General features: G+C 43.3%; 2 protein-coding genes across 5 annotated transcripts; both read left to right on the top strand.

The window, feature by feature from the left end:
* Positions 1–3,050: 3,050 nt before the first annotated feature.
* LOC116968762 (pleckstrin homology domain-containing family A member 3-like) lies at positions 3,051–17,902 on the top strand. 3 transcript variants are annotated; one of them, XM_033015578.1, is made up of 8 exons: positions 3,051–3,179; positions 7,354–7,470; positions 7,694–7,849; positions 8,819–8,955; positions 9,979–10,137; positions 10,765–10,808; positions 11,914–12,068; positions 15,495–17,902. In XM_033015578.1, the coding sequence occupies exons 1-8, from the start codon at positions 3,140–3,142 to the stop codon at positions 15,554–15,556; spliced, it is 870 nt and encodes a 289-aa protein (XP_032871469.1). In that variant the 5' UTR covers positions 3,051–3,139; the 3' UTR covers positions 15,557–17,902. The 3 variants fall into 3 exon arrangements, with proteins under 3 accessions (XP_032871469.1, XP_032871470.1, XP_032871471.1); XM_033015579.1 differs by having other exon boundaries at positions 7,703–7,849; positions 15,495–15,623; XM_033015580.1 differs by lacking the exon at positions 11,914–12,068 and having other exon boundaries at positions 15,495–16,012.
* Positions 17,903–22,707: 4,805 nt separating this feature from the next.
* tarbp2 (TARBP2 subunit of RISC loading complex) lies at positions 22,708–39,751 on the top strand. 2 transcript variants are annotated; one of them, XM_033015839.1, is made up of 8 exons: positions 22,708–22,861; positions 24,763–24,932; positions 27,539–27,641; positions 31,488–31,560; positions 33,189–33,303; positions 34,017–34,144; positions 35,584–35,776; positions 37,191–39,751. In XM_033015839.1, the coding sequence occupies exons 1-8, from the start codon at positions 22,809–22,811 to the stop codon at positions 37,346–37,348; spliced, it is 993 nt and encodes a 330-aa protein (XP_032871730.1). In that variant the 5' UTR covers positions 22,708–22,808; the 3' UTR covers positions 37,349–39,751. The 2 variants fall into 2 exon arrangements, with proteins under 2 accessions (XP_032871730.1, XP_032871729.1); XM_033015838.1 differs by having other exon boundaries at positions 33,186–33,303.
* Positions 39,752–57,614: the final 17,863 nt, after the last annotated feature.

The raw sequence follows: 57,614 nt of genomic DNA, 5'->3' as shown, positions 1-57,614 counted from the left end.
AAGCAATGATGCTTTCTACAGTGCATCTGTAAGAGTTGATAAACCTCATTGGAGACATGCTGAATTTCTTTCATCTTCTGAGGAAGTAGAGGCCTTGGCGTGCTTTCTCGGCTGTAGAGTTGGACCAGGGCAAAATGTTGATGATATTTATGCCTGGGAACTTGAAGCTCTGGACCATCTCCACATCAGCATCACTGATACAGACTGGGGTGTACACCAGCCCAGTTCCTGAAATTGATGACCAGCACTTTTGTTGAATGATGGAGCAGGTGCAAAGCTAGAATGGTCTACTCCTGTGTAACCAACCGTGAATGTTATTGGAATGTACATCACCATTTAGCTGCTGCTTGCACACTATGAACCACACCCTGCATCAGCCCACAAATCCCCAAACTCCAAAAGAGCAAATCAATCTATTTTGATGCACGAGATATTCTGCTAGAGGTGTAGTGAGAGAAATGGAAAGAGCCAATGGTGATTAAAATGCAGCAGGAAATGCTTTGCGTGATATACGTCCTGTTATCCGTACCCTAGCAACACCAGATACCAGGGTTGTTTGCATTATCCCGTACTGTCTAAAAAGAAGGGTGGGGTGTGAGAGTTACACTTTAACTGGCCAGTTTCCCCAGTTTAATCAGGAATAATGAGCAGGTGGTAGAGCCACTTCACGCTGCATCTGCTTTCTCCCAGTGCGGTTACCACTGTACTATGGAAAACCAGGCAACCAATTTATACACAGCAAGATTCCACAAACAGCACCATGTAACATAACCATATAAGATTTCCAAGATCTTGACTGAAGGATAAACTGTTGCCCTGCGAACTGTGAAGAAATGGCTGGTTCTTTGAAATAGTGCTGGGGGTGATTTAACAGCCACTCACAAGTAAGCAGGGCATTGGTTCAATCCCTCATCTGAAAGATGGTGCTCCTGACAGTCTCACACCCCTGCCACACTGGACGACTGCTTGGATCTTTGATTGAGAGTTTGTGCAGCACATCAATCAAGGGCAACATTGGTACGAATTGAACCTCCTGTGTACGCAGGTGACCCTGCAACCTTGAACTGGGTATTAAAACCAAGTTGCAGGACATCCAAATACAATGCTTTCTATTGTGCATCTGTACAATTAGTAAGAGTCGTTGGAGACATGCTGAATTTCCTTGTTCTTCGGAGGAGGTAGAGGCATTAGTGTGCTTTTGTGGGTGTAGTCTAGGTGAGAACATGGTTGAATGGCAAGAGAAACCCCTCATGAGTTCTTCCAGCAATTTGGTTTATGTTCATTTTCCAGCATCTGCAGCTACTTGTGTCTCCATATTACTGTTCCACTGCAAACACTCCTCAAAGTACGCCGACCTTTATGTTCCCCTCCTCTCTCCAATTGGAGTTCTGAGAGTCTCTCACTGCCTCCACCCTGTGATTTTACTGCTCTCTTGTTCTTTGACCACGATCTCACCTAGACTAGTTACTAGAGCCACGCATTTCTCCATTCCTCTATTCCCCCATACCTGCTATCCATCAATCCTCACCTGGATCCAGGTGTCTCGTTCTCATACCTTACACTTCCTTATCTCATTATCTCTCCCTCCCCTGACTCTCAGTCTGAAGAAGGGTCTCGATCCGAAATGTTACCCATTCCTTCTCTCCAGAGATGCTGCCTGTCCCGCTGAGTTACTGCAGCATTCTGTGTTAATTCCCGCCCCATCCCCGTCCCCTGCATCTTTCAGTCCAGAGAAAGGGTTCGGACTTGAAATATCGTCTGTCCATTGTCTCCACAGATTCTGCCTGACCCGCTGATCTCCCCGGCATTCTGTTTTTTCGCTGTGTGGTAGGGATTAAGTTGACTGGGGCTATTCCTCGGGAGTTGAGATTGCATTGAAAAATACAACATTTCTAAAGGGCTTGATGTTCTTTCTGGCTGAGGAGCCCAGGACCAGGGGCCATAATAAACCTAAACCTAAATCAGTCCTGACCTTAATTAATGGCAGGGTTGACTCTTCTTCACAATTCTTACATTTCCCCCAATCCCCTTCGCTGCCACACAATGTCTCCTTTCCCCATGCCAACCCATGTCTCCCCTACAGACCCACCCCACCCTTTCTCCCCACAAGACCTCCTCTCCTCTCCACACCACTGCCGGTCCCGTTTATCCCTGCCTGTGCGGCCCGGATTGGAGTCGGGACGGGTGTTTGACACTGATGATGGGAATTATTGCAAGTTCTCTTTCCCTCTCAGGCACAAAGCGTTGGAGTAACTCAGCAGATTGGACAGCATCTCCGGAGGACATTGTTTCCATAGATCCGTGTTCTCCAGAGATGCTGCCTGTCCCACTGAGTTACTCCAGCACTTTGTGTCCTTTGGTGTATTAACCAGCAGCTGCAGTTCTTCGTTTCTTCTCTTTGTCTCTGTTTGACTACAACATGCAGAATTGGCAGGGCAACAACTTTTATAATAAAAACGTCCACGAACTTCTGTGTGTTCATAACTGGAAAAATCCATCAGAGATAGACACAGACTGACGAAGGGTCTCGACCCAAAACGTCACCCATTCCTTCTCTCCAGAGATGCTGCCTGTCCTGCTGAATTACTCCAGCATTTTGTGTCTATCGTCGGTGTAGCATCAGCATCTGCAGTTCCTTCCTGCACATGTGAACATTGAGGATGGACAGAAAATGCTGGAGTAACTCAGTGGGCTTGAGTGTGAAGAAGGGTTCCAACTGGAAATGTCGCCTATCCATGTTCTGCAGAGATGCTGCCTGACCCACTGAGTCACTCCAGCACTCTGTGTCTAAGTTCTGTTAGAGCAGCATCTGCAGTTCCTTCCGACAAACGCCATCAGAGACAGTGTCGCGATTTGCCCAAATGTCCCGCCCCCATCCCGCACAGCGTGATCTCCATTGGCCAACTCTTCTATTCCGCCACTTTCATTGGCCAGCTGTGTGGCGAGAGTCGACCATTGGGGGAAGCAGAAGCCCAGTTCGGCCGCTGTGATTGGCCGGCTGCGGTGACGGGGCCTCGGTGACGGCACAATGCACTTGTTGCAGCGCCGCTGGGTTGGTTGCGGCCGCTGTCAATCACAGGCGTGCCTGTTGTTTCCTGCAGCGACTCGAGCAACTTGAGGAGATCCAGCAGCTGCTCCAATGGAGGGGGTGTTACACAAATGGACCAACTATCTGAGTGGTAAGTCACACGGTGCTCCCACTGATTCCGTTTGGCGATTCTGGAAGTTAGTTCACATGCTGCCGACACGGAGCTGTTGGCAGAGTTTATGTGCCCACGTACTCGCTCAGTAAATGGGTTGGGGCTCGCTGCAATTGACAACTGTTTCGTTACAGCTGAAAAGCTCTTTGTGGGCCACGGCTTGGGGGTCGCTGTGTAGCGAGGGAGAGTGGGAACTTGAGAACTGTTCCAACCTCCTTCGGCACAAGGGTGCCGAATCTGATTGTGCCCTACCAGAAAATAATCAAAAAAGTGTTAAACTCCATTCGTCATACATTTTGGGAATACATCACCTCTGACGGTACTGCAGTTCGACACTGAGACCTTTTTTTTTGTCGTGGTACCCTAAGCCTAAGAGGTGATGTATTCCCAAAGTGTGTGACGAATGGAGCTCAGCACTCTTCTGATTATCTTCTGGAATCGTGGTTGTATTGAAAATAAACTAACAGTTGTGTTAAGTCTGCAGAAGCAAGAATCCCTCACGTAAGCCTTCAAAAACATCAGATCCTTGTAAAATATGTTGTAGGACATACACAGTCTTGTAGAGAATCCTAAATTGTTGGCATAATACACGTTACGAAAATACTGAGTGAGGAGTGGTTCGAACAGTGGGCTTACCATCGCAAGACAAATAACATTGATGTGAAGAGGAATCTCGATAAACACGAGGGAGTTTTTGTATTGGCCGCTGCGTTGAAGTGCGAGGAAGTTTGCTTGGAACATAAACACTAGCAGGGGCTTGTTGGGTTATATGTTCTGTCTGTGCTCTTAACGTGAATGCGAGAGAAAATTCCAATCTGTGATGAATTTACTATCAATGCAACACTACACAGCACCTTTAACATGAAGTGGGATCAAACAAAATGGTACAATGCTTCACATTAGGAGATAACAGGCCAGATAACTAAAAGCTTTAAAATAGTGACATGGGAGGAAGTGGTGTGAAAAAAGTTTGGGGAGGATGCAGAGCTTTAGGCCCAAGCAGTTGAAAACACAGACCTTGCAGGACTGACGATTGTAAACTGCAAGAAAACAAGAATGAGAATTTTAACACAAATTTTAACAAAGAAGTTAAATGAATACACTATCTTGAAGGGAGTACTTTCAGTTTGCAGCATGTATGTTAAAAAATAAGGTGGCCGTATTGCTTCAGAAATAATTAAAAATAGATGCTGCTGGAACTGTTCAGCAGGTTGGGCAGCATCTGTGGAAATGAGAACCAGTCAATGTTTCAAGTCTTAGACCCTTTGTCAGACGACTATTTCAGATTTCCAGTATCTGCAGTTTTTTTCAAATTACATTTGCTTTGGAATTTGATGGAATAGTGTTGGTGATCTGATTTTTGGAGAAGATTGCCATCCTTGCTGGTACTGGATATGGTGCAGCTCAAAATCCAATGAAGAAAAACTATGTTCCCAGTACCCAGTCACATCAGGTTTAGAGCTGTAGAACTTGAGCCTGGGTTGCACATCACAAATTAGTGCATCAGTGGTTGAATGTATGTCAAGGGTCAGTGATGCTCAACCTGATCGTTTGGTGATTGCTTGTTCTGCCTGTTCTCCCTGCTTACCACAAAGTCTATTCTAAAAAGGAGGAGCTGCAATGCTCCCACATAGTATGTACCAAGATCCATTGAATACTGTGGTGCAATGCCTAGCGACACTGGTTTCTGGGTGGTGTACTTTTGTTGTGTTTGTATAACTTGAGCCAAAATATTTGTCTGCTCCACTGCAAGGGAAAAATGCTGGACTCAGCAGGTCAGGCGGCATTTGGTCAGGTCTGGTGAGTGTTCAACTTCTCCACAGATTTCAGCTGAGCTCTGTCTTCCCAACGTTTTCTGTTTCTTTTCATGATTTTCAACATCTACAAGTTGGTTTAATTTTCAATTGCTTGCCTCCTTCTGTGGATGTCTTTTTTTTTTTAAGCAAATCTCTACTTTAGAATTTTGTAATATTTTTAAAAATATATATTTTCAGGATGACAGATTGGTTGACAGATTTAAAAGATGGGAGTCCTTTATCACTTTTTGAGCATTAAGTTGTGGTCAACCACTCCTGCGTTTTAATGTGTACAGTAAATACAAAACCTCGTCAATACATATGAGTGCAAGTAGCCATTTGACCCCTCACTTGACTTGTGGGAAGGTCAAAATAGTAACTTTTTTGTGATGGGTTTGTTGCTCTTTTAATTAAAAATCAAAATTTAGGAGAATCCAAACGTGTCTCTGGATCAGCGTTAAGTCCTCTGAATGTTAACCTGGGGACTTAACCACCACCAACTGGTCAAGTTTGGTGTCTTGCTACAAACCTTTTGACATCCATCAAGGGTGTAGAATTTAACATTTTGATCAGGTGCCTTATCCAAAAGTTATTGTGGAAATTAAAGCTCATGGTATAGGATCTAATTAATGTGGACAAGTAGGCATATAAAGGTAACTTTCTGGTTGGAAAAGATCCTTCTTCAGGGCAAATGGTTAGGCTAAACGTTTTCGCATAGTAATAGAGCTGAATATATCTCTATAGAGCTATATATCGCACGGAAGTGGGCCAACCAGGTTGCCATTTTACAATCTACAATCTTGACTAATTGCATTGATAAAGGCACCAATGGTATAATCGCTAAATTTTCTGATGAGACAAGGGTAGGCATGTAAGTTGTGAAGAGAACACAAGGTTATACAAGGATGTGGACCAGTTAAGGGAGTAACCTGAGATAGCAGAGCCCAGAGATTGATGGATCTGTGTCCCCTGAGGGATATATGAAAAGGCTAGTGTGCAGGTACAGGAAGGGATTAGGAAAGCTAACAATGTTAGCATTTATTGTTGAGGGGGGGGATTGACTACAAGGTAGAGATGTAGATACCAGAGACTACAGTTGACAAACAAAAACAAAGTGCTGGACTAACTCAGTGGGTACAGCAGCATCTCTGAAGGACATGAATCCAGAGATGCTGCCTGACCCTATAGAAGTAGAGATATTAGGCTCTTGAACACTACGCAACATTAACCTGAGCAACTATGATAACTATGATCTTCTATGGACTGTGTCTTTGGTTGAACTACAGACTTTGGTTTTGCGCAATTATGATTGCCTAGTACAAGTTGTTAATTTATTGTATTATTATAATATTATCTGTGTCATTGTGTTTACCGGCCTGTTAAGTTGCAGCCAGTAGGAATTTCATTGTTCTGCTGCCGATACATCTGACAATTAAACGCTCTTGACTCTTTTGACTTTACTTCAGTTATATCGGGGCATGGTGAGACCACATCTGGTGTACTATGTTCAGTATTGGTCTCCTGATTGAGGGTTGTAAATGTATTTGAACTGCTTCTAGACTCGTACCTGGATTGGGTGGATTGCCTTGTGAGGAAATGTTGAACTGGCTAAGTTTGTATCTGCAAAAAATCAGAAGGGTTAGAGGGGACTTGATTGAAATGTATAAGATCCTGAACAGTGTTGACAAGATGGAGGGGATATTTTCTTGTGGGAGATTCTACACAATACACAATACAATTTATTTGTCACTTGAACCTCATAGAGGCTCAAATGAAATGTTGTTTCTGCAGTCATACACACATGAAAAAAAAGACCCAAGACACAACACAATTTACACAGACATCCATCACAGCGCATCTCCTCCTCGCTGTGATGGAAGGCAAAAAAACTTATCTCTCCCCTGCACTCCCCATTCCCCTCCCGATGTCAGAGTCAAAGCCCCCGGCGGGCGTTGGCAATTGTCCCGCGGCCTGGTTCTGGTCTGGTGGCACAGTGGGGGAGCTGGTAGAACAGCTGCCTCAGTGCCAGCAACCCAGGTTTGATTCTGACCTTGGATGCTGTCTGTGTGGAATCTGCACATTCTCCCTGAAATTAACCCTAGCATGTAGGGAGTGGATGCGAAGTGGAATAACGTGGGACTGGTGTGAACAGATGATCGATGGTCAGCGTGGACTCTGGCTGAAGGGCTTGTTTCCATGCTGTATCTCTAAACTAAACAAAGGTTGATCTCATTGAATGGATAAACAAACTGAAGGCACTTCAGTTTCTACCCCACCCCAATCTTTTCCCCACAACGTATTCATTACTTGTCCCTTGCTATAATGTTCTAGTGACTCTTGTAATCTGTTATTGGTAGGTTGGCAACCAAGGTACTTTGTGTTGGATGGCAGCGTGTTCTCCTACTACGATTCGCAAGAAGATGTCGACAAAGGCAGTAAAGGAAGCATCAAAATGGCCGTGTGTGAAATAAAAGGTAGAGCAACCATAGATTTTGGCATCCATTATAGTAATTTCTGTTAAGGTGGGTCTATTAGTTCCCATGAGATGTTGCACAGTGTAATTTATACTCGTTGCTATTTTGAGTACAAGATTCCTCTTCTATTCTGCCCATTGGGTTTTGTTGCATGATTTTTGTGACTAAGTTCCTAACTCTGCTACCTAATCCCCGCAGTGAAGTAATGCATTTATCTTGTTAGTGCATTTAGCAGATAACACAAGGATGGACCTGATTATCCCAGGAGAGCAATACTTCTACCTCAAGGCTATGAATGCGGCAGAGAGACAGAAATGGTTGGTGGCACTTGGAAGTGCCAAAGCCTGCCTGACAAGCAACAAGACCAAGAAGGAGCGAGGTACTAATTTAATAAATCTTTCATGAGTAGTTGCCATTTTTAAGGATTTTTCATTTGAGTTGACCACCAAGAATTAATTTGCGCCTCCTACACACTTGCCATATTCTCCCACTACTACACGCTCATATGCCATATGCAGCCGATTAACCTACCGATTTGCACGACTTTGGGATGTGGGGTGAAATCCATGGTAACAGGAGAATGTACCGATTTTTCAGGCAGCCCTGAATGTCAAGGTAGAACCTGGGTCTGGGGAGCTGAGGCAGCAGCTCTACAAGCTGGGCTGCCCTGTGGAAATTGTGAAGATCCCATATTAATGCAAGTCTCCACATGATGGGGGACAGGCTGTATGACTTGCACAGCACATTGGAGACCAATTGATTAATCCTGCTGTTTCAATTCTGTTCCGTGCTGCCTGAGTCTAAAGAAAGATCCTGACCCAAAACATCACCCATCTTTTTTCTTCAGAGATGCGCCTGACCTGCTGAGTTACTCCAGCACTTGGTGTCTATTTTTGACTGTTTCAGAGCCATGAGTCTTGCAAATGAAATTTAATTTAAAGATGTCTAAAAGCAGTCGTGGTATATGGACAGCACGGTGGCACAGCTGGTAGAGCTGCTGCTTCATAGCACCAGAGATCCAGGTTTGATCCTCTCTGATGCTGTCTGTGTGGAGTTTGTACATTCTCCCTGTGACTGCTTGGGTTTCTTCCCAGATCCCAAAGATATGTGGGTTTCTAGGTTAATTGGCCTCTAAAATTGCCCCTAGTGTGTCAGGAGTGGATGAGATAGTGGGATAACATAGAACTAGTGTGAACGGGTGATCAATGGTCGCATTGGATTCAGTGGACCGAAGGGCCTGTTTCCATACTGTATCTTTAAACTATACTAAATTTGTTATATTTGAGGGTAATTAATTTTTTTAGTTGTTGAAAAGAATGTAACATTTAAGTTTTTAAAATCGCTGCAGAAATCAGTGAAAATGAGGATTCATTGAAATTCAAAATGTCCGAGCTTCGTCTGTACTGTGACCTACTGATGCAGCAGGTCCATAAGATCCAGGAATCTGCACAACCGGTCGAGATTGGATCCACTCCAGATGTTGAGGTATTGTACTAGAATTCTTTCTGTAAGCCTTCCATGATCATGTAGCTAGAGAGACATCGATTTGGAAATATTGTGCAACAGATGGAGGGAAATTATCATAAGATTCATATAAGCTGTCACAAAATCCAGTCCTGTCGCCACCCACTGATGGCTCGGTAAACACAGAAGATTCAAAGTCCCATTTGCAACAATGTACTGTGGTTTGGGATTATAGGTGGGGCTTGCCACAGTTGTCCTCATTGCTGTGATGAAGGTGGGAATGGATTGCTGGGGGAGGAGGTGATGGTGCAACGACATCCCTCCCTACATTCGGTGAATTTTGACATCTTGGGGATTAATTGAATTTTGCAAACCTGCATTTGTAAATGTTCAAGACATTTTAGTTATTGAATTAACCAAAATAATCTAAGCAGAGACCTTGGCTTTATCCCCTGAAGACCAATTGTTCAGGATAGTTAATAATAATAAGTACTTTATTAATCTCCTTTTCAGGGGATTTCAGTTGTTTATTTGTGCACGTAGGTATGACATATCTAGCTTTGTAAAAACACAGGACCTTCAAAGTCAACTTACCCTGAACGCAAGGAACAGATATTGTTCAAAATCCAAGGAGGGCTCAGTTGAGGGAGGTAAATGAGGTTTCTATTTTGTAGTGAAGTAACATGCAGAGTACTATCCAGGGAAAAGCAAAACGAAAGAATCTGGTTTATTTAAGGTGCTTCTTTGACTGGCGGTCAAATATGTCAGAGTGGCTTCTTATTTACATTTATTACAGCAACTGAACATCTCCAGCACCACATTCCCTTGAACTCTCCAGTCCTATCACATCTCTTCTGCAACATAGTGACAAGTAGTGTATATTGTGTTTAAACTGTGGCCTAATTTGTGTTTAATACTTTTCTACCATGCTCTTGTAGTCTACCTCGAATAATAAATGTGTTCAAGGTGACGTCGGAAGAGATAAGTGCTTTGTTCTGTGTGCAACACTGTCGGTTTTTGCACAAATGTATTGTTTTCTTTCAGAAAATGAACGAGGCTTCATCTTTGCTTAAAGCCACGTGCAATACTTTTATAACTACCCTAGAGGACTGTATGAAAATAGCAAGTGTGAGGATATCCCCAGAGCTGCTTTCACCCCCTGAATCCCCTGCTGCTCATGTCACCTCTACACCTCTTCGCAGGGTAAGTGGACATAAAATATTTTCACTTTTATTATAAAGGTATTTCCATCCCTTGCTTGCAGGTTTCTGGGTTGAGGGAAGGGTGCATTTTGCTGTGTTATTGTCATGTAATGGGCTTTATTTTTTCACTTTTTCTCCATGGACAAAAACCTTGCTCAGGTCATCTCACTTTAGATACAGCTTGGGTGTAAGCCCACTGCTGTTACTATGTGGCATGATGCAATAATGCAATATGTCATAGGACTGATGTTTGATTGGTTCCTCACTGAGCTCTGGTAATTTATTTGGGAGAGGGATGAAGGAAGCAATCGGGACAATATCTAATTGTGGCATCAGAACCATAGGTTGTATCTTAGTTAAATGAGACAATCGGATTTGTTCCAGGTGAGGGCGCAACAGATGCTGAATTGGGGGAAAAGTAGATTTCTCTCATGCATAGTTATCCCAGTATTACCGCTCGATTTTAACACACAAATCAGCTGCACTACCACAAGACCTATAAGTGGGTGGATTCAGCTACAGAATTTTGGACTGGGGTCTTGTAATTTTTCAATTTAGTCGAAGAGTCTTGCTTTCAGGATTAGAGACGTTAACTTCTGTTTATTTTTCCTTTGTTTTAAATAAACAGGTGAAGCGTTCAATAAGCCACAGTAGTGTTGTTGCACTCGACAGGTAGGTGTCCTGTCTGCTTGTGATCTATTTCAAATGTGTTGTTACTCCTGTGATAAATGGTTCGTGCATCAAAAATGCCATGAGAATCAAAAGAGATTTGTCATCTTATTTTTTCCTCCGTGACTAAAATGTTCTGAACCAATATTCCTTCCGAAACCATCACTGGTGATTTATCAACTTGTAGTTTAGTGTGTATTTGCTAAGCGCAAATTAGCTGCTGCATTTGCCTGCATAACAATGATGATTATTTGGAAGATGTTTCTGAGAAAAGGCGCAATATAAGTGAATACCTAATTCATAGTACTAAATGTTGGCATTGTTGTGATGATGCTGACACCAATTTCCACTTGCCTGGATTAGAATTGCTACAACAACTTGATTAAACAACTTGATAAAAGCTTGATTAAACATTAATTCACTGGCACACCATGGCCATCCACAAAGTGCACTGCATTTACTCACCGAAGCTTCTTCAACAACACCTCCAAACCTACAACTTCTATGACCTAGAAATATAGAGATGGAGGAACATTAGAAGCTGCAGGTACCGATCATTGTCTTTGATTTGGCAATATATCGCTGTTACATCATCGCTGGATCTAACTAACTCCTGAAACTCCCTGCACAAGAGCACTATTCTGCTTACTTCACCAGAAGGATTGCAAGAGTTCAAGGTATTTGAGGCTTTTGGAAAGGCACATGGATGTGCAGAGAATGGGATCATGTGCAGGCAGATGAGATTAGTTTATCTTCACATTATGTTTGGCAGAGAATTTATGGGCCAAAGAGCCTGTTCCAGTACTGTTCTATGTTCAGGCTAGCAGCTGCGGCAATCTTAAGAGCAGTTAGGTATGGCAATAAAATCTAACCTTGCCAGCAGTGCCCATGTTCTACTTCACCAAAGTAACACCGAATTAAAGCACAATGGGTAATTTCCAAATTGTGTGGTATCCTGGCTGCCTGTAGAGTTATCCATCTCAAACTATGGTGAAGAAGCAAACAGCTATAAATTATGAATGTGCAGTGCCACTACTTAACCTTGTATTGCAGACTTAGATGTGTAGTTTTGTGTCTGCCTTGTTGATTCTTAACTGTTTGGCTACAGGAGTGCAGAAGTGAACAACCTGGCTCAGCCTCAGAAAGGTTCCATTACAGTAATGAGAAATCTGGAGGAAATGGCTGCATATCGAGCCAGCAAGTGGACGAGACCCCCTGTGGAAATCAAGACCCCAGAAAGTAGTAACACGGCACAGCCAGCAAGTAAGAACTTTTGCACTAAATGTATCTTCAGCCAGCAGAACACTGCTTGCCGCAAACAAAAGTCTCCGATTATTTTGTCTTTGGTTCAGTGATAGAAACACAAGAAAGATTGTCTGCAAGGAGCATTTTACAAACTTTATACTCCATAACATTTGCTAAATTTTAAATATGACTGGTTACAGTGCAATTCTACACTGCTCCACAACGGGAGTCAACATTTTTAAAAAATCTGCCTGAGTGCATTTGAAGCAACAATAAGAATGGGTTATGTGGCTCCTTGTGCCTGCTCTGCCATTCAATATCATGCTTAATCTATATCAAATCTAGTTTCCTGCTTCATCACCATCTCACTGCTCCCTGGGTGCCCAAAAATGTTATCCATCTCAGTCTTGAATAGTGTATACTGAATGATACACAGCCCTTAAAGGGTGGTGTATTTTGGGATTTTCTTCTCTCAAAGTGGAGCTATTACTCTTCTTTCTCACCCAAAATGGGTGATCCTTTATTGTGAGACACTGCCCCATTCTGGAATCTTCAGTCTGAGGAAAGTGACACTTTTGATCTTGCATGTTGAGTGACGTCACCTCTCCTCAAGGTCTGATGAGGTCTATTCACCTCCATTCTCTCCTTTTGTAAGACAACCACTGGAATTGATCTAGACAATCTACACTGTACTTCAAGGTAAGTATATTCTCCTCCAGCTATAGAGACCAAAACTCTACATGGTGCTGCAAGTGCGATGAAGCCCCGTAATGAAACTCCCTCCAGTGTACACTGTTAAACCTGAGATGTTGCATCTAGGAGCAAGTTGCAATGTTTTGTCCTTTTCCTATAAAGGATACTTTTTTGTCCTGCAAATCCCTTAGTTTGCTCATGGCAGGTTCAAATTTTGAGCGGCATGCTTTCTGATGAACAGCATCACATGTAAATGGATTTGTGATCAGCCTGTCCAAATACTCTCCAGAATGTTGAGTTGAAGAATGGGTAAGCATTTTCTATTTAACAGTGCTTTGCATTTCCCCATGTTTTTTCCTGCACAAGTCTACATTTTCTATTGTTATAAATATCTTAATGATGTTGCTGAAAGGAACGTTTATCTTTCTTACTCTCTCAGTACCTTGACCAGAACACTGGCCTAATTGCACAAACAAATGTGGTGGTGGCAGCACAGTGGCATTTGGTAACAATACTACAAAAGTGACTGATTTTTTTTGTGAAGTCCCATCTGGTTCACAGATGACCTTTTCAGGGGAGGAATTTGTGAACCACACCAGTTCTGGCCAATGTCTCAAGTCCTTAACCACGTTGTTATCTCAATGCCTTATGAAGCAACCATACACCCTAATCAGTTGTGACATTTCCAAGAGAATAAAACTAGATAGACCACCTAGCTACGACTTTGGAACTTAATTTGGATGTGGCAAACACTGTTCCCAGCCAAGCTGACCTTGCAACATCTCTGCACTAATACCTTGGTGCTGGTGCCCATTGGGAGACCCATTCCACAGACTAGTTGAGCAACAGCCTGACCTGGTCATGCTCACAAAATTGTGCCTTACAGACAGTGCGCTACATTCCTCCAACACAATCCCTGGATATGTCTTGTCCCACAGAAGGACAACATCTCCATCGGAGATAGTGACACAGTGATGTACTGGAGGGAAAGAGTAATCCTTGGACTCAACAGAGTCGAGACACCCTGAGGTTTCATTGTATCAGGTCAAAACTGAGCAAGAAAAAATCCTTCTGTTTATCACCTACCATTGTCCCTCATCTGTTGAACTATACTTGAAAGATCACTGAAAGTAGCAAGGGAATAACATGTATTCTGGGTGAGGAGTTGAGAGTATTTGTCATATGCATTGGGAACAGAAGAATACTTGCTGCAGCTTTACAGGCCCATTAACACAATAACACTACAAATAAATATACAATAGTCAATAATACAATAATAATGGACTTCACTGTCCAACAGCAAGGGTATTTTGGCTGTACCAGTACTGATCAAGCTGGCCAAATACTGAATGATATAGCTGTCGGCTTGGGTCTGTGGAAAGTAGTGGGTAAATCAATGTGAAGGCTACATGTGCTTGTCTTCACACAAAGAACACACCCACCATCTTGTGCAGCACCACAAACAAATCAAATTGGACAGATCTGGTACTCAAAACTGCGCATCCATGAGGTATTAAGGACTCGGCAGCAGCTGAAATGTACATCATGTTCTGCAGCCTCGTGGTTTGGCATATCTCCATCTTCAATAATGGCAGGGCATGACATGTAGATGCCACTGCTTAGCAAACTCGCCAATAACCTGCTCACTGATGCCATGTTGTAGTTTTGCTAGCACCACTTGGGTCCAGAATTCTTCATGGCACTGGTTTAAATGTGAACCAGAGCTAAATTTCAGAGGCATCGTCAGTGCCTCTCTTGATGTCAAGGAAATAATTGGCGCATCGAGGAGCAATGGTAAAACTCAATTGTTGGTGTCATGCCGCGCACATAAGATGTTTGTGGTTAATTGAAATCAATCATACCAACCCAAAGACATTATAGGTGTTCCTAAGGGTAGTTTCTTGGGGCCCAACATCTTCAGCTGCTTCATCAATAATCTTTGTTTCATTCTAAGGCCAGAAGCAGGATTGTTCCCTGCTGATTAAACTATGTTCAATTCTAATTCAAGCCCGGCAAATGAAGCAGTCCATGCCTGTATTCAGTTATATGTGAACAATATTCAGCCGTACATTAAGTGGCAAGTACCATTGAAACTATGGGTGTCAATCAATGATAGCCTCCAATGAGTCTTTAACCATCTACATTTGATATTCAATAGCATTACCATTGCTGTGTCCTCCACCATCAACATCTGGGGAAGGGGGGGGTTCACTATGGATCAGAAACTCTATTGGGTCAACCACAGAAACAGCATGGCTATAAGCATGTTAGAGACTGGGTTTCTGGCAGTTAGTGACTCCCCTCTTACAATCCCTTTCCACAGCGACAAAACACAAGTCAGGAGTGTGATGAAGTACTCGTCACTTGTCTGGGTGACACAACTTCCAAAAACTCAAAGCTCAAGAGTTATTTTTAATTGGCACCCTATCAACTACTGAAACATTCATTCCTTACGCTACAGATGTACAGTAGCTGCAATGCATACCATCTGAAAAATGTGTTGCAGTCACTCGGCTGGGCTCCTCTCTCAAACTCGTGACTTCTACCAACAGGAAAGATGAGGGCAGTAGGTACATGGGAACACTACCTGCATGTCTCCTAGATATATATTAGTGGTCTGACTTTTGTTTTGGAGTGCTTTTTTTGGGGGGGAGAGAAACTATAGCTTGAATAATTTAAAGCACATTTGGGTGCCATCCATACCTATATCAGCAGATTTTTTTTCAAGTAATCTGGTTTCTAACTTCACAGATTCGCCGCATCCGTCCCAAAATGCCGAGGATAAATCTACAAGTAGAGCCAATGGTGAATAATGTCGCAGGAAACACTAACTCCTCCACCACTTTGTAACCTGTTCAGCAACACAGAAGGAACCAGTTGTGATGTGGGTTTAACCTAAACAAGGAAATGGAGAAAAAGTAATAACTTGCTAATATTAATGTTGAAGTTTCCAGAGACATTTGTTCGAAGTGATAAAGAGCAAACGTCTGACTTTCATATCTACTAGCTAGTTGCCAAAGTACCTTGCCAAATATGGGTTAATATTTTAACCCTTTTGTTGCCCAGGCATTGTGCAGATGTATATGTATGAAACCTAAATACTGGTTTAGTAGACATTTTTTGGGACAGAAGAGGTTGCCTATTCAAGGGTGGACACAAAATGAAGAAACAAGGAATTGCAGATGCTGGTTTTCAAAAAAGACACAAGGTTCTGGAGAAACACAGCGGGTCAGGCAGCATCTTTGGAGAACATGGATAGGTGATGTTTTGCGTCTCGTATCTGAGTCTGAAGAATGGTCCTATCCATGTTCTTCAGAGATGCTGCCTGACCTGCTGAGTTACTCCAGCACTTTGTCTTTTTTTTTAGGCACACAATGAAGTGTGTGTTCATCACCGTCCATGCATATACTGTGATTTGGCATATTTTACTTTAATTCCAGGCTTTTTTAAATTCTGGTGCTTTTTGTCTAATGTGCAGGGCAAGCTACTGCACTTCATCCCCACACCTCCATTTTATTCTAGTAAATGTTTAATAGTGGTACCCTTGATTTAAAAATCAAACAATGGTAACTTAAATGGCCAAATAAAAGAGTGGTTTGCAGGAAACATTTTAAAACTCCAGGTTTAGATGTTTTTAGGATTGAGTATACAGGCAACACCCATATAATGTCTGTTTGTATTATGGAAATTTACCCTTGCAGAATTTGCAAAACATTGCCCAAAAATGTGAAAGGGGTGATGAGATTGATTCTCTTGAAATGTAAGGGAGGGGGAGGGGTGAGGACATATACAATTTGGACTGGTAATCTTCTCTTCCAATTAACCACCCTCCCTACTACCTCCCCCCTCTCCAGCAATTGTATTTCAAGTTGTCTTGCTTGCCACTGAAGGTACAATTGCTCAGACAAAAAACACTGATTTTGATTGTTTACAATAGGCACTGCCGTTAAATCTGAATTGCTGACTTCAGAACAAGTATCACACCATGTCACCAAATAATGGCCCAATCTGTGATTACAGGGTTCTATAGAGACTATCTCCATCAAACAGCCCTGACTAGCTTAAGCTGGTTGTTAACGTATGTACCTCAGCTCCAAAATCAGAGCCTCTGACTGTATCAGACGTACTGCCTTTCTGAAAGGGCAAATTTAATCTGGGTTTTTTTAAGAAATATGAATTTTGATAACGGTACAGCAAAGAGTAATAAAAGGTAGTTTCAAATTGACACTAATTTATTTGAGTTTACTTTTTGTCCAGTTAAGGAGACAGAATGGCTTATTCCTCCAGAAGTGATTCCAGTCATTGTTTTAGAATACTTCTTTATTCCACTTGAAACCGGCTTCTGCGAAACTGGATGCTACCCTGCAAATATTAATATAAAAACTGTTCCTTCACACTAACATTGCTTTTTAGCTGGAAATAGTACGAGTAAGTTTGTGTTGATAAATTGTACACTATTTATTTTTATGAAGATGTTTTTTTAAATTCTAAAATGGAATCCATATTGCCCATTGCAGATGTTAAAAACAGATTAAAGGCCAGCAAACTTGTTTTTTTTCAGGTTTCTATTTAATGGTACATTGGTATTTGGGTTGCCCACGTCTAATGGGGCTACTTTTGCTCGGGTAACTAATGTCTCATTCATCATTCTCCCTGAATTATTGGTACTTTAACCTTTACTTGCAAGTCAATTTAACTGCCTACATTCTCCATGACGTAAAAAGGGATGGATATCAATTTATTTATCTTTTGTTGCTATAGTTGATCTGACTTTGTTATCATAGGAATATTAATTGAATATGGACATGTACAGTTATGGTGACAATGATAATTAAAACAACGTATGAAAATGGTTCCGTCTGAAGTATTTTGCGTGTTCTTGTGTTGCATTTCGAAAATGCTACGTACTTTTCCTACATTTTTAATATGTGTGCATTTGTCCCTTGTCAAGTCTGAATGCTTTGTATTACTCCTATTCAGACTGAGCATGTGACGATTGAGAAAGTAGAGTGAAGCAAAATATGGAGGTGAGACTTTGGAAAAGTAACAATTGGAATAGCAAAGCCTGAATTATATCTCTAGCCATTTTGAAGATGGTTCTGTGGCATAATATTGAAATAAGGTTCTGAAAGGAAAAAAGTGCACAATTTAATTTTTTTTTTTAAAAAGCCAGTGGAACAGTGCAATTGTATCACGACTGCCAAATATCTGTTTATCTTGATTGCTCTGTTGGGGCTGGTCAAGCACAAATAGAGCTAGCTATCATCATGCAAAATATCAATTTATAACCATCTTCAGAGTTGCAGTGTCCCCTTCGATCCTGTGGCAAATGAAATTGGCATTGAAATAAACAGATGGGATGGGGAAGAGCAAAAGTTCATCTAAGACTGCCACTGCACTATTTAAACTGTTATTCTTTTTCCAAAGCAGTTAAAATGGTATGAGTTAAATGGATTCCCCATTGATAGAATTGTTACTACCTATGTGTAATGTATCCTTGAAGTATTAAGCTTTATCCTATGTTTGATCTTCAGAACAATTAAAATAGGACCAGTAGACCTTGTGGTTGCTCTAAAATGGACAAGTTTCATAAGATCATGGCTGATTACGTAACTGAACTTGAGTTTTGCACTCTATCTTCACTAAAGTTTACCAATATTAGCACCACCACATCCTTCTTTTTAAATTGTCTTCAAATAATAGGAGGATACAAACCATAATTCGTTTCAAACATTTCAAAAAATAAATCAAACGCTGGCTAAGGATTTGGAACATCTATTTTCTTGATTCCAATTGAGTCAAACAAATGCACTTTCAGTTCCAGACCTATTTGGAGGTGCTGAAAGTCTTCTGTGTCTCAAGCACACACTGAAAGTTTAATGCATTCTTAGGAGTCTGCTAAATTAAAATTGCACAAAAAAGAGGGCGGTAATGCTCCCAAATATGTCTGTTTATCGTGTCGCAGGCTCACAACGCAAATTTCAAATTAGTTGAGTGAAACTTTGTTATTCAACTTCCCTCAAGGGAAAAAAATATTTTTCTTTTTCGTGAAGTATGATTGTGTATAAAATTGAGAACTGAAAGAGGTTAATAACCAGGGACCATTAATGTCCCTGATTGTAGAAGGATTTGAGGGAATATTGAGGTATCTTTTTGCATCCAGTAGCTAGGGAGGGGCTGGAACACGCTGTCAGGAATAGTAATAGTCTGAATGACCATTATGCCGTAAACCATAAAGCCACAAACCAAAAGCTGGGAAGCAGGAGAAGGTTGAATAGCTCTCCTCTGGCTAGGCTTGATATGGTAGGATTTTTTGGCTGTATTGTTTCACTATTGCATTGCCTTCTGTGAGAAAGGATATGGTGACATAGATAGTATAAACTATAGTTCTGAAGAAGGGTTTCGGCCCGAAACTTCGCCTATTTCCTTCGCTCCATAGATGCTGCTGCACCCGCTGAGTTTCTCCAGCATTTTTGTGTACCTTCGATCTTCCAGCATCTGCAGTTCCTTCTTGAACACATAAACTATAGTTTGTTTTGTTAAAAAATTACAACGGAAAGCAGGCCAAAGTAGTTTGGGGGAGAGGAGGGTGAAAAAGCTGAAAGTCATCAGTTTTGATTATAATTTTAAATTGCTGGGTAGTACAGATTAGAAGCATGTGTCACAAGCAACTGTGCTCTGGGATTCTCACGAAAAAAGGTATTTTGAGATGTCTATCAAGCTGCCTGGTTTAAGAGATTTTAGTTGGAATGTACTTTTTTTTTTATGCCCAGACGAGATTCTTTCTGTTGACTTTTTTTAGAAACTGCATAGTAGTTAAATGAAGGTAACTTGTTAAATAAAAATGTAGTTGCACTTTTTGCAAGATTGAACACCTTACTCATGAAGTAATTGGGAACACAATAGAAGAAAATGGTTCTTCCATTCTCTGTGATAGTGTTATATTACATGTAGAATGTAACAGTCCAGGCCCTTCACCCTGTGCTGAACATGATGCCAAATTAAACTAATCCACTGTCTGCATGTGATCCATATCCCTCCATATTCACATCTCTCCAAACAAACACAAATTCCACTCTTGTATCTGCTTCCCTTACCACCACTGCCAGTCTGTTCCAGACATCCACCACTGTGTAGAAAACAGAACTGCACATCTCCTTTAAACTTTCACCCTCTCATATTAAAGCTGCATCCTCTTATTTGACATTTCCACCCTGGGGGAAAAAAAAGTTTTGATTGTCTTTGTCAGCAGCTTTCATAATTTTAGAAACTTCTAGGATATGCAGGGAATGGATGAATATGTATCATGTACAGAGGAAATTTGTTTAACTTGGCAACATGTTTGGCACAGACAAGGTGGGCCGAAGGGCCTGTTCCTGTGTTGTGCTGTTCCATGGCATCTTTCTATATTTCCTTTTTAGGAAGTCCTGAAAGAGAAATATTGCCACTTGTAACAAAACAATCTGTAAACTGACACAATCTTAAACTGCAGTATTTTGCAGAAAGTTTTCTAAAAGCCAATGTTTGTTGTATTTCACCTTAGACACAAGCAAAATTCTATGTGGCATCCATTTGAATATACCTCAGCTTTTTTATGAACTGTTGTATTCTTTTGTAAGTACATGCCCATTTGCTCCTGTATAGAACTGTAAATATAATAAAAGTTGTTTTTGATCAGTTTTTCAGTCTATCTTAGTTTTAAACTCTGCTTTATTTTATAACCATTTGAAGGGTCCTTTTGATCTGGAAAACCAAACTAATCTGCTGGAAGGCACTGCCTGTATTAAATTCTAACTGAAGGTACTATGATGGTAATGGGGTTTTTCCTGTCATTGACTTAAATCTTTCAATTAACTTTTCCCTCTGCACACTGGACATGCAAGGGGCTGTCTCGCAAACTACTAACTGTACAATAGTCAGTCAATGTCTATCAATTTGCTTTGAGCCATAATAAATACTCAAGTGCTTTAGAGGCAAGGCAGCAGCATCTCTCCCCCTCCCCCTTCAAACACCAAAAACAACTACTGGAAGATGCACACTTCCACAAGTTTTAAGAGCTCTACTCTATTCATTGATATCACTTCCTCCACACCAATCTCAATTCCCCTCCCATGCAAAATAAGTAGATTTGAGATGCAGGGTGGAGGCTCCTTTGTTATGCTGCACATAAACTTGCTGTACCACTGTGGTGAACCACATGGTAATAATGCTTTGCAATTGAACAGATGAGTTCTGATCAGACTTTAAAGTCTTCACATGCTATTGGGGTGTTCAGGGATGACAGATGATATATTCTTTTTCAACACTATATCACCAACCATTTCCATGTTTTCGTAAACAGCAAGAACTGTATCAAATACAGTTCATAGCTGTTATCTGATAAATGGCTTGTCAGTGTGTAACTTGAAACACAGCCCCATCCCAATTATGCGCTTGTGTTTTCTGATGAAGGAAACAAAGCTTGGGGGAAGTTGGGCTTGGATGACCATCATGAGAACCCTGTTGAAATGTGTGTCTTCTCTTCTATTTCTTCCCCCCCCCCCCCCCCCCCCCCCCCCCCCCCCAATCCACCACTTTTCTGGGAGACCAATAGTTAGCAACCAAGGGATCTAGCAGGCCTTGGTAGATTGAGTGCAAGTGTTCAGCGAAACGGTCGACCGAGTCTACGTTTGGTCTGAAGAAGGGTCTTGACCCGAAATGTCACCCATTCACTCTCTCCAGAGATGCTACCTGTTCCGCTGAGTTACTCCATCTTTTTGTGTCTACATTTGATTTTGCGATGCACATTTCACATCATGAACACAGGATGCATTAGATGTGGCTCAGTCGACCAAGGCCTGCCTACTGGATCTCCCAGTTGCTAACCATTTCAACCCCTCTTCCCATTCTGACCTATCTGCCCTGGGCTTCCGCCATTGTCAAAGTGAGTCCACACACAAACTGCAGTTACAGAACTTTGTATTCCACTTGGGTAGCTTGCATCCCAACGGTATGAACATTGAGAGACACAAAATGCTGGAGTAACTCAGCGGGTCAGGCAGCAGCCTTGGAGAGGAGGAATGGGTTGATGTTTCGGGTCAAGACCATTCTTCAGACTGAAAGTCACGGGAAAGGGAAACGAGAGAGATATAGACGATGATGTAGGGATATAAAACAAATGAATGGATGCTATGGAAAAAAAGTAACAATGATAAAGGAAACAGGCCATTGTTAGTCTCTGGAAAGAAGGAATGGGTGATGGTACGAACATTGAATTGCCCCCAGTCTTTAACATTGCCACCTGGGAAAAGTAAGTAAGTTTTATTTATATAGCATGTTTTAAGTCAACTTGCATTAACACCAAAGTGCTTTACATAAAATAGATAATAAGTTTCCATACAAACCATAGCAAAAGGGTTGTCTACCCTATGTATGCCCCTCGTAATTTAATAAACTTCCAGCAAGAAGTTTACTATCAACAATCATTTTACTGTATGTGTCCAAACGTCTTTTTGACAAGGTACTTTGTTATTTGGTGTTTTATCTCACTCAGAACAAAAGAAAATTCATCAGGCAGGAGGAGTGTGGTTTTGATTTTTCTTTCAACTCTAAGCGGAAAGTTAAGTAAATCCCATGGGAAATCCAAGTAAAGCAAGTTCAGGGAAAATGAAGAAGAAAGCATGGAGACATTTAAAGGGGAAGGTGTGAAGGGACGAGTGAGGTGAGAGAAAGGGGGGGGGGGGGAGAGATGGGAACTCGTGGGAGGAGCAACGAGTCAAGGTGGGCGGGATAACTACTTGCTAGAACAGGTTTTAAAAGGCGGGTTTTTGGAAGAAGTAGCTTGGTTGAGCATACTTTGATCAGGAAACGTGTTTTTCTCCCTCGTCACATGGCGGTCGTCGCTGGCTCTCCGTCCTCGCGCCTTTCGCGCCCTTTTTGTCGCCGCCGCCTGACCCCCCAACCGGAAGCGATGGCGGCGCGCCTGCGTAGTGGCATCCGCGCCGGCGCTTATGCGGGACCGTGGAGGAGCCGGAGTCGCTGGCGCTGCCGTTGTCTGAGCCACGATCACCGCCAGCGTTGCCTGGGATGACGGAGGATCGGGCCGCTGCTGCAGCGAAGAAGAATTCCAGCTGTCCCAGGTACGGAGGAGCCGCTCGTCCAAGCGGGCCCTTTACGGGAAGCTCTTTGTTCGTTGCCGCCGGGTACAACCTGGCCACATCAAAGGAGACTTACTCTCTTCATCTCCCCGGGACGTCCCTGTCGTGTTGTAGGAAGCACGCTACGATTGCAAATTTGCGTACAGCAAGCTTCCCCAAACACCAACGTGACAATAACTAAGCTCGTAATATGCTTTTGTGATTTTAGTTGAAGTAGAAGTGTTAGCCTCCAAGACAACAACGAGAACTATTTTCTTCTAAGGTACACAGAAATGCTGGAGAAACTCAGCGGGTGCAGCAGCATCTATGGAGCGAAGGAAATAGGCAATGTTTCGGGCCGAAACGTTGCCTATTTCCTTCGCTCCATAGATGGTGCTGCACCCGCTGAGTTTCTCCAGCATTTTTGTGTACCTTCGATTTTCCAGCATCTGCAGTTCCTTCTTGAACACTATTTTCTTCTAAATTGCCTCATGAGATATTTTACATTCACCCGAAGTAGCAGACGAAGCCCTTGGTCTAACAGCTCCTCGACATTGTCTCTTCCACCGACCACCCTAACGACACTAGCAAAGACTTTTGTGAACATTTTAATTGTCACAACAATTGAGCCCATTTGGTCAACTCTTACTTCAAAAGTAAATTGAAACACTACAGATGCTTAAAATTCATACGACGTATTCCCTTCCTCCTCTGCCAGGTTAAATGTACAAGAGATCTTTACCCCACCCCTATCTAAAGTTCGTTCTAATCCCCTTTCACCCTTTTATTAAACTATTCTACCCACTTCCCCTCAATCCCATCATGGTCTCTCCAAGATCATTTTATCCACAAAATGCACATCTCTTCATTCATTTTCCTGGAGGTGGTCATTATTGGCAAGGCTAGTATTTTATTGTCCATCCTCAATTGCCCGTCAGTAGGTAATGGCTATATTTTGAAGGCCTTCAAGTGAAAGTGCTCCAATGTTGTCGGGGAGGGAGTTGCAGGTGTGCGACTTGAAGAAGATCCTGCTGCTGGTGGAGTTCCCCTGGACCTATTGCCCTTTGTTCTTCTTAGTGGTAGCAGTCATAGGTGAGGAGGTGCTGTCGCAGTAGCCAAGGCAAGTAACCGCAGTACATTTTGTAAGTGGTGCGTATTGCAGCTACTGGGTCATCGTGTATCAGGCAATACTGGTGCCAATTTTCCCAAGTTGGTATGGGTGCGTGTAGTGACAGGGTGCAGGTAAACCTTATGGGTGATAATCAACCAAGCGATTTTGTACTGGATGCTGTTGAGCTGCTTGGCTGTTGTGGAAGGTATACTCATCTAGTCAAGTGTAAAGTATCTCATCATACTTCATACATCATCTTGTGCTGCACAGATGGTGGAAAGATTTTGGGTGACTCACTCGCAAGTAGTGGAAAGCACCACTCATCTAGTGATCAGACATCTTCCCTCCCTGCCTCTATGCGAGCTGATGTTAACATTTTTACCTGAACACGTCCTGCTTCCCCCTCCCCGCAAAATCTGTTGCCATCACCATGCCATTTTCTATTTTTTTTTAAACCACAGCAGTCTTTGGAAATGTCACCAACACAAAGTGCTGGAGTAACTCAGCAGGTCGGAGAGCATCTCGGGAGAAAATGGATAGGTGACATTTCGGGTCAGAAGAAGGGACCCGACCCGGAACATCACCTCTCCATGTTCTCCAGAGATGCTGCCTGACCTGCTGAGTTACTCCAGCACTTTGTGTCTTTTTATTTGAAAACATTTGAAATCAACACCTGCAGTTCCTTATGTCTACAAAAGTCTTTGATCTCTTTATCCTTGAAAACCACTACCCCATCTCCAACTCCTCTGTCCAAGTCCTACAAACTTACCTGTTTTATCTTTTTATTATGCAGTATTGAGCAAATGCTGGCCTCAAATCCTGGGAAGACACCAATTAGTTTACTACAAGAGTATGGAACAAGGATTGGAAAGACACCGGTGTATGACCTGCTGAAAGCTGAGGGCCAGGCCCACCAACCCAATTTCACTTTCCGAGTGACAGTCGGAGATATTAACTGCACAGGTTTGTGTCTCAAGTTATTCAAGGAGGGTGAGGGAGTTTGTGATGGTTTCTTTGGAGAATCGACTTGTACGCTTTGAAAGTAGCAATGCATTTTTTCAACGTTCAACATTTGTTTTTGTTTGAATTGGTTACGAAGGGGTTCCAGTGTTAAAGGAAAAAGTTGTCTCATTTTCTATAAAGATCTGGTAATTGGCACTGGTGATGCTGGTATGATTTCATTGATTATTACAGTGCCAGACATCTCCATGTTTTGGGGGTATTATAAGTTTTTTTTCATGGAAATGGAAATTAGACGTGGTAGAAAGTATTTCAGCAGAACAATGCGTTCTGAAATTTCCGCTAGTCTCAAGCTCTGCCACCGTGCAAATGTTTCTTTCAATTATTTTATTCATTGCTCATATTCCCTGTAACCACAATGGGGAACAGGGTCAAATTCTGTTAAGGCATTGCATCCGTACGTATGCTTGGGTATTCCTCGTTTAATTGTTGGTGGCAATTTTCGAAACCAATTTCCTTTCCCATGTTCCTTTATATTTCCACGCTGTCTGTGCCGTATATAGATAAACGTTATATATGTGAAGAAATTATGTTACCTGCTTTAATAAAAAAACGTGAAGGACAACAACTCTCACCGATATGCCCACATGGTTTTCTCCACCATTCCTCTTTCTCAGCAACATAAAACACTTCTATCTCTTCCTGTTTCTGGTAACAGTTTGTCAGCCTAAAAAAAAAAGACTTTTGTTTCTCTTTCCACAGATGTTTGCTGCCTGTTTCCACCATTTTGCTTTTATTTATCTTCAAGGTTAACATTGTTTTTCAGCTCGATGTACAGTGCTGTTCCGAGTGTTGAGCCATTAAGATTATTATGTTGAATTTAATCTGGTTTAGTAAGCAACCTGATTTAAGTCTCATGGACATGCAAGAAGAACAGCAATGTTTGTATCTGTTCTGAGATGGCAAGGACAAAATGTTCTGATGGGATTATTGCTAACATCATTGTTGATGACTGGAAAAAATGCTTGTGTTGGTCAGTGTAATGGCTGCCAATCCAAAGCAGACTCTTGTGAAGCGCTGTTCAAGTCGTTCACTTTCCAGAAAGGAAATCTGCAATAAGAGGTCTCCAGCAGAATGTGTTCTGACAATCTGGAACCAAAATCTTCATATCAAAGTTGGAGAACAGAAACAGGCCATCCGATCCATCTGCTCCATGCCAGAGTTTGTTCTCCACATGGTTCTGCTTCATCTCGTCCTATTAGCATTTATTCTTCCCGTAGAAACGAGGAACTGCAGATGCTGGTTTACCAAGGAACGACACAAAATTCTGATCAGGCATCATCCCTGGAGAATGTGCATAAGTGATGTTTCAGATCACATACCCATGTCCATATCCACCTACCCGAAATGTCACCTATCCATGTTCTCCAGGGATGCTGCCTGACCCACTGATTTACTCCAGCATTTAGTGTTTTCAATTTATTCTTCCTCCTACTTATTTACTTATGTAACTGACCCTGAAAGAATACTTATATAAGAAAATATGCACATGTAGCTGCCAAAAACTATTTAATGCGGGACCACTTTCTCATCGTTCTTTGGGTAAAACTGTTCCTTAATTAGTTGGATCTACTTTAATAAAAACTTTTAACTCGAGGGGAATTCGACCTTTTCTTAACCGCAGACTGATGTCCCTTTTATAAATGAGATGACAGCACGTGGAATCAGTTGTTTATTGTAGGTGGAGCTGGTGTGCCAGATGTGACCTGTTTTCCCATGCACAAACCATTTAAGAGCTGCAAACCAAAAGTAAATCATTTTGTGTGGATGCCTTTGAAATGCGGTGACTATTTTATGCAATAAATAGTCACAGTGCCTTTTTTTGCGTGTTAATATTCCGCAGACAGCATTGAGCATTTGGTTTAGATATAAGTTTGTTATTGTCACATGTACCGAAGAGCTTTGTTTTCCGATACCTAAAAAAAATCAAGTACAACAGGTAGAGCAAAGGGAAAGATATAGAGTACAGAATATAGTTCTCAGCATTTTAGCGCTTCAGTTCCAGAGACAAAGTTCAATGTCCGCAATGGGGACGAGGTGAATTGGACAGTACCCTAGCTTAAGGAAGGTCTGTTCAGAAGCCTGATAACAGAGAGGGTGAGGGGGGACGTGTGTGGGTTGTTGGTTGAAGAACATTTTGATCAGGTCGTCAGGTTTTCTTCCCGTGCCAGATTTTTACCAAATAAAAGTGGAGTTTTGTTCTTTAATGCAGTGATTCCTACCTGCTGGACTGAGATATTGGCCGATATTGTGTACTTATACTTGTGTACTTGTGGAGTTTAACGGTACAATTCCCACCCAATGGCGCATGCTGGCAACAAAGGCACACTTGACTCATCTGGCAAACATTCCTCTTTTAAATAGGGATTCAAACCTTTCTGCTTTGAGACAAGTTATTCAAATTTGTCTTAACAGTCTAATCAGTTCATCCCTGGGGTTTCAAGGCTGAAGTGGCTGATGAAACTGGTTGTACTGTGTCATGCACCTGTTTTGTGACTTTTATTTAAATCGTACTTTGGGTTTTAATTGATGTTTTTCCCCCCCCTCAGGTCAGGGGCCTAGCAAAAAGGCAGCAAAGCACAAGGCAGCAGAAGCTGCCCTGAAATTACTAAAGGGAGGAAACATGTTGGAGCCTATGTTGGATGGAGTCAAGTACGTGAATAGCTAACTGCACCTGGAAAGAGCTTTCTATTCCATCGTGTGACGGTGACGTTCAAACCTTTAACTGCCCCTCTCTCATGCCCATCTCTCCTAAAGGCAGTGACATATGCAGGGAAACCATTCCAAAGTTTCCTGGTGATCGCCCGTCATTTCTGGAGGCGATCCTTGGCAGCAAACATTGATCTGCTTTAACCATGTTGGATTTTGCAGCTGTACACAGTGATGTTAATTACCGTGCACCCCTATTGTTCACATCTGCACTTTCACCAGAGGACACTGGCTGGTGATCATGAGCAGAAATCTTGTAACAGTTATCATCCTTCCTCACAACCCCCGTCCATTCTATTCTTGTTCCCCTCTTTGCTGTCCCAGTTAAAATTCAGTGTCGATCTGAAGGATTTCTGCATTCAGAGGTGTTGCTCTGATGAAACGGTGAACCGAGTCCCTCTGTGTTCCAATGGTTGAGGTGGATGTGAAAAATTGGTTGGCACGTGTACTGTCCCCCCCCCCCCCCAAAAAAAAGCGCATCCATGTTCTACGGCCTAAATGTCTCTCTGGATTAGTGCCCCCAAAGTTTGATTGACTGGTCACTCCTCTCATTGCCAGTTGCAGGACACTGCTATGCGCAAAATGGCTGCTGCATTTGCCTACATAAGTCACTGCATTTCAAAGCAAATTATTGTCTGAACATTATGGAACATTTTTGAAAGTGATGATAATGGCGCTATGTGAATGCAAATTCCTTTTCTTCCAAGTGCAGGCGCGAGATTGGACCTGGGACTTTGTGCCGCCTTCACTCCATATGAAAAATATCACATGTCATTTCACGTATTGTGTCAATCATTTTTATTCATAGTTGGACTTTACTGAAATACACCTGGGAAAGCCACGTGTTTTAATGGAAATGAGTTGGATATTCTGACTGTCCAAAACTTGGTGACATTCTCTCCACTGTTTTTCTATTTCATCCTGGTTCACGAATGCAAACATTTCAGTGGGGGTGTCTCAGGAATGACAAGATAAATTTGACATAAAATTATTTGCTACTTGTAGTTAAACATAGTAATTTCTTCAGTTCTCCAAGGCCACTTACTCACAATCTTCCCTTGGTGCAGTTTTGATTGACCCAACTCTTTTTAGTCAAGAATCTATGGATTGAAAATGAATATTTTACTAATCAGTACAATATTTTGTTGCCTTAATACACTCATGGTAGTGTTAGCTATAAGTAGGAATAAAATGCAGTAATCCAGTGTACTCTTAAAGATATCAGTCTAGATGATATGACTGTTGAGTAAATCAGAAGGTGATGGGTGTAAGGAACGAGCTGCCAGAGAGGTAGTTGAGACAGGTACTATAACAACATTTGAAAGTCATTTAGAAAGGTACGCGGATAGGAAAGGCTTAGATAGATATGGGCCAAACTCGGGCAGATGGGACTAGTGTAGATAGAGTATCTTGGCCAGCATGGGCAGGTTGGGCTGAAGTGCCTGTTTCTGTGCGGTGTGACTCCCCTAGTGGGCAACTCGGGATTGGGATTGCTATTCATGAGATGCTTGGAATTGCCCTTTTTAAATGTAAAGTAGATAGGGATTATAAACGTCCCTCAGTGCTATTCAAATGCATGTAGAGAGTTTCTGTGGTGTCCAGGCCAGCACCATCTGAAGATGTTTGTTTCATTGCCGTTCACAAATCAGTTTGCACACAAACCAGCTCCCCGCCCACCCCCACACCATCCATCGACTCCATCTATATTTCACACTGCGTCGTGGAAGCAGCTAACATAATCAGGGACTACTCGAACCCCGGTCATTTCATCTTCTCCACTCTCCTATTAGGCAGAAGGTACAAAAGCTTGAAAGCACATGCCACCAGATTTGAGAACAGTTTCTTCCCTGCTGTTATCAGACTCTTGTACGGACCTATCATATGCTCGAGATTAATTTCTGATCTTCCAACCCATCTTGTTGTGGCCATTGCGCTTTAAAAGAAATTGCACTTTCTCTGCAGCTGTAACAATATTCTGCGAGGTGTTTATTTTCTCATTTTCCTTACCTGATGTACTCATGTACAGTATGATTTTTCCGGATAGCACGCAAAACAGTTTTTCACTATATCTCAGTATACGTGACAATAATAAGCTAATGACATATTGGATTTTGCAGTGCGCAAAGCAGCTGCTGCGCTTGCCTGCACGACAGTCGCTAAACTCCATTATGTGAAGTGCTTCAGAAATGTTTCCAACGGACGTGATAAGGTGGTGTGCAAATGTTGTTTTAAATTTTGAAAATTACCCCTTTCCGTTTCACTCGAAAATATTCAATGATGCCGAGTTACTCCATACCATACCTTTAGTAGAATGTGTCCAGGTGCTCAGTCTACTCGTTCAGGGGCAGAAGAATGGAACTACTCTTGGCTGGAAAGGAGGAGGGTGATGGGTATATGGAACGGGTTGTCAGAGGATGGAATTGAGGCAGGTACAATAACATTTAAAAGGCACTTTGACAGGTACGTGGATAGAAAAGGTTTAGAAGGATATAGGCCAAACGCGGGCAAATGGAACTAGTTAAGATGGGGCATTTTGGTCGGCATGGACAAGATGGGTCTTGGTCGGCATTGACAAGACAGGCAGGAGAGCCTGTTTCTGTACTGTATGTCTCTGACTCTAAAACAGTGTACCAGTTGCCCATGATGAATTTGGATATGCAATGTAAATGTGGAATGGTTCTAACCTTGTCTACGTTAAAGCACTTGTGCTCACAAAACCAAGGGAGAGTCTTTCTTGCAAATCAAAATGTTCATGGAATGCAGTAAACGTTGGCAAAATTATACTTGTTGATTTGAGGACACTTAAGAATCGATGATATAGCATTGGATTATCACGGGTTGAGGCCGGGTCACATCCAACTAATCTGAATCATTTTGTGGTATTTTGTCTTATGATTCAAGTGCACAAATTGCTGGATTTATTGAATTCAATTTCACAACTTGCTACTTGAACTTGAAACATCCTGCATTTCTAGTCCACGACCATAATCTCAAAAGTTCTTAGGCTCTAATTCGTTGAAGACTGAGTTGTCAATTTAAGACAAGTCGCTATAGAGGCTAGGTATGAAAGAAAATCCTCAATGTGTTATGTCCTTAAGTATTTTCTAGCATCCTGCTATGCAATAGCCTATGAACTCCACACGAGCACTGAGTTCAATGTGACGACTGGAGCTTTTAAGGGCTTTGGCAAGCTTTTTTTTAGTTTCTGGATCTTGTAAGTCACTATTCAATGAATTGTCTTGTATCATCTATCTCCACCAAATCCCAAGCAGTGCCACTGTGGGGCACTTGGTGCATGACTGAAAAGTACATTGACCTTCTGTACCCATTAGCCCAAAGAGCTTCACATGGTCATTTGCAGAGATCACTGTGGCATCACTCCTCGAAACCTGGTACCAATGAATCAGAGCAACGGGCTTGCACAGAGGCCCAAGAGTGAGTGGCTTTGCTGTGTTCCTTCTGCTCACTTGGGGGAGGAGTGACTGAAGAGTCATGTTCAGAACAAATGAAGAGTATTTACACAAAGTGCTGGAGTAACTTAGCGGGTCAGGCTGAAAAATCTTTGGAGAATGTGGATAGGTGATGTTTCAGGTCGGGGCCCTTCTTCAGACCAATTGTAGGGTCCCTACCTGAAACGTCACCTATCCACATTCTCCAAACGATGCTGCCCGATCCACTGAGTTACTCCAGCACTTTTGTGTAAACCAGCATCTGCAGTGCCTTGTTTCTAAGAATATTTACAAATTGGTACTTCTCATTGTTCTATTATTTTGTATTTTTCTCTTCCAGAATCTCTGGAAATGAATCTAAAAGCTCCAGCTCCGCGCAGTTGGCGGAATGTAACCCCGTGGGAGCTCTACAGGTATTTATTTCTTTCCCCGAATCCGAGAATACATTATATTTTTAAGTTCAACACAAAGTGCTGGAGTAGCTCAGCGGGTCAGGCAGCATCTGTGGAGAACATGGATAGGTGACGTTTCACAGAGTGCTGGAGTAACTCAGCGGGTCAGGCAGCATCTGTGGAGAACATGGATAGGTGACGCTTCTGGTTGGGACCCATCCTCCGACTGATTGTAGTGGGGGGGGGGGGGAAGCTGGTAAAGTGGTGGGGGTGAGACAAAGCCTGGCAAATGAGGTGGATTGGTGAGTGGGGGATTTGATAGGCAGATGGGTGAACAAATTATAGAGATGAAAAGGAGACAATGGGGTGTTGATAAAGAGAAGAGGTGTGAAATTTAAAGCCAATGGGATGGATATAGGTGGACATGATAATGGGAGTAATGGGTGCGCACCGGGGGACGACGACGACAGGAAAGCACTAAAAAAAATAGATGTAAGCTATGCAAGCAAAATATGAGGTGCTGTTCCTCCAGTTTGCATGTGATCTCCCTTTGGCATTTTTAAGCTCTGTAGCTTTACATAACTTCATTGAAGCAGAAAATTCAACCTAACAGGTCTGAATCTGTGTTTAAGCCGCATGCATGTCTCTCCTCACTTTGCTTTATCCATCACCTTATCCCATTTTTTCCCTTTGTGTTTATCCAGCTATCCACCTGATCCAGCTGTGCCTTTTCTTTTTAACCATGCTTTCCGATGACAGTTTACACATTGTAACCACTCCAAGGAGTGAAGCTTCTGCCAAATTGCCTGAAGTGTTTATTAGAGACCTTACATTTCTGGGCAGTAGCTTTGACTACGTTTTTCTCCCTCCTGCTCGATCAGAGCTCTTCATAATTTTCGATCTCAATTGGACAGCTCCTCGCCCTTGTTTCGGAGAAAAAGCCCCAGCTTTTCTGAAAGTTATACATTTCGAGCTGGTGCCATTTCAACAAACCTTGCTTACTTCCTCGCCAGTTCCTCTGTACCCTTTTTGTAATATAGAGACCAGACTCTGTAGTGTCTTGGATGTGTTAGGCACTGGTTTGGGATACGGGGAAATGTAAGATTGCGGTTATTTGACACAAGGGATTTTCATCCTTTTTTTGTCTGTATTTTCACATTCATGGGCTACTTGCATGGGTAAGATGAAGCAGGTTTTAAAACTGCATTTTGTTTACGAAGGAACTGCAGATGCTGGAAAATCGAAGGTACAGAAAAAAGCTGGAGAAACTCAGCGGGTGCAGCAGCATCTATGGAGCGAAGGAAATAGGCAACGTTTCGGGACGAAACGTTGCCTATTTCCTTCGCTCCATAGATACTGCTGCACCTGCTGAGTTTCTCCAGCATTTTTGTGTACCTTTAAAACTGCATTTACCCCCAATATGATTTTTCTCCGTCAACGAGGCAATACTTTGGAGCAAAGTTGTGCAATGGGTTTTGTGAAAATGCTCATGGAAGCACTGAGTTTCATTGGCAAGGAGGTGGCGTGGAGTTTTGGGAGGTTTATGATTGGGAGAGGGCCGATTTCTATCCTGATAATTGTGGGTTAATGTCTTTGGACAAATGCTTTCAGTAATCTTCCGTTTAGTGTGTGCTCTTTCTTTCCAGGAGCTAGTGGTTCAGAAAGGATGGAGACTCCCAGAATATACAGTGACTCAGGAATCGGGTCCTGCCCACAGGAAAGAGTTCACCATGACCTGCAGAGTAGAGAGATTCCTGGAGATAGGCAAGTATTTCAGTGTTGTGCTTGTCTCTATGGAGTGAGGGCTCTCTGCTGCCTCTGGTCACTGTTCTGTCCAAGATGACACACAGACCAAGCTGGTGTCAAATTCCCTTTTGAGTTTGCTGTAGGGCAGGTGTGTGCGTCACTTGCAATGTCACACTGACATAGGAATCGGAGTCGGTCCACTTGTTCTGTAGTAATTGGAAAATATCAATTGAAAGCCAGAAATGTACTCCAGTGTGATGAAGTTCTGACGTTGGTTACCTCTATTACTTGCCAAAACATGTGCAGGGCAGGGAGGGATGGGGTTCATGCCTTGGGATCACATTGGTGAGTTCTACTCAATTTACAGAGGGTCAATTAACCCACACATCTTTGGGATGTGGGAGAAAACCGGAACACCGGGAGGAAACCTACGCAGTCACAGGAAGAATGCGCATGCTTGTTTCCGGCAAAATACAAGGCAACCTTCGAAATATTGTGTGTCCAGTATTATGGTTGCCATTGAGAAGAACCGGTGTTGGCATGCACATGTCTCCTATCATTCCACTTGGAGAAACATTTTCAGCAATTATTCCGAATAATTAATGCATAACACTTTTGTCCATTGTTCAAGAACAAGTATGGTATCACTTATCCATAGTTGAGAAAGCAATGTAAAAAATGGGTTGTGTGTAATAAATCCTATATTTGCTCTAATATCATCTTCTTTGTAGGAAGTGGGACCTCAAAAAAGCTGGCAAAACGCAATGCTGCTGCCAAGATGTTAGCAAGGATCCATGACGTTCCAGTGGATCAGAGAGATGGGAATGAAGTGGAGTTGGAAGATGACCAGTTTTCCATAGTAAGTGTATTAATGTTGCTGATGGAGCACCAGATTGGATGGTGGTGATGTGACTCCACTACCACCTTCTTTGTAAAACTATGGGGACAGAGCCAAGATTGGAGATTGATTTTATTGAGGAAGTGACGTTGAAGGCTGACTGGTAATGAGGTGGTTGGGGGGGAAATCTTCATACCGTGCCCATTTAAAGAGCTCAATGAGATTTGGAAGTGGGTCTGCTGTGGTGGGCAGTTCGTGGTCTGTTGCCGATTTTGGGAACAGTTTACAATTTTCTTTACTTGGCCATTCTCAGAGAGTGGGTGTCATTGACAATGCCCGTCTTCAACTGCCTTAATTTGATGAAACCGAATAACTCGGACACTTCAAATCCAGTTTGGTATAACTCACACGGTGTGTCACAGGGTTAAAATAACAGCCTGGCACTCCAGTCAGGCAGGATTCCCTCCTTGAAGAACATTAATTCAACCTGTAGACGCAAGGAACTGCAGATGCTGGTTTACCCCCAAAAAAGTCACAAAGTACTGAAATAACAGCAGGTCAGACAGCATCTCTGGAGAACATGGATAGACGACATTTTGGGTCGGGGCCCTTATTCAGACTCAATAGGGGATGTTTCAAGTCGGGACTTTTCTTCAGACCTGTTGGGTTTCTGCAACCTCCTACGTGCTTTGTAATGACTTTCACCTATTTCAACAATCTCAGCTGTCGTAATGATGTTGGAATTTGCTTTAAGTGCATTAATCATCCTGGGTTTCAAATTGAGTAATCTTCAGCTAAATGCCAAATGGGTTCCTATTCTGTGGGCTGGTAGGTTAATCGGTCACTATGAATTACTCCTGGAAATGTAGGCGAGGGGTAGAATCTGGTGTAGTCCATGGGACTGTGGGGAGAATAAACATGGGATTAGTGTCAGTTGATGGTCAGCACGGACTCAATGGGCTGAAGGGCCTGTTTCTGTGCTGTATGGTTCTACAGCAAGGCGAGGGGGAAATTGAAGAGGCCAGAGTTAGCTTTCCTAACTTGTGTCGAACAGATGCTGTGTGTGGAGTTTGCACGTTCTCCCTATGACCACGTGGGTTTCCTTCGGGTGCTCTGGTTTCTTCCCATATCCCAAATACATGTGGGTTTGTAGGTTAATTGACCTCTGTAAATTGGTGTGTAGGGAGTGGATGAGAAAGTGGGATAACATAGAACTAGTGTGAACAGGTGATCGATAGTCAGTGGGCCGAAGGGCCTGTCTCAATGCTGTATCTAAACTAAACAGCCCATTCAGCCTGACCACTCAATATTGCAGTTTGTGCACATCAGTATGATTATAGATGTGTTAAAAAAAAATGCAAGAATAACTACCACCAGCTGTGCTCGCCTTCACTCATTTGGCTTTGCTTGTTATCACTCTCCACCTTGCTATCCCTCTTGCTCCACCTCCCTACATCTAGATGCTTAGCAGCAAACTGGATTGTCCAAGAGGCAAGAACACAGGTTGCACATGGGATTCGCTCCGGAATTCTGTTGGAGAAAGGATTATGCACCTCAAGAGCCATCCACTCGGTGTGGTCAACTCCAACTTTTGCCAGATGCTGAGGGAGTTGGCAGAAGAGCAGCGGTTCGATGTTAGTTACTTGGACATCGGTAAGTCTCCTTTGGCTGAATACCACAGTGCATAGAGTCTGTTCCACGCGGAGTGGATTAATCAAAGTTTAGTAATGCTGGTAAGATGATAGCGACAAGGAAGTGCAGACGTTGGAATCTTGAGCAAACCACACAAAGTGCTGGATTAACTTGGCAGGTCAGGCAGCATCAGTGGAGGGAATGGACAGGTGACATTTCGGATCAGAAACCTGTCCATTTTCCTCCACCGATGTTGCCTGACCTGCAGAGTTCCTCCAGCACTTTGTTTTTTTGCTGGTAAGATGATGTATGGCTTTGTCATTAAGGCATATCCGTCTTTGAACTTGTAGATTGATTAATCTGGAAATGCTACTTGCATCACCAAGAATAAATGAGTAATCCTCTTTTCATTAAGGGATTGGTTTATATGATGAGCTTTGAAGTGAAAGAGGATATTTGCTCTTTGCTTTCCTGGTATGTCTCAAACTGCTTTGATTGAAATTAACATTGACATTGTCAGCTGCTGCAGCTAATTTGCATCCGACAATAACTTCACACGCTAAGTGAAATGAATGATCAGTTAATTTGGCTTTACTGACATTTGAGGGAACTTCCTACTCTTACCTGAAACATGATGCTGACAGTGCAAACTCAAACTCGGGAGCAGTCGAACACTCAAGTTTAATTGGAGAAATAAGGAACTGCAGATGCTGGAATCTTGAGCTAAACACAAAGGGTTTGAAGAAGAGTCCTGAACCGAAACGTGGTCTGTCCATTCCCTCTACAGACGTTGCCTGACCCGCAGAGCATTTTGGACGACACGATGGCGCAGCGGTAGAGTTGCTGCCTCACGGCACCAGAGACCCGGTTTCGATTCTGACTATGGGTGCTGTCTGTACGGAGTTTGTACGTTCCCCCTGTGACCGTGTGGGTTTTCTCCGGGGGCTCCGGCTTCCTCCCACATTCCAAAGATGTGCGGGTTTGCAGGTTAATTGGCTTCTGTAAATTGTCCCTAGTGTGCAGGATCGAACTAGTGTATGGGTGATTGCTGGTTGGCATGGACTCGGTGGGCCGAAGGGCCTGTTTCCATGCTTTGTCTCTAAACCAAACTAAACATTGTGTTTTGCTCAAGTTTGATCCATCTCTATCCATTATTTACTAAGCCAATTCTGTGCAATTTCCTCTACTTTATTGTTCCAGTTAATCCTTGGCATAATTCAGAATCTCATCTCTATGGTGGTTAATTTCCCAACTGTAGGTCCTTAATGGTTACTTTGCAGTTTTTGGTGATTGATAGACCAGTTAATCTATTTCAAGGGAAAGACAGCTGGTAGAACGTTAGTTCACTGATAAGTAGCTTGATGCAAGTATGTGATCCTGTTTATCAAGATATCTGATAACCTCGAGTGTCTTTTGTGGTCCTTTTGTTTTCCAGAAGAGTTGAGTTTGAGTGGTTTGTACCAATGTCTTGTGGAGTTATCCACGCAGCCCACCACCGTCTGCCATGGCTCTGCCTCAATGAGGGATTGTGCTCGTGCCAATGCAGCTCACAATGCACTGCAGTATCTGAAAATAATGGCTGGAGGAAAATGAGTCTGATGCTGAATCATGTCGTTCTTCATCTGACCAGCACTATTTTCTTTTGCTCCCAACTGAAGTATTTTTTTAAAATCAACAACTTGAATCTCACAAGACATGCACTTGACTGAAAGTTCCGTGCTGCTCAGTCTGCCTACCAGGTGCCTTTTTAAATTTTAGGAAAGAGAAGTGCGGTCCGGGAGAAGAAAGGGATCTGAAGGCTTCTTGTAAGGAATTGCATAATTATAACGTGTTCTCCCACACGGGCCACCCACAGGTCTTTAGTTTTTTGGTGGGCCAACCTGCCGTTATCATTGGGGAACACATTATATCCCATGAGTTTCCCAAAACTGGTACTAAGAAACCCAGCGTGGTTGTAAGTAGCACCCTGGGCCTATTTACAGTAGTTCTAGTAGAATTGCTTCAGTAATGTTGGCATCTGCTGTGATTCTTTTTATCCAATTTTCCCTCAAAATGTAATGTGTTTTAAGGGACCAAACTTAGGGCATTCACCTGTAATGATTGTCAAGATCAGTAATCAGCCACATTGCACACGGGACATTGTTGTGTCAACATGTCGTCTTTGAGTCCTACGCCACAGATTCAGGCCATTAGGCCCACCGTGTCCTTGGCAACCATCAAGTACCCCGTCTCTACTAATCCCATTTACCAGCAGCACTTGGTCCGTATGCCTGTGTGTGTGTGTCCCATCACTTTGTGGCATTGTGTGCCTGTGGATTTCTCGAGTGTACCAAGGCATGATCTTGACTAGGGTTGCCTGGGTGTTGGGAAGCTGCTGATTGCTCCTTTCAAAGAAAGGCTCTGGCCGATCTCTATGAGAGGTTTCCTATCTGCTGCTATCCTATCTGGACATGATGCAGCATTTTCAGCAAATAATTGTGCAGCTGTGTGGTGGTGGGAGGTTAGGATAAGCTACAGAGATAAATATGATTTTTTAAAATTCTGTTAAGTATTATGATGCTTATTTGAAATGTTATTTATCATTTTTGGAACTTTTGAGTCCAATGACCGGCTTAATTAAAGGATGTGCACTACTAAGTGACCACATACGTCACACCATACTTCAGTGAAAGTCATTGTTCCATACTGCACAAATGGCAGCTTGCAGATGAACCAATTTATACTTGTGTTCCACACCAGGACCTTATCAGTAGCTCGCTTGATGATCCTGCCATATTTCTGTTGATAGAATCGTGTATTAGAAAAGCACCCTTAACAAGTGCCCACCATCATTGGACTTTGCAGCTGTCTATAGTGAATATAGACCTTTTTAGTTCAAATACAGAAGAGAGAGGCTCCTCCAGTTAAAGCAAAGGAGAAAAGAAATTGGAAATTCTATAGCACTTTCGTGACTTCAGGACTTTCATACCTCAACATGGTACTTTTAAAGTGTTATAAAGTAGAAAATGGCCTGTGAATAATGATGCAGTGTGATACTAGATCAGGTACATCGAGTGTCTCCCATTCCTTCTATCCAGAGACGCTGCCTCTTCCGCTGAGTTACTCCGGTATTTGTGTCTCAAGGCTGATGCTTGGCTTGTATCGCAAAACAGTGAGTTTAATGACTATCGAGTGCCCTTTGTACAGCGTGTGAATATTGGGCAAGGATAGGATCTGTTGCCGTCTGTCCATGCAAAGCTTACTGGTACCTGCTGTCAAAGCATGCGTGGTGTGATTTGTCACTTCGGTAAGGCACTGTGTCTCAATACCTTTGGAAAGGCCGTTTTACATCGGGGAGGCGGCGGTGAACAGGTAGAGAGAGTGATCGAGAGATTTGGAAGGGAGATATACTCGCACAGTATGAACCTCTGCCATTTCACACCCAAGGCCCAGAGCTGATAAGGTTAGAGTTCCTGTTACTTGCTGTGAGGGTACTAAATGACAACCAATGTGGGTCCATAGCACAAAACAGTTAGACTCACTTAAGGCTGTTACGGCTTCAACCTTGGGAGGGAAAATCAAAAGTGGTGCACTCAATTGTTCCTCAAAGTTTCGTTTGAAGGCACATTGAGTCGAGAATTGTTTGGTCAGTTGCCTGTTGTAAATGCATTCAGAAACAAAATCATGTTGATGCAGTTGCTGTGTGGACCAATTCTGGGATAGGTGCTGGGATAGGGCGGAGGAAGAGCCTCTCTGGTGCTGGCTGAGCCGCACTTTGGGATAAATTGTCCCTGACCACACAATGAGTGCACAATTCACCCAGCAAATGTGATTCTAGGCAAAGCATTATACAGATGCTAGGCGCGGATTTATTTTTTTTTATGGTAAGGAAAATTGTGTTTTCATTGAAATTGCTGTGTTGAATTTAATGTTTTAAGTTTATATAATCTCTTTAACTATGAACTGAAGTAATGTGATTTTTTTCCTCCCATAAATTACATACTTTGTACTCTGCAATACTTTTGGAAGGTTTTGTTTATTTATCCAAGGAGAACTGGTGTGTTTGGAAAATTCACATGGAACTGTGTTTGGGGAGATGAGAGGAATATATCCCTGTTTAAAGGCAAACAAAATACTGGGACTCTGAGCAGCTTCATTGATATCTATGGAGGAGAGGGAAAAAAGGCTTAAGCCTTACCTGTTTAACTTCTTGTATTTTCAGTGTTTTTTTCCATTCATCTAACATGCACATAGATTTGCCTGGCTTTGGTAGATAAGCACTTGGTATGACATCTCTTTGCCCACCATTCCAGTGCAGATAACAGTGAATGGGTTAATTTGTGCCCATAATTATCACATCACATCCTCAACCTCCAGTTAACATGTTGGATTACAGAGTTTCCTCACCGAGCAGTTCATTTCTCTAGATTAGGAATGTGGCCGACCTCAACCAAAAGCTATTGCCAGTAACATCTCAGTTGATCTCCCCATTTCAGCTGCTGATTGATATCTAGTCTCGTGAAATTGAAAGCCTGATACCAAGCCTGCTGGTGTTTCTGTCCCAAGAATATCCTGCAGACAGATTTGAGGCTTACATGCAAAGGAGAATGTATGGGTAAGATACCAGAGTCTTTGCAAGTGCATTTACCAAGTGCATCTTCCTTTCACAATGGGAGAAAGCTGGCAGGTGAAAAATATAACGTGCTTCGATTCCCTCTGAATGTAATCTAGGTCTCTTCAAATCAGGCCAAACAGAAAGCCATGATGTGGAATCAACACCAAAACTTGCTAAATGCATACCAACAGTCTGCCGTGAGAGCCATGTAATTCTCTTGATCTGCGAAAAGGAAGGAATGCTCTCCAATTAACCTCCTGCAACATATGTGACACATTTTGGGGACCAGACTGATGGAGTGAAGATCAAGCCATCCACCTTTTGACCCACTGTTTAAATTTTCCAACATTTACACAAATTAAATATGTTTGCACAGTTTTATTATAAAGTGAGGAATGTGAATGCTACAATGAAGATTCATGGATTGAAATTCAGAGCAGACCGCTGAAGTGAGCACCCTCCACCCACCACTTAGATTGAGTGCAGCATCCCTGCCCCGATCAGAATTCTACCTTGTGGACTGATGATGGATTCTTTGAGGACCCATGCATGTAGGTGGCATTGGTAGCCCCCCTCTGCCCCAGTTGTAGGCCAAAGGACAGCCTTTCTGACAACACACAGTGGGAGCCAAGTCTTATGGTAAAAACAGCTGATTTCTACACACGCCCACAACTATTTACAATATTGACATTAGTTACAGCACTTCCCAATAGGTCAGGCAGCTGCCTTGAAAGTGTTTGGCTCAGGTCTGAGGGGAGCCTGCCTTGTGCACTCCCAACTGCGGCCCCTGGTTAAAATGAGTAATAATAAGGTCCAGGAGAAGAAACAAAAGATGGAGGTCAGCGAGAGAAAGGCTTAATTGACAGGGTGGATGAAGAGGCAAACTTCTCCCAGTTGGGGAACTGAGAATCGACGGGGGAGGGGGAGTTTCAGACTAAGCAGTCGCCCACTTCAGATGGAGATGAGGGGTATTTCTTCACTCGTAGGAAGGTGAATCTTTGGAGTTCTTTACCCCGCAGAGAGCCGTGAGTGTGACGGCAGTTAATGAATATATCCCAGCCCACGGTAAGCAGATTTTTGGGAGTCGAGGGTAAAATGGATGCAAGGCCAAGATCATGTCAGCCACTTCCTTATTGAACGGCGGAGCAGGCTCGAGAGGACTATATAGACTCCTCTTCTGTGTGTGGAGCACATTACCTGAGAAACTCAGCGGATGCAGCAGCATCTATGGAGCGAAGGAAATAGGCAACGTTTCGTCCCGAAACGTTGCCTATTTCCTTCGCTCCATAGATGCTGCTGCACCCGCTGAGTTTCTCCAGCTTTTTTGTCTACCTTCGATTTTCCAGCATCTGCAGTTCATTCTTAAACACATTACCCGAGAAGATGTTGGGAGTAGATTCAATGGCGACTCAATTGGAGAATTGGGTAGATACCTTGAGTTTAGAGATACAGTGTGGAAACGGGCCCACTAGGGACAATTTACAGAAGCCAAATCGACCTACAAACCTGTACTTTGAAGTTTGGGAGGAAACCCCACGCAGGTCACGGGGAGAACGTACACACTCCGTACAGACAGCACCCGTAGTCAGGATTGAACGCGGGTCTCTGGGGCTGTGAGGCAGCAACTGTACCCGCTGCGCCGCCCATGAAAAATCCAAGGCCCTAAGAAGACGCAAGGGAATGCGAATGAGTTGAATCTCTTCCCAAAGAAGTGGGATTTGTGTGATAGGCCGATCGCCCTCGGGATTCTGAGGGAATATTGTCCTGTTTGCTCAACGTGGATTCATTGTTGCATTACAGACAGACACACAGTACTGGAGTAACTCAGTGGGTCGGGCAGCATCTCCGGAGATAAAGGATGGTTGACGTTTCGGGTCGGGATCTTTCTTCAGACTGCAAAATTGTAGCATTTAATCTACTTTGAGCATTATCAGGATTCTCATCACTAGAGGTCGCCAATGCACCACGAATAGCTTGGTGTGAGTTAAAGTGGCAGCTCGTTCTATTAAATCTTTCCCCTCTCACCTTAAACCTATGCCCTCTGGTTCGCCCTATCTATTCCCCTCATGATTTTATAAACCTCTGCAAGATTCTCACCCCCAGCCCCCAGCCTCCTGCGCTCCAAGGAATACAATCCTAGCCTGTCCAACCCATAGCTCAGCCCCTCAAGTCCTGGTAACCAAAGATCCTATAGCGGAACATCTTTGCTGGTAACATCCTTGTAAATCTTCTCTGCAGTCTTTCCAGCTTAACAACATATTTCCTTTTATCACATAAAAAAACCCCCCATCTGATATTGATGATTTTATACTACATGTTTTACATTATCTGTCAATAGTTTTTCTGTATTTGGTTTTATATGAGATTAGCTTTAACTTTCCCTGTTTGAGTGTTACAAAACACACGGTCATATTAAATCTTGCCTGTGGGTGGTGCCATTGTACCGCCCTGAGCAGCAGCACACGGTTTTAGCTCAACGATACACCAGTTCACTTTGCAGGGAGAACCCGGTTGCCGATCCATAATACCGAGGGTTATTCATGAAAATACAAGCTCTCTCTGAGGTCCACACCACTGTCCCACAACAGCATTCCACTAGGTCCCTTCTTGGAGTCCGGTGACAGACCACCAACTTCAGTAAATTTGTCCCAGGTTAAACCTGGCTCAGATTTAAGGACACCATTCGTTCTGATGGTGAGGAAGAGAAAGAGAGTCGAGAGTGTTTATTGTCACATGTCCCAAAACGGAACAAGTCATGTCAAGTCAAGTCAAGAGAGTTTATTGTCATGTGTCCCTGATAGGACAATGAAATTCTTGCTTTGCTTCAGCACAACAGAACATAGGCATTGACTACAAAACAGATCAGTGTGTCCATATACCATTATATACGTAAATACACACATGAATAAATAAACTGATAAAGTGCAAATAACAGATAATGGGTTATTAATGTCCGAGCCAGGTGTAATAGCCTGATGGCTGTGGGGAAGTGGTTATTCCTGAACTTGGTCGTTGCAGTCTTCAGGCTCCTATACCTCTACCTGAAGGTAGCAGGGAGATGACTGCCAGCCTTTTTGAGGCAGCGACTGCGATAGGTCCCCTCGATGGAAGGGAGGTCAGAGCCGATGATGGACTGGGCAGTGTTTACTACTTTTTGTAATCTTTTCCTCTCCAGGGTGCTCAAGTTGCCGAACAAAACAAAATGCTGGAGTAACTCAGCGGGACAGGCAGCATTTCTGGAGAGAAATGGGTGACGCTTCATCCTGAGTTTAGTTTAGTTTAGAAATACAGCATGGAAACAGGCCTTTCGGCCCACCGAGCCTGCGCCGACCAGCGATCACCACACACTGACACTCCTACACACTGGGGACAATTTACAATTTAATTTACAATTTAACCAAAGCCAATTAACCTGTAAACCTGTACGTCTTTGGAGTGTGAGAGGAAACCGGAGCACCCGCAGAAAAACCACGCAGGACACGTAGAGAACGTGCAAACTCCGTACAGACCGTACCCGTACGTCAGGATTGAACCCGGGTCTCTAGCGCTGTAACCGTGCCGTGTTCTCTAGTCCCCAGTGGAGTGCGGTGTCCGTGACGGTAGTTCTCTCTTTACCCATCATCGGTGCTTTTCTTGTACCAGTCCCGTATCAATTCAAAATTAAGCTATATTTATCCACAGATTTTTTCCCATCAATAAATCCCCACCTCCCTCCCCCATTCTGTTTTGATTTTGTGACCAACCAATTTCTAATTGACTGATAATTTAAAATTGAGGAGCATAAAAAATAAAGTTCTAAACATTTTAAAATCTGATTTCTAACCTTTTATCGACCGTCACAATAAAAGCACTGCCCATCGTGATTAACTCTTGGCTGAGTTATATTGGAGAAACTCAGCGGGTGCAGCAGCATCTATGGAGCGAAGGAAATAGGCAACGTTTCGGGACGAAACGTTGCCTATTTCCTTCGCTCCATATATGCTGCTGCACCCGCTGAGTTTCTCCAGCATTTTTGTCTACCTTCGATTTTCCAGCCTCTGCAGTTCCTTCTGAAACGCTGAGTTATATTGTATTGCTATTACATTGATCACGATCAGATTATATTAATCATGCTTTCAATAGGATTTAGCACACCCTAATTAGCTTTCAATTCTCTTCTCAAAACAGACGTGTGACTCTTTGGACAGCTAAATACAGAAACCATTAAGAGATGCTGATTAGTATACATCAGTTATTATTAGTTTTATTATTAGATGCTCTTTGGGGAGAGCTGGATGTTAATCTATGTCCTGATGTTTAAACGCATTCACAAACTGAGATGGACGACTCAGCCTTTTTCCAGTGGGACCATTAAACCCTTCCAAATGTTCCCAACGTGAACTGGTGAGGTGTATTTTCCACCTGGGTATTGCCTGACCTTAGGAATAATCTTTCTTTCACAAGCTGCAGCAAGGCCAAACTGCAGCAGGTAGGGGAATTCTTTCAATGATCATCCTAAATAAATAGAAGTCTTTTGCTGTGCGAGGGGCCCTGTGCAACCCTTGAACGAAAATCACCTTCACTGTCATAGAGTCATACACCGTGGAAACAGGCCCTTCGGCCCAACTTGCCCACACTGACCAACATGTCCGATCTGCACTAGTCCCACTTGCCTGTGTTTGGTCCGTACCCCTCTTAACCTATCCCATCCATGAACCTGCCTAAATGTTTCTTAAGCATTGTGATAGCCACTGTGCCGCCCAATCCTTCTTCACATGGGTTCAGCCAGGGTCGGATTTACGTATAAACTAGACAAGCTTAAGCTTAGGGCTTCAAGTTCAAGGGGGGCCTACTCACCTCGCTGCCTCACCGGACCCGTCGAACCTCGCCGCCCCACCGACCATCTGCCCACCGGGACCTCCTACTCTTTGCCCGCTGACCATGGCCCGCAGCCGTCGCCTTACCTGCAGCCTGGACTCAGCACCGGGCCTGAAGTTTCCACGCTGCAGACTCGCACTCCCCCGGGTTTGACTGCGCTGGGTCCTAGTGCTAGTCCCCCAACCCTGGTAATCTCAGTGACTGTTCCACTGGGTCTTCCCCATTCCCCTCAAACCATGTGACCCCAGCTCTTCCCCACCCACACTACAGTCCTCATACCCCCCTACCCCCTGACCACCCCTCCAGGTAAAGCATCGCCCGCTCCGCGGTGAATTCAATATGTATTTTAAAACCAACTGTTTAATGACAACATACAGTAGGATCTAAAAGTGTCACACTGTCACTGTCGGGTAGTCATGGTCCTCTAGTCGTGGGGGTGGGTGATTGGGAGGGGGGGGGGGGGGCGCCTCACAAGGGAAATAGCTTAGGGCCTCTCTTCATCTAAATCCGGCCCTGGGTTCAGCCAATATGAAGAAGGGTCCCAACCCAAAACGTTGCCTGTCCATTTCCCTCCATAGGTGCTGCCTGACCTGCTGAGTTCCTCTGGGATAGGTTTCCAATCTCAGGTCTCAGAGTCCTTGCATCACCTGGTTTCATTGAGACCTTTTGAGTGCTTTTCCACTGCCAATGTGTCCCTTTGATTGTTTGATTTGGGCACAAGAGTCAAGAGTGTTTAATTGTCAAATATACCGAAAAAGAACAATGAAGTTATTGCTTGCAGCAGCATAACAGGTTTGTTTGCACAGTATTCAATAGGTAACATAATAAAGCAAACAAAAAAAACTCAATGAATTAAAAAAGAAGTCCCGAGTGCAACAAAGAAAGTTTGAAGTTCAAAGTTTAGTTGCTGTTTGTCGTGTGATGGTTGTTGGGAAGAAACTCAACGTAAGGCATTGGTGGGTAAGTGGTTGCATACATGCTTCTGAATTCGATGTGTGTGTGTGTTTGTGTTCAAAACCCATTCAGGTGGCCTGATTGTATAACTGAGATGGACAGTGTCCAGTGTCGTTCTGTGGGCGTGCTTAACTGGAGCTTGTACAATTTGGATGACCCCTACATCCCAAGACTGAACAATAAAACCTTGCCTCTTCCTCTGCATGCACAATGTTGGTCAAAACTTTGAAGGAACGCAGGAGAAATGTCTCTGCTCTGCTTATCCCTCATTGTAGCATCCATGCATGTTTCAGTGCTGTTCACAACTTCACAGGTTACGGGAGTAGAATTAGGCCATTCGGCCCATCAATCACGGCTGATCTCTGCCTCCTAATCCCATTCCCCTGCCTTCTCCCCATAACTCTTATCACCCATTCTAATCAAGAATTTGCCCATCTCTGCCTTGAAAATATCCACTGACTTGACCTCCACAGCCCTCTGTGACAATGAATTCCACAGATTAAGTAACCTCTGACTAAAGAATGGGGCCCAAAGAACCATGTTGCTGTCTGGCCCTCCAGAATGCCTCTGCATCTTAGCTATGTATTTGTAATTAGGCACACAAATGCTGAATTATGAGGTAACAAGGCTAGCTGATAATATCAGAACACAAGACCTTGCGGGCTCTCCATCTGTACCAATCACCATGGGAGTATATGATCAAAATGTTCCAAGTAATAAATATGCCCACGGTGTGAAAAGCACTATTGAAATACAAGTCTCCAACCTGGAGTTTGCCCATTTAAAAAAAACATTTATTTGAACGGTTGGCAAGGGCTGATTTGTGAATAAAATCTCCAATAAGTAAAGCAATTCACTAAATACCACCTTTATTTAACAGTTCATTAAGTATATGTATCACAAGTGAACAAATTTCTAGAAGCACAATATTTGGAGGTATTTAATTGACAAATAGTTTCTAAGTCGAGGTGAGCCATTGCGGAAGAATGCCCACTCTCTTGGTTTTACGGATGTCCAGTTCCATTATTTCTTCTTTCCAAACCGTTGTGGCATGGTCATGCTCCAGATCTGTGACGGAATGATTTCCCAGTCCCGGTAGTGTATCTGAGGCTCAGTGCCAGAGTCGAAGCTTCTTTGAGCTGCACGCCCAAACCTAAACCAACAGACAGACAAAAATCAATATAAGGAGAAGATCAAAAGTGATCAATGTAAAAGCGAGACACAAGGAACTGCAGATGCTGCAACCTTGAGCAAAGCACAAAGTGCTGGAGTAACTCAGCGGGTCAGGCAGCATCTGTGGAGGACATGGATAGGTGACGTTTCGGGTCACGATCCTCCTCCTTTGGGATGGTGGGAGGAAACCAGAACACTCACAGGTGGTCACAGGGAGAACATGCAAACTATACACACACACACACACACAGCACCAGAGGTCAGGGATAAACCAGGTTCTCTGGAACTTTGAGGCAGCAGCTCCACCAGTTGTGCCACCATTCTATGACTCTCTAATTCATTGTGTCTCTAATCCAGGCGGCATTCCGGTAAACCTCCTCTGCACCCTCTCCAAAGCCGTCACATCCTTCCTGTAATGGGGCGACTGGAACTGCACGCAATAATCTGAATGTGGCCTAACCAGCATTCTGAACAACCTCTCACAGTAGGTGGTGAATCTCTGGAATTCTTTACCCCTTAGGGTTGTGGAGACTGAAGTGGTTACATTTCTGGAATATTGGGGATTTGATGGCTCTGGGGAAGTGGCACAGAGGAGGAGATGAGACCTGGGACACATCAGCCATGATCATATTGAATGATGGGGCAAGCTTGAGGCCTACCCCTGCTTCTAGTTCCTTACTGAAAAAGGGTCCCGACCCAAAACGTCACGTATACATTTTCTCCAGAGATGCCTGACCCGCTGAGTTACTCCAGCATTTGGTGTCTATCCTATTTCCTTACATTCCTTATGGATTTTTACATCATGGTCACCAGCTTTTTAATTCCAACTTAATTTAATTATTTAAATGTTCTAATTTTCCATGGCCCAGCACTCCTGGACTGTATCTTAATTATTGGGTGTGGCCACAGGGGGAGATGGCAGCCCTACCGGCAGTCTGTTTGTCTTTTCTTCGTTTTTGCTATTTTTTTTTAGTTTGTTCTAAGTTTGTTTTATTGTTCTTTGGTGTGTTTTATGTGGGGGGAGGGGAGTGGGGGAAACTTTTTTCATGGTCCTACCTTCCCGTAGATGTGATCAATTTTCGGATCACATTCTCCGGGTGCTGCGGCCTACAATCGCTGGAGCTGGAAGCTTCCTCGGACTGTCGTGAGCCCCATCCCAGGGCGTGGATTTAACATTGGAGCGGGTCGCTTGCCTGGGATCGCTCCCACCGTGACCACTGCAGACTTTAACATCAAGGGCTCGCAGTCTCGGGTGAGGCCGAGTCGGGTGTTCCAACGCCGCGGAGGGCTCGACCAGCCCCGACGTGAGATACAATCGCCCGGCGCGGGGGAGCTGACATCCCCCCAATGCGGGAGTGGAGCGCCTCGACGCGGAGGGCCTGAACGCCGGCTACGGGAGTCAAGATCGTCCCGTCAACGGGGGCTCGAGGCCCATGACCGAGAAAGAGCTAAGGGAAGGACTTGAACTTTATTTTGCCTTCCACCACTGTGAGGAGTGTGTAGGAGTCACTATCGTGGATGTTCAATGTTAAAATGTGTTTTGATTGTTCCGTTTCCAAGATGGCTGCCGGAAGGGAGAGTGAACGCTAGTGCGATTAGCTGCTGCTGCTCTCTCTCTGAATTGGGTATTGTTGATGTCCTTACTATGTTTTTATTTATTTTTTTTGTTATATTTTTTTTTGTTTTGTTTCATTCCGCTTACATGTTTTGTAATCTGCTTACTAAATTTTGTAAGGTGTCCTTGAGAGTCCTTGAAAGGCGCCCATAAGTATAATGTATTATTATTATTATTATTTTTCTCCCCTTCTCCAAGGCAAATTTAATAATCCAGTTGTCAAAGGGCTGTTTTAAGGAGAGGGATGTTTAGTTTAGTTTGAAGTCTGAAGAAGGGCCTCGACCCAAAATGTCACCCATTTCTTCTCACCAGAGATGCTGCCTGTCCCGCTGAGTTACTCCAGATTTTTGTGTCTATCTTTAATAATAATAATAATAATAATGGATGGGATTTATATAGCGCCTTTCTAATACTCAAGGCGCTTTACATCGCATTATTCATTCACTCCTCAGTCACACTCGGTGGTGGTAAGCTACTTCTGTAGCCACAGCTGCCCTGGGGCAGACTGATGGAAGCGTGGCTGCCAATCTGCGCCTACGGCCCCTCCGACCACCACCAATCACTCACACACATTCACACACATTCACACACAGGCAAAGGTGGGTGAAGTGTCTTGCCCAGGGACACAACGACAGTATGCACTCCAAGCGGGATTCGAACCGGCTACCTTCCGGTCGCCAGCCGAACACTTAGCCCATTGTGCCATCTTTATTTTAGTTTACTTTAGAGATCTTTAGTTTAGTTTAGATAAACACTTTATTAAGATAGATAGATAGATGTTTAGAGATACAGTGCGGAAACAAGCCACCAAGTCTGCGCCGACCAGCGATCCCTGTACACCAGTACTATCCTACACACATTAGGGACAACTTGCAATTTTACCGAAGCGAATTAACCTACAAACCTGTACGTCTTTGCAGTGGTTACTGAGGTAATTTAGAAACAAACCAACACAGACGAAGTGCAAACCTACCTTTGTGGCTCGAATGCAAAGGAAGGGTTCCTTCCCGCCTTCTCTGGGACATGGATTATGGAGTTCAGCAGCGCGTTGAGCGTGTGATCACTGCCCAGCCTCTTTATACTGTAACCATCGCCATTCTGCAGATAGTCAGATCCAAGCAATTAGTCAGCCGCTCAGACCAGGACAATATACCTTCATTTGCAAAGGGGTTTGGAGCGCAAGAGAAGGATTGAGATGCAGAAACAAAACAAAAATAATTAGAATTGTGCATTTTCTTTGCTTCCTTCCAGAGCATCAGCCACATAATTTTCCAAATTGACTATGAACTGACTTTGTGCTTTGAATTGACTTTGAACTTAGTTCCAACTTAACAGGACTTGAAAATTGTAACAGATCCAGATGAACAGTGCATTTTGATTGTAGACAAAAGTGCTGGAGAAACTCAGCGGGTGCAGCAGCATCTAGATCTAGATGCTGCTGCACCCGCTGAGTTTCACCAGCACTTTTGTCTACCTTCGATTTTCCAGCATCTGCAGTTCCTTCTTAAGTGCATTTTGACTGATTGATTGAAAGATACAGCATGGAAACAGGTCCTTCGGCCCACCGAGTCCTCGCCGACCATTGATCACCTGTCCACACTAGTTCTCTGCTTTTCCCACATTCTCATCTGCTCCCTGCACATTGGCTTGACTTGCCTTGAGGAGGGGTTTACAGAGGGTCAATGAACCTACAGGCCTGCACGTCTTTGAGACATGGGAGGAAACCCATGCGGTCAAAGGGAGTACGTGCAAATTCCACACAGACAGCACCCGATGTCAGGATCGCTCTCCCAGCTGCGCCACTGTGGGCCTAGTTCTGGATGCACATACGTTCTCACTAACTTACAGCTGTTACAAAAGTCTTTGAACATTGAATGCAGCTAGTTAACGTGCAAACAACTCAAGAAATGCTTCTCCGATGCTTAACGTCTCTGATTTTCGAACTTAAAGACAGATGTTTGCAATATGTGCCTGTACTTAAGAATGTCACGGGGGATGGAATGTGCATCTAATACAGGGTGGCTGTCTGGAATATACCGCAAACACAATAGTCCTGGACATTGTTGTATTTGTTATCATGTGGACACCTTGCCAACTCTATAAAGACACACAGACATGCTTCTGCTTTCAACATCTGTATTTATAACATTTTATGTCAATGTCCTGACCGTTGTGCAATGTAGACATCAGAACACAGCTTTGAAGTATATTTTAAAGCTACAATCTGCATCTTCTGTGACCCGGCAACTATTGCAGAACATAAGCCAGAAAGTCTCAGTGTCTGTTACTGCTTTATTAATTTCCCTCAAGGACAGCAACGTATAAAATTATAGAATGATTGCAGCGCAGAAAAAAAGTCCATTCAGCCCAGAGAACCCATGCTAGCTCCTTGTGGACGAACGCAATCCGTTTGATTTGCCACAACCCCAATCGCCAACCTCCTTCTCGTATCCCTGCAAAGTCCTTCCCTCCCCCCAGGCGGTGATTTCCAGATTATAACTACTTTCTTTCCTCACATTCCCAGTATTTCTATGCCCTACTCTTTATTCTGCATCCCCAAGTCCTCGAATTGTACGCAAATGGGAACTCAATTCGTTTCCCCTGTCTCTTAGGCCGGCTCGGTGGTGCAACTGGAAGAGCTGCTGTAACTTAGCGCGTCAGGCAGCGTCTCTGGAGAACATGGATGGGTGACGCTTTGGGTCGGGAACCTTCTTCAATCTGAAGAAGAGTTCCTGACCTGAAACAACGTCAGTCCATTCTCTCCAGGGGAGCTGCCTGATCTGCTGAGTTTCTTTGTATCTTTTGTACCTTTTTTCCCCCAACTAATAATTGTTCATTCCCAAGCCTAGGAAGATTATTTATGGGTGCCCAGCAGAATACATTGCCGTTAAAAGCGTTGAAAGTTACCTGAACCCACAGACATTTGTTAACAACCAAAGCAAAATCCTGCAGATGCTGAAAATCTGAAATAAAAACTGTACGCTTGGAATTCACAATTCAAATGGAGAGAGAAACAGTGTTCACATTTCAAGGCAGAACTGATTAAATCAAAATGCTGGAAGCCGTTCGCAGGTTCGATTGTGACAGATTTCCCTCCTCCCCACAAATACTGAGTATTTCCAGCATTTTCTGGTATTAATTTCAGATTTCCAGCATCTGCAACTTATTTGTTTTTTTTCCCAAAGTTAACTCTGTTTCTGAGTGTTCACAGCATTTTTAGTTTAATTGGAGAATTTAAAAAAAATACTTCTGAAGGGGTTCTTACCACTGCAGTTTGAGTTCTTGCAGGGGGACTGACCTCGTGATCTGCCTGATAGATAGACCTGAACCTTCCTTCTTTAGAGCACGCGGACATTCTTAGGTAACTGACTGCCACAAAGACGAGGAGAAATAACTTGCTGTCCATCGCTGAGGGCACTCTGATGGCAGGAGGCAGAAACCAGCAGCGATCCTGGGATCCAAATGCATAAACAACCTCCAGCTGCCTTTTTAAACCATTTTCTTGAATTCTTCAGGGGGAAATACATGCATCCATAGGTTGGGGAAGAGGGGGTAATACAAATAAGTGTGTTTAATACAACAAAGCTTCTTTAAGTGTTAAGAAGAAGAATTTAAAAGCCATAATGGTTATGCTATTGTAAAATTGCTATCATTAAGTGATTAAAAATAATAATTGGTGTACGGGGAGTACTGTTAGGATTGGTGGGCACTTCTGACTCACATTTCCGTTTGGTACAGAATGCATTTAGTGGGTAATTAGTAGAATACATCTCAAAGTGGTCCCCAAGGCTGAAGGACCCACTAGTGCCTCCGATTAAAAGTAATAATAAAACTCTGACCATTTTTTATTGTCAGCAACTCAGAATTATGTGTTGTGTTGAGCCACAGAATAAAATGAATACTGTCTGTGGAATTCTCTGCCTCAGAGGGCGGTGGAGGCAGCTTCTCTGGATGCTTTCAAGAGAGAGCTAGATAGGGCTCTTAAAAAGTGCGGAGTCAGGGGATATTGGGAGAAGGCAGGAACGGGGTACTGATTGGGGATGATCAGCCATGATCACATTGAATGGCGGTGCTGGCTCGAAGGGCCAAATGGCCTACTCCTGCACCTATTGTCTATTGCACACAGAAATGCTGGAGAAACTCAGCGGGTGCAGCAGCATCTATGGAGCGAAGGAAGTTTCGGCCCGAAACGTTGCCTATTTCCTTCGCTCCATAGGTGCTGCTGCACCCACTGAGTTTCTCCAGCATTTTTGTGTACCTTCGATTTTCCAGCATCTGCAGTTCTTAAACACTATTGTCTATTGTCTATTGTTGCAGCTACCAGATATTAACCCATAAATTAAAAGTCAAGATCAAATGAAGAGTGTTTAATTATCATATGCAAAAGGAACGGAACAATCAAATTCTTACTTGCTGCCGCTTTTCAGTTACATTAACGCAACAAATCAATTGTCATATGTACCGACCATGGAACAATGAAATTCTTAGATAGACACAGGAGTAACTCAGCGGGACAGGCAGGATCTCTGGAGAGAAGGAATGGGGGACGTTTCAGGTCCAGACCCTAATGAAATTCTTACTTGCAGGAGCATAACTGGCCTATAAACACAATACTCATGGAAAACATGTAATAACCAAAAGATTCAATAAAAACCTCAATACTAGTGCAAAAAAGCCCAAAGTTCTTAGTGCAACCAAAGACAGTCCATAATTCATAGTTTTGGTTATTGTTGAGTAGTGTTTAAGAGCTTAATGGCTGGACATTACAGTTTTTAGTTAACATAATAGGTACAGGCCATCCTATATCTTCTTCCCGATGGCAGGAGTGAAATGAGAGCGTGGCCAGGGTGGTGTGGGTCTCTGATGATACGAGCTGCCTTCTTGAATTCCGCTGTGGAAACTGAAGAATTTAAATTTTGTTTAAGTTGTTTTGTTAAGTCAGGAGTAAAAATACACTAGCATCGGTAATGGTGACTGCGAGACCTGTGGATTGTCGAAAACCTCACCGCCAGCCAAGCAAGGTCTTGGTGCTTGTTTGAAAGTTCTGGGAGTGAGGTGTTCTGCCAAGTGACATTCTCCTCAGAGACACACCCGACTGGATCCACACCTACTTTTCATAAGGTCATAAGTGATAGAAGCAGAATTAGGCCATTTGGCCCTGAAGGCTTTGTGTCTCAATGCAAGGAGCATTCGTAATAAGGTGGATGCGTTGAATGTGCAGATAGCTATTAATGACTATGATATAGTTGGGATCACGGAGACATGGCTCCAGGGTGACCAAGGCTGGGAGCTGAACATCCAGGGATATTCAATATTCAGGAGGGATAGAGAGAAAGGAAAAGGAGGTGGGGTAGCGTTGCTGATTAGAGAGGAGATTAACGCAATGGAAAGGAAGGACATTAGTTTGGAGGATGTGGAATCGGTATGGGTAGAGCTGCGAAACACTAAGGGGCAGAAAACGCTGGTGGGTGTTGTGTACAGGCAACCTAACAGTAGTAGTGAAGTTGGAGATGGTATCAAACAGGAAATTAGAAATGCGTGCGACAAAGGCAAAACCGTTATAATGGGTGACTTCAATCTACATATAGATTGGGTGAATCAAATTGGCAGGGGTGCTGAGGAAGAGGATTTCTTGGAATGTATGCGGGATAGTTATCTAAATCAACATGTAGAGGAACCAACGAGAGAGCAGGCTATTTTAGACTGGGTATTGAGTAATGAGGAAGGGTTAGTTAGCAGTCTTGTTGTACGTGCCCCCTTGGGCAAGAGTGACCATAATATGGTTGAGTTCTTCATTAGGATGGAGAGTGACATTGTTAATTCAGAAACAATGGTTCTGAACTTAAAGAAAGGTAACTTTGAGGGTATGAGACGTGAATTGGCCAAGATTGACTGGCAATTAATTCTAAAAGGGTTGACGGTGGATATGCAATGGAAGACATTTAAAGACTGCATGGATGAACTACAAAAATTGTTCATCCCAGTTTGGCAAAAGAATAAATCAGGGAAGGTAGTGCATCCGTGGATAACAAGGGAAATCAGGGATAGTATCAAAGCGAAGGATGATGCGTACAAATTAGCCAGAAAAAGCAGCATACCGGAGGACTGGGAGAAATTCAGAGACCAGCAGAGGAGGACAAAGGGCTTAATTAGGAAAGGAAAAATAGATTATGAAAGAAAACTGGCAGGGAACATAAAAACTGACTGCAAAAGTTTTTATAGATATGTGAAAAGAAAGAGATTAGTTAAAACAAATGTAGGTCCCTTGCAGTCAGAAACAGGTGAGTTGATCATGGGGAACAAGGATATGGCGGACCAATTGAATAACTACTTTGGTTCCATCTTCACTAAGGAAGACATAAATAATCTGCCGGAAATAGCAGGGGACCGCGGGTCAAAGGAGTTGGAGGAATTGAGTGAAATCCAGGTTAGCCGGGAAGTGGTGTTGGGTAAATTGAATGGATTAAAGGCCGATAAATCCCCAGGGCCAGATAGGCTGCATCCCAGAGTACTTAAGGAAGTAGCTCCAGAAATAGTGGATGCATTAGTAATAATCTTTCAAAACTCTTTAGATTCTGGAGTAGTTCCTGAGGATTGGCGGGTAGCAAACGTAACCCCACTTTTTAAGAAGGGAGGGAGAGAGAAAACGGGGAATTACAGACCAGTTAGTCTAACATCGGTAGTGGGGAAACTGCTAGAGTCAGTTATTAAAGATGGGATAGCAGCACATTTGGAAAGTGGTGAAATCATTGGACAAAGTCAGCATGGATTTACAAAAGGTAAATCATGTCTGACGAATCTTATAGAATTTTTCGAGGATGTAACTAGTAGCGTGGATAGGGGAGAACCAGTTGATGTGGTGTATCTGGACTTCCAGAAGGCTTTCGACAAGTTCCCACATAAGAGATTAGTATACAAACTTAAAGCACACGGCATTGGGGGTTCAGTATTGATGTGGATAGAGAACTGGCTGGCAAACAGGAAGCAAAGAGTAGGAGTAAACGGGTCCTTTTCACAATGGCAGGCAGTGACTAGTGGGGTACCGCAAGGCTCAGTGCTGGGACCCCAGCTATTTACAATATATATTAATGATCTGGATGAGGGAATTGAAGGCAATATCTCCAAGTTTGCGGATGACACTAAGCTGGGGGGCAGTGTTAGCTGTGAGGAGGATGCTAGGAGACTGCAAGGTGACTTGGATAGGCTGGGTGAGTGGGCAAATGTTTGGCAGATGCAGTATAATGTGGATAAATGTGAGGTTATCCATTTTGGTGGCAAAAACAGGAAAGCAGACTATTATCTAAATGGTGGCCGACTAGGAAAAGGGGAGATGCAGCGAGACCTGGGTGTCATGGTACACCAGTCATTGAAAGTGGGCATGCAGGTGCAGCAGGCAGTGAAGAAAGCGAATGGTATGTTAGCTTTCATAGCAAAAGGATTTGAGTATAGGAGCAGGGAGTTTCTACTGCAGTTGTACAGGGTCTTGGTGAGACCACACCTGGAGTATTGCGTACAGTTTTGGTCTCCAAATCTGAGGAAGGACATTATTGCCATAGAGGGAGTGCAGAGAAGGTTCACCAGACTGATTCCTGGGATGTCAGGACTGTCTTATGAAGAAAGACTGGATAGACTTGGTTTATACTCTCTAGAATTTAGGAGATTGAGAGGGGACCTTATAGAAACTTACAAAATTCTTAAGGGGTGGGACAGGCTAGATGCAGGAAGATTGCTCCCGATGTTGGGGAAGACCAGGACAAGGGGTCACAGCTTAAGGATAAGGGGGAAATCCTTTAAAACCGAGATGAGAAGAACTTTTTTCACACAGAGAGTGGTAAATCTCTGGAACTCTCTGCCACAGAGGGTAGTCGAGGCCAGTTCATTGGCTATATTTAAGAGGGAGTTAGATGTGGCCCTTGTGGCCAAGGGGATCAGAGGGTATGGAGAGAAGGCAGGTACGGGATACTGAGTTGGATGATCAGCCATGATCATATTGAATGGCGGTGCAGGTTCGAAGGGCCGAATGGCCTACTCCTGCACCTAATTTCTATGTTTCTATGTTTCTAAGTCCTCTCCATCATTCAATCATGGCTCTTCTATCTCTGCCTCCTAACCCAATTCTCCTGCCTTCTCCCCATAACCTCTGACACCTACAGAGCCTCACGATTCAGACAGACTACTTCCTGAATGGCGGATATTCCAAGATATCTTTCTGCCCAAACCTATACTGAATTTATTAAGTATGGGCGTAAGGGGTCGAAGTCTTGCCACAAAGTTCAGCACATGATGAATTAAGGGATTGATGGGGGAGGAAAAACTTGTACCCAGGGTCCTGGAGAGTGTTGTGGAACAGGGAGACCCAGGGATACAAGTGCTTAATTCCCTGAAAGTGGCGATGCAGAGTGATGAACAAGTTGTTTAGCACGTTTGCCTTCATTGTTCAGGTCACTGAGTACAAGATTTGAGACATCATGTTACAGTTGACAATAAATGCAGTGAGTGGAGTATATTTTGGCATCAATACAATCTTAGTTACAAACAGCGTTCTAGCTACTAGATTTGATTAATAGGTTTAACTGGCCTAATCATCATCATTCCAGGTAGCTTTCATGTTCAACCAAATTGAAAATAGATCCTGCAGAAAACCCAGGATCTCAATCAAAATTTGC

This window comes from Amblyraja radiata, chromosome 46, assembly GCF_010909765.2.
Source record: "Amblyraja radiata isolate CabotCenter1 chromosome 46, sAmbRad1.1.pri, whole genome shotgun sequence".
Taxonomy (NCBI): Eukaryota; Metazoa; Chordata; class Chondrichthyes; order Rajiformes; family Rajidae; genus Amblyraja; species Amblyraja radiata.
This window is presented reverse-complemented; position numbering and strand designations above follow the sequence as displayed.

Bases quoted from the DNA above. Each gene is read 5' to 3' on its own strand.
- tarbp2 (XM_033015838.1), top strand. From the start codon at position 22,809: ATGACGGAGGATCGGGCCGCTGCTGCAGCGAAGAAGAATTCCAGCTGT. The intron at 31,561-33,185 runs GTATTTATTTCT...CTTTCTTTCCAG, and splicing joins ACCCCGTGGGAGCTCTACAG to GAGCTAGTGGTTCAGAAAGG. The intron at 34,145-35,583 runs GTAAGTGTATTA...CCCTACATCTAG, and splicing joins AAGATGACCAGTTTTCCATA to ATGCTTAGCAGCAAACTGGA.
- LOC116968762 (XM_033015578.1), top strand. From the start codon at position 3,140: ATGGAGGGGGTGTTACACAAATGGACCAACTATCTGAGTG. The intron at 8,956-9,978 runs GTATTGTACTAG...GTTTTCTTTCAG, and splicing joins GATCCACTCCAGATGTTGAG to AAAATGAACGAGGCTTCATC. The intron at 10,138-10,764 runs GTAAGTGGACAT...TTAAATAAACAG, and splicing joins CCTCTACACCTCTTCGCAGG to GTGAAGCGTTCAATAAGCCA.